This window comes from Nicotiana tabacum, chromosome 21 (genome assembly GCF_000715075.1).
Source record: "Nicotiana tabacum cultivar K326 chromosome 21, ASM71507v2, whole genome shotgun sequence".
Taxonomy (NCBI): Eukaryota; Viridiplantae; Streptophyta; class Magnoliopsida; order Solanales; family Solanaceae; genus Nicotiana; species Nicotiana tabacum.
Genome location: NC_134100.1, coordinates 86,117,733 through 86,189,221, shown reverse-complemented (window position 1 = coordinate 86,189,221; position 71,489 = coordinate 86,117,733). Strand labels below are relative to the sequence as shown.

The window sequence follows — 71,489 nt, the reverse complement described above, 5'->3', positions numbered from 1 at the left end:
AAAAAAAATTGCAAAATATATATTTTTAAGTCTTTTCAGTTTTTTTAAAGTATTTGTTTTGTAAAAACTGGAAAAAAAAATATTTTTTTTAAAAATGCTTTAAAAACTGAAAAAAATATATTCTGTAAAAACTGAAAAAAAAAAAAGGAATTTGCAAACTATATATTTTTAAGTCTTTTCAGTTTTTTAAAGTATTTTTTTTGTAAAAACTAAAAAAAAATATTTTTTTTTGACACTTGACAATTGACATGTTACAGCTTTGCCATTTTATATGTTTTTTTCTTTTTACAAAAAACTTTGCCATTTTCGTTTGTTAAATATTTATACGCACACAATACTTACAAAACAAATACTTTAAAAAACTGAAAAGACTTAAAAATATATATTTTACAAATTCTTTTTTTTTTCAGTTTTTACAGAATATATATTTTTTCAGTTTTTAAAGTATTTTTTAAAAAAATATTTTTTTTCCAGTTTTTACAAAAAAGAATACTTTAAAAAAACTGAAAAGACTTAAAAATATATATTTTGTAAATTTCTTTTTTTTTTTTTTTTTACAGTTTTTACAAAATATATGCTTTGAAAAAACTGAATTTTAAAATGGGTCGGTGGTGGATTTTTTAAAACGAATCGGGTAAAAAAAAAATGGGTCGTTTTCATCTGGTGCTGACATATGACACTTCATCCAAAATAAGGGTATATTTGTTCCAAAGTATGACGTGAAGGGTATATAAATAGTCCAATAGTATAACGAATGGTATTCTTAGACCATTTTAGAAAATACAGAGGTACATTTGGCCCTTTGCCGTTTTTATTATATATAAGAGAGAAGAGGAGGTCGAGCAAGGGTATTATGGTCATTTTAAAAATATAGCTGCATTGTTTGTTGTATAGTAGGCTCAAAAGCTTGGTTGTAGCCTATAGGTTCCTAGTGACCGGAAAAAACAAAAGCAATGTGGCAAGCTATTGAATTCTTCTTCAACCTTAACTTGGTTCTTTAAATGCACTACTGGACTACTATTATTACATTTTCGTTTGTTTGAAAGTAGATTACTTCTCTGTTCTCACTTTCCCTGTTTAAAAAATATATTTTTTAATAAGTATTTTTAACTAGAAAATTATCTATTAGGTAATTTTATAATTTAAACGTTCATTTGATTAAAAACATACTATGGTAACATACATTTATATATAATAGTTTTATTATCTCTTTAAGAAAAATTATTTCATTTGTTTTATTTACTGAATATTTTTTGTAAAGAATATTTTTAAAAAAAGTGGGAATAATTTATGTAGATTTTTATTAAAATGTTCTTATATTAATATCGATTGATATCATTTTATATAAATTCTCATTAAATTGCAATTTCAATTGGAACACTTTATAAAATCAGGAAAAATATATATTTAAGAATAAAATATAGTTTCAAGTAAAAATAATTCCCTTTATAAAACATGATTTGAAAATAATCTAAACAAAAAATTAAGACAACTAATTTGGGAATTTATTTTCTTTATTATATATTAGGCAGCATGAGAAGTATCGTTATGTATGATTATACTTCTCCTTCTATGAACAAAGTTAGTTGGGTACTTCCTCTATTTTTAATAAAGAATTCAACATTATATAAATTTCAAAATACATAAATATAAAATTAACTATTTTTTAAAATAATGCTCATTAAATAATTATAGTAAAGAAAGTGGTACTACACCCTAGAGTATCTCAATCATATCAAATGAAATTAGAAAATATGTGTGATCGAAAAATTTATTAATTTTAATGAATTATCCAACTATGTCTTTAAACTAGAATAAAATACACATTTACTTATTATTATTTTTTCAATAATTCAAAATCACGATTATTATTTCAAAGAACAAAAAAAACATTTTTGCATCATCTATTTGGAAATAAAATGAATATATTTTATTATTCAAATTTTGATTAATAAAAAAGAAAAGCAATATATTAACACAATTGAAAATACTAAAAGAGTACAACTATATATTATTCAATTTAAACAATGAGAAAGTACATCACGACTTATTTTTCAACTGACTTTTTAATCATTTTTTTATAATCAATTTTAAGTTTGGTTGTGCATAACTATTTTTTTAAATAAAAAAGTGTAGAACCTATGTAGAAATACTGTAACTTGTACTTGAAGTATTGTATAATCTTTGTTACAATAAAGTGTCGGATTTCGACAAGTATTACAAAGTGATTGTAGTAATACGATTTCAAAAAAATTAAAAATGCACAAAACGCAACATAAAAAAAACAATATATGTAAACATGATTATATACGTTATCACACAAAAGCCTATTTTCTTTCTTCGTTCCTTAAAGACGAATAAAGTGTGTAATTAGCAATAGAGCAAGAAATATTAAAAGGAAGAAAACAAGAAAAATGAGGGGCTTTTTTTAATTTTAGTCCGCGCCAGAATTACATTCGATGGGCAATTTGTGTATTTTTTTTGTATATATATATATATATATATATATATATATATATATACAAAGATGTACGTAAAGCTCTAGACCCGGCAACTCCGAACAATGTCATTTTTCAAAATAAGAGCAACAATTGGGCCCGTGCATCATCTAGTATATAGATATGAAGAAAAGTAAAGCACTCTGAATATGTAGTAATTTGTTATAGGGTATCCCTCTACATATTTCATATTAAGAACCTGTTTGGACATAAGAAATTTTTTCCTTTTTTTCAAAAAAATTTTACTTTTTTTTCAAAATCAGCGTTTGTTCATAAAATTTCTAATTTTCACTTGAAGATGCATTTTGAAAATTTTTTAAATTTTGAAAAACTCCAAAAAGTTGTTTTTTAAAATTTTCACTCAAATCACTCACAAAACTTCAAAAACAACCCAAAATTATATTCATGTCCAAACACAACTCTAAATTTCAAATACCATTTTCACTTGAAAAAACTTTTCCCCCTATTTTGGAATTTTACAATTCTTTATGTCCAAACGCCCACTAAATCAACCTCGCATACAATCAAATGAAAAGGATAATCCTATTTAAGGGAACTACAAATTATAAAGCCAACGATTGCAGCCAAGAATCTGCAACTTTGCAGCTACGTTACAGCAAAAACATGGAATATAAATTTTGTGCAAAAAATTGTATATTTCCTTTGTATGTATCGCTGCAGCTGCAATCCGATTTTACATCTCACTCGAGGGAAAAAAGGGAATTACTAAAACATAACTCAAAACAAAATCCATGTAATTGTGGAATATGCAAATTTCAGGATTCGATTTGCACAAAAAGAAAAAAAAAAATTCACCTCCGATAACACCCTTGGTTTCCGATATTTTCTCCTAGTCACCAATTCCTGCACCAATAGAGCAGGAGCAGATTAAGAGTAGAATAATCCGGTACCATATCACGAGGAATTGCATATATACATACATGTATAGAAAAGGAAGAGAGAAGTGGAAGAAACTAAAAAAATATCAACAACAAACCCAGTGGGGAGGGTAAGATGTACGCAGCCTTACCCCTACCTAGAAGGAGAGAGGTTGTTTCCCATAGACCCTCGGCTATAGAAAGGATGAACAAAAGTAATGGCAACAAGTAGGAACAACAACAAGACAAAAATAAGACCGAAGCCAAGAAAGCAGTTAAACTCTAGGTAGTAATAACAATCTATGAATAAAAGGATATCATACTAACACTAATGCTAGCGAACTCCTACCCTCCCCAGACCCCACTTGTGGGATTACACTGGATTGTTGTTGTACTAATGCTAGCGAAAGAGAAACGCTCGACTACCTACTAGCCTTCTACCCTAATCTTCGACCTCCCCACCCTCCTATCAAGTAACTGAAACAAACTAAGAATATAAGACTATGGTTGAAATATACTTTTCAGATGAAATTGCCCAAAGCACTGAGGTTGCCAGCAGATAAGGACTACATCAAAATTAAGTCAAGAAGCTCAAGAGGAGTAGATTTTTTAAACATTATGTGATCGCTATCATGCTCAATTTTGTCCTTTGAAAAGCATGTCAGATTTTCTTAGCCTAATGACAAAAGGACAATATCATTTTAGAGCAGAAGTGCAGTACAGTAAGAAAGAAATTTGCCTCTGATACTCTTTACCAAAAAACAAAGCTCTCATTTCTAGCAAAAGAAGTCTTTTGTTCTCTCATCACAAGTAATTGCTCAGTGCTCGAGACGAGTACAAGAAGAGACAACAACAAACGTGAAAATCTGTCTGACCATTTTTGAGGTAAGCAAGGTTGGTGGGGTTAAAGTGGACCACATTTCGGACTCGGAAGCCACCTCACATGTTTGCAACTGCATAGCATAGAGCGAGGTGAAAACCAAGGTGAAAATCAGAACAGAAATGGGACCTAAAGACACACATGTGCCAATGTACAACCATTTGGCAAGTACGAACAAGTCTAAACCTATTAGGGTCCAAAGGATGATTTGTGCATTTTACTAATTTCTTTTCATAGGGTTTTGAAATGGAGAAAATGGTCCTCTTGACTAGAATTGAGCTTAGTTGAGCAAATACAAAGGTTCTGAACAGAATGGGAGGCGCAGGTCGGAGTTTAGGAAACTAATACTCGGTAAATTATGAAGGGATAAGTAGGGGAAGTTGACCGAATCAGAGAAAGAGATATGTCAAACCCGACTTGCAACAACCTTCCAATATGCAAAGCATTGTTATGAAATAGAAGGAGCCTAAACAGCCTGTGTCAGAGGTAGTGGTAAAAGCAGCAATGGAAGGCAGATATCATCTGTAATTTGTCTTGAAGAAACCAAAATGGCAATTTCCATGCATAATTTGCGGAGATATCCGCTTGTAAGATTCGTCACTGATCGTTTCTCTGATTTTATTTCCAACAGCAGGATCAATTTTCAAGAAATTTGCTTGAGAGGTTATATAAGAAGGACGTGCAACAAGATGTGAGAAGTTGTATCAGACATTTCACTCTGAATCATGTGTCAGCATAAGAAGAGTGAAACTGAAGTGAGATTAGCCGAAATTGCGGTACTTAACTGCAGACAATTCAAATATCTAGACTCGGTTGAATGAGAATAGTATCGGAAAAAAATGGCAACCCGGTGCACTAAGCTCCCGCCCACTATGCGCGGGGTCCGAGGAAGGGCCGGACCACAAGGGTCTATTGTACGCAGCCTTACCCTGCATTTCTACAAGAGATTGTTTCCACGGTTCGAACCCGTGACCTTCTGTTCACATGGCAACAACTTTACTAACCACGCCAAGGCTCCCTTTCGAAATGAGAATAGTATCATAAAAATAAAATTAAAATAGGATGGTTGAAATGGAGAAGTAAGATAAAACTAAAACTAAGATAGGATAGTTGAAATGGGGAAGTGCTATCAGAGTGTTACAATAGGAAGATACCTATCAAAGTAAAAGGCAATTTCTAGAGAACAGCTGTAAGGCCGATAATGCTACATGGGAGTGAATATTGGGCCTTTAAGGTCCAACATATCTATAATATGTTAGAAGGAGGTAGATCTAAAATCACATGGAAGGAAGTTGTCCGAAACTTAGCAAAAACAGAGTACAGTGGAAAAGAATCCATATAGGATGCCAACTTGTTTAGATTAAGACTCACACCACCACCCTCTAAATTATTTCACTTGATATAGTAAGTATTATAGATTTAATTACATTATCCATACTTAATAAACATACTGAACTTGAAAGAGCTGGTTTGATCAAACCAAACAAGAAAGTTTTAAAAAATTCCCTATATTGTTTTTGGTTAATCATAATATGAGCACTTTCATGTTCAGTTCTTTCAGGAAAAAATTCCTCTATTTTCCCACGCAGATAATTGTTAGTGATCTCGTCGATATTTCATAGTATTTCTTGTAGATAGCCCAAATTGGTTTCAGGTTTCTTGACTCTATTTTACCATGCTTAACAAAATTGTTGATCTTTTAGGTCTTTGATCCCACATACTGATCGATATCATTGGTGTAAAGGACATTCTAATAATTTGGCTATTTATAGGAATACAATTTGCTGGATAAAGTACGCTACCTAAATATATGTTTTAGACCATAACCATCGTTCTCGAACATCAATTAATAGACACAAGGCTGAGACATTACAGTATTCACTAAGATTTTCTGATCCAAAATGTCCCTATCTTTTGAAGGACATTGGAGATTATACTCTCTAACTATTACAATTAGGACAAGTAAAGAAACTCAGAGAAATTCTTAGCTCTTTATGAAAAGAAAAAGATAAAAAAAGTAATCCTTAGTTGTTAGATCTAGATTGAGGGGGCAGACAAATAACAAGAATTCTAGAAACATAAGTCAACAACCAACAATGAACCTAACAACAACAACAAACTCAGTGGATTCCCATGAGTGGGGTCTGGGGAGGGTAAGATGTATGCAGCCTTATTCCTACCTGGGAGGGCAGAGAGGTTGTTTCCGATAGACCATATGCTAAAGAAAGAATGAACAATGAACCTAATTTACTAAAAATAAATGGAAATGACCATTAAGAGGGCGAGGTAACAGAAGTAATGCTATTTCAAGATTTCTTTATGGCTTTCCCCGATCAACTTGGCCAACTAATTTTGGCCCCATTTTGAAGTCTCAAAAGACCATAATTTGACAGCAATTTACACGCTTTTCTTTAGGTTATTGTCAATATTCTTGATCCATGCTAAGGAAAGTAAAGAGCCTGAAGGGGAAGTTTAAGCACAATCACGCTCTAACACTGATGCAGATAGCTAGACACTTTTATCATATAATCATATGAGATATATATTTATCCAAATAATAATATTAACAACAATAAAAACAATAACAACATATCTTATAATCACATGTGGGCATCAGAATTAATGAGAAGCTTACCTCTGTTTGGTTGTCTTTTGCTAACTCCATAAGTACCTAAATAATCTGCAGAACTTTGAGTTGACATGTCAGAGCGTCCGTTGCCTAGTCCATAGCCAAGAGAACCAGTTGCATCCTGCTTAGAACGCCAAGTGCGATCATCATATCCCAAACCACTACCATAGAAATCAGCTAAATCCCCCACACCATAACTACCACTAGATGCAGCATATGATGTTAAAGGGGCCCCAATTTTTCTGACATTTCCGCCATAGCCTCCTGGCAACCCATACATGTTATCACCATTCCCATAACCAAGATTTCCGCTTTTGATAATAACATTTCCTCCACCTTGAGAGGAAATTGAAGATGAACCCCAAACTCCACTTTTGTTAAAGTTTCCTCCTACAATGTTCCCGCTTCCAGATACTATAAAATTTCTAGAGCTCGGGGAGTTTGTTGCATTACGCAGTCCTCCATCGCCCCATAAATTGCGAGTTGCTGAGTTTAAGGACAAAGTGTTTCCTCCATTAACTCCATCAAACACAGCACCACCACCAAATCTGTTTGAGCTATAATATGGATTCAGTCCCCGTCCATAGCTTAAACTACTGTTAATGTTTGCACTTTCCCCGTATCCCGGGTTCAGGCTTGGTTCAAAGTTAAGACCGATACCATAACCAGAAGCAAATGGCGCAAAGGCGCTCCTACTTCCAGCAATCGGACTAAATCTACTATCAAGGAAGTTATTCATCCGATTTAATCCATAACCGTACCGATCAAGCGGGCTTTGGCTAGGACCTGGGGATAACTCTTTAGGGACAGCACGCTTGACCTCAACCATTTTATCATTCAGCTCGTGGAAAGTCTTGAGCAAGAGTCTATCTACTGCATCCTCTGAATCATAAGTAATGAATCCAAAGCCTCTAGGTCTTTGAGTGTTATGATCATACATAACTACTGCATCTGTGATTGTTCCAAATTGCTCAAAATACTTCTTAAAGTCGATCTCAGTAACAGTGGATGCTAAACCTCCAACAAAAATCTTTCTTGAACGTCCCGGACCAGGACTAGGAGAACCATGAATACTATTACTGCTTTTACTTGTTGTGCTCTGGTCATCCCTTGGAACCGCCTTCTTTGCTTCAACCTATTAAATTATGACATTGTAAGAAAAATGGATTATTTATCAGAGAAATCAGATAGAAATTAAAACAGCTTACCATCCTGCCGTCAATGTTGTGTTTCTCCTTAACTACCCTCTCAGCAACAGCAGGATCAGCAAAGACCACAAAACCAAAACCACGAGCACGGCCAGTAGTCCTATCCTTCATAATTACAGCTTCTATAACCTCCCCATAAGTAATAAAATACTCCTTTAAACGCTCTTCGTCTGTGTCCCATGAAATTCCACCAACAAATAACTTGCCTAACTCAGATTGCATTTTCCTACAATACCAAAATCAACAATCCTCAATAACCCATGTCCACATTTTCCCTTCAACATTATGCAACTTCAGAAATTCCACCAACAAATAACTTGCCAAACTCAGATTGCATTTTCCTATGATACCAAAATCAAGAAACCTGAATAACTAACTTCCACATTTTCCATTCAAAATTATGCTTAGAGGCGAAGCTACATTGTGCTAAGGGTGGTATTCGTCGAAAAATTACACTGTGTATATAGGTAAAATAATAGATTTTTGAGGTATATAACATATATTTAACACTCTTTGTTGGGAAATCTTTTTCACTTCTTTCAAGTTTGAACACCCTTAGCGCAATTTCTAACTTCACCACTGATTATGCTACTTTAAGCCCCCCCAAAAAAAAGGAAAACAATACTACAATTTTCTTCATAGTACCATACTCATTTTGCAGAAAAAGAGAAAGCTTAAGGTAAATCCAAAATACAGCATTAATGAAATGAAATGCAGATTATTAATAAAGAGCAGCAAAGCAGTAAAGGTCGTACCTTTACTATGAAGTAGTATTAAGAGAGCCTCACAAACAGACAAGAATCTGAAACTGATCAAAATATTATCAGATTCAATCAAAAGGAATCCGATCCTTAAAGAAACAAACAAACAAGAATCCAAAGGTAAAAGCTCAAGCATACAGCAACCCAACAATGAAAATATTTCATCAAACTTAAAAGACTTTTGAGGAAAATAAGAAATACCCAAATCAAGATTCTGCCTTTTGAAAATACCCAAATGAAAAAATCAACAAGATCTACAGAGGAGGCAGTACAACATGCCCCCTCTATATTGCCCTTTACTTTTTTGTTCCCACTGTTTTTTTTTTTTTTTTTGACCAAATTGAGAACAATAATACTATGTGTTTATAAGAGGAGATTGATTCAATTCTCAAGCCTTTAAAGTTTTGATTTTGATAAAGTTTTAATTTTTTTTTTTTTATTTTAGATTTTTTAAATGTTTTTTTTGTTAAGAATGAGAATATGGGGTAACGAGGAAGAAAGAAGAGAGAGGAATTTGGTGTGATTTGATCTGAAGGATTGGCTTTTGAATTGCTTGTCCTCCAATTAATTCCTTCCTTATATATACTTACTGCAAAATATTGGTGTAATGGGGAAGGAAAAGAAAAGGAGATGGTTTGACCGTTTGAGTTTGAAGTTTTTCTTGGTCTGATTTTGATGATTAGATAGATGGAAGGGGCTTTGAATAAATAAGGAAACTTCTCATTTTCGACCAAAAAATGTACAAAGATCAAATTTGCCCATATACCATTTAAAATTGCTTAATTTTTTCATATGTTACACTTTCGGTTTATTTATACCCAGTCAATACTGAATTATTTCGTTTTTTTTTTGTTATTAATGGAGCTCCAACGTAAATTGAATGAACTTTCTGAGTCCAAATTTTTTCGAGAAAAAAAATTTTAAATTCACCTCTCAATTATTGACTATGATTTAAAATTACCTCAAACTGAAGCTCTGTTGAGGATCAAGGACAAAAAACAAGATTTTTTTCCTAATAAAAAGGGCAATATTACAAAAAATTAATGAATAATAAAATTGCTCAACTTGGGATAGTATAAGAGCAAATTTGACATTTTTTTCCAATGAAAAAAGAAGCATCGTGTTTTAGTAATGCCACCGAGTAAGCTTGACATAACTTCAATTTGCAAGTAATGAGATTGTAAATTAATCTGTAATTTATAATCATGTGTATTATTTCAACTTCGACCTAAAAATATAAATTTTGAAGTTGAAAAAGCAAATTTCAATAATATTTTAATTAAATACTCGGACAAATTCAACCTTTTCTTATCAAGTGAAATTTAAGTTCAATCACAATTTTAACTTACAAATATTCTTTTTTAAACTTTAAATACTCATTTTTTAAAACTTAAGCAAAAAAATTCCAAATATATGTCATTAGTACAGTAAAAGTTAAGTCAAATAAATTTATTTATCTTTCAAATAAATAGGCATCACAATTTTTTCAAATTTTTATTGTTTTGGGTCTGCCAAACCTAAATCTAGTTTTCATAAATCACATTAAATTTGACATTCAACTATGAAAAAAGTCTACTTAGATTAGTCAATTTGGCCGAATAACAACCGTAGAAACTTTTATTAGTATTCTAAAGTATCTGCTAATTCATATTTTAGCAAAGTAGGAAAAAAACTTTATTTGGTAATTTACGTAATTTAGACAGAGTCTTTAGTGATTTATTTGTAAAACACTAAAATATTAACAATTCCGCCAAGTGACCAAAAATATTTTTTTTAAAAAGGAAAAATGGAGTGAATGGTTTTCTAAAATCAACGAAAATTTGTTGGACTAACATATTGTTTTTTCCCCAACATTTTAAAGAATGAATTAGAATTTTTTTCTTCTAAAATTACAATTTGATCTGAATAAATGTCTATTTAATACAATAATAACAATAACAAACACAATGTAATTTCATAGGCGAGTAGGATAATGCGTACCTTAAATATATTTTGAGAAAATAGAGAAACTGTTTTTGATAGATCGTCGGCTAAAGATGAAAAAAAAAAAAGCAATAACAACAATAATAAGAAAATAGAAGCGGAACTAACAAAAATATTTATTTATCACTTACTGTTTAATTTCAAAAGAGGAAAAAAAAAAAAAGTGTATCGAGATTTTTTTTGTTTGCTCGAGAAGTTGAGTAATTTTACTGTTTCCCTCCAAATCTAAAAACAAAAAATTCATATCCCTTTGACCCTTTCCTCCAAAATTCAAAATCAACACCTTTTTTATAAAGCTTTGAAATATTTTCTTCATCTTTTCCTCTCACATAATTACAAACATAGCTCCGAAAAAGAAAAAAAATTACAATCTTCAGTTCTTCACCATGTCTTATTCAACTTCATCGTTTAAAAATCCAGTTTCTGTACCCACTGGAACAGATCAAAGAGGCCATAATCATGTTAATTCAGGCGAAATCCATGTAATTTTTGGCCCAATGTTTGCTGGTAAAACCACTGCCCTTCTTCGCCGAATCAATTCTGAAGCCAAAATGGGCAGGTACAAAAATATTTTATTTTTCAAGAATTTATAGGCTTGATTGGCATAACGGGTTGTGGATTAGTTACAATCTAGATCTATGTAATTTACCCTCTGTTTTAAGTTGTTTGCCTTTGTTTAACTGGATATACAGTTGAAAAAAAGAGTTTAAGTTCCATATATTGTCCGTCAATGGCGTAGCTTTGTTGTCCTAGGTGTGCTCAAGTGAACACCCTAAGTTGAATTCCACTTTAGATCATCATATATTATATTTCGAATACCCTTAAATAGAGTAAAAAGAGGAAGCCCTATGGTTAAGGGTGTTCGTTTTAATTATAAAATTGTAGTTCTGTTACAAGTGTTTTTATGATTTAGCTAAATATTATGTAGTTTGATTAAAAACATTTGGTGCACTTATTCATTGAAAATAAATTTATTGACTTCTTTAAAGTTTGAACACTCTTGATAAAATTCTTGGCTATGTCACTGTTGATGGTGTGAAGAATATTACACCATTAGTCACTTATAAGTTAATAATAGGTAAATCTCTAAAATAAGTATTAATTGTAACTTGTTAAAAATGATAACTAACCTACTATATAGGTTGAATTGTCAGTATAAAAAAAACTTTACACGTTGTGCGCATATAACTTAAAATATAGGAATTTTTTTGCTCACTATGTTCCATTTTATGCAGCACTCTTACTATTTGGGAAGTTAAGGTGAGTTTTCTTTGACCATGTTCTTTGAAGTGGTTTAATATATATTTTTCAATTATTAACTATTGTCACATATATCAGCTTATAAGTAGTTCTCAAATATGAAGTCTTATTCCAAAAATCTGAAGAATCTATGTTTGAATTCACATTGAAATTTAAGAGTTTAACACTCGAACTTTGAACCCCGCCACACATAATTGAACTGAGGGGGTAACATTTTAAGCTAGATATGCATAACATATAAGACATAACCTTAGTACTAAATTATTTGTTTCTGTATCTTGTGGAGTTTACAACAAGTTGAGGTATCTGAATGTATCAATCTTTTCGGATAGATGGAACTTTTTGATTGATTATAATATTGTTGTATATGCTCCAACTTATGAACTTTGACATGTTATATTGAAGTAGTTGCTATGTTGCCAATTTGGTTGATTAATTTCTACTATCCTTTTTGTAACTTGTGTTCTTCAACTGTGTTGCAGAAATGTGGTAATGATCAAGTCAAACAAAGATACAAGGTATGCAGTAGATGCAGTGGTGACTCACGACGGGACAAAACTCCCATGTTGGTCATTGCCTGATCTCTCATCTTTCAAACAAAGATTTGGATCAGATGCCTATGAAAAGGTGCAGTCCTTTTCTTGCTTTCCTCTCGTGCTATTCTTGGACTAATCTTATGTGAATTGAGACTTAGTGCCTATTCTTGAAATTCTAGGTTTGTGATCCTAGAAAACTACCTCGTGCCGAGGGTCTACTGGAAACAAACTCTCTACATTCACTGTAGGGGTAAGATATGGGTATTCACTACCCTCCCCAGACCCCACTTGTGGGATTATACTGGGTTTGTTGTTGTTGTTGTTGATCCTAGAAAATTAGTTTGTTATGTTTGACATATGTAGACCAATCATTTTGCTTGGGTATGAGTTATCAGATTCTTGTCTATGAGTGATTAGATTCTTCTTTGGTTGCAACCTTTCTTGATATTGGAAAGCTTTGATGTTAAAAAGAAAGAGTCAACTTTCTTGCATCAATTCCTTTTATTTTCATTGGAAGGGAAGGAACTAAAGGTTTCTCTTTAATTATGGCAAAAACTTTTACTGGAATCTTGTTTATCTTTTAGCCTAGTGGTGAGGACTCTCCATCTCCAGCTGTAAAGTTGGGGATTTGAGTCACTAAGGGAATAAAACAGAAAAGATCGCTGTTTCGTCTTGCATCCAAGGTTGTGGCCTAATGGTCAATAAAGCTAATAAACATCATCGGGGACTAGGTTTTATATCCAACCAAGGCAAAAACACTTGGCGGTTTATTTTTATCTGCCTAAACCTCAATGGATAGAGTTACTCGGTATTTATCCTGTTGGAAAGTAGCATGTATATGGTGGAAGTGTATGTATCTGATTGAACAGTCAAGGTTGTTTTGAAAGAAAGAACCTATTTTGTGCTCCTGGTTAGTAGTGGGTTTAGCGGGTTGGAATTTACCAAGACAAAGAAAAAAGGTCCAGTGTGAAGGGGAAGAGCTGAGCATATAGAAGTAATGGAGAAGGTGAAAGTTGCTTGTCTTAGAGCTATTGACCTTTTGAAAGAACAATTTTGTCTAGCAAACAAGAAGATGCTAACTGTTGTGGAACTCTAACATAATAATCTCGATATGATTCTTGCTCTTCATTGTGTTGTAGTTTATTTTTCTAGTTAGCTATAATTGTATACCTTAAGAAATCTAGTCGTTAGCAGGTGGATGTGATTGGCATTGATGAAGCTCAGTTTTTTGATGACCTTTATGATTTCTGCTACAAAGCTACTGATATCGATGGGAAGACTGTAGTTGTTGCTGGCCTAGATGGTGACTACTTAAGGTAATCCTTGACTACTTAAGAATTTGGAGTGTCAAATTATTCAGCACAAACTGTATTCTGATGATAATTCATGCTTGCTTACAGGAGGAAGTTTGGCTCAGTACTTGATATTATTCCACTAGCAGATACCGTTACAAAGTTGACAGCAAGATGCGAAATATGTGGCAAACGAGCAATTTTTACCTTAAGAAAAACTGAAGAGATGCAGAAGGAGCTTATAGGTGGTGCTGCTATGTACATGCCTGTCTGTCGACAACACTATGTCAATGGCAAATCCGTCGTGGAATCTGCGAAAAAGGTCATTGAATCTCATCAAGTGCAGGAACTGATTCCAGAGAAACCTTTAGTTACTTAGTAACAGTTCTGGCTTGTATGTATATATTTTCTTGTGTTCAGCCTGTTTAATCATCTTTTGTTGGACTATCGGTTTCTACCTTTCTGGATCATGTAGCTAAGTGACAGTATCCTGCAATATATCATCAATGTCAACAAGTGCTTACCTTAGTGACTATGTTGAGCTTGTAGTTGTGGAGCTGTTTTCTCCATCTGTATCACATGTTACACATGTGGTAAGCACCCTCTACTTCCAACCAAGAGGTTGTGAGTTCGAGTCACCCCAAGAGCAAGGTGGAGAATTCTTGGAGGGAGGGAGCCGAGGGTCTATCGGAAACAGCCTCTCTACCCTAGGGTAGGGGTAAGGTCTGCGTACACACTACCCTCCCCAGACCCTACTAGTGGGATTATACTGGGTTGTTGTTGTTATCACATGCTATACATGAGCTTGCAGTTGACAAGCTCCACCTTACATGAAAATAGCATCGGCTAGCCAGTTTTTGGACTGGTAATCAAAAAATAGTCGGCGTTTGCAAAGTTATTGAAAAATAGCCACTATTTTATGCGCAGATAAAATCTGGACAAAAATACCTTAGCTGAAATATAGAAAGTTCTAGCATAATATGTTGGATTATGTAGCTCCTGCATATAAACTTTCAGTATATTATGTTGGAACTCTAACACATTATGTTGGAATCTCATATGTAAAAAATTCGAACTCCAGCATATTATGTTTGAATTTTTTCAAATTTTTAAGGGTGTTTTTGTTAAGATTTTATCTTTACGTGAAAAAATAACCAAATTTCAATTACTTTTGAAGTTGTGATTATTTTTCAATTAACCGTTGTAAATCAGGCTATTTTTGAATTTTTTTCCCCACCTTAAAGAAAAGTTTCCAATATTAATCCAATTATTGAGTTTTCCTCATACTTTTCTCCTTTCTTTCATCAACTCTATTGGGTCACTGCAAACATTTGGTTAAAGCAGCGTTCAATAACAATGTATTAAGTTTAATAAGTGGTCTGAATTAGTTTGTCATAGGGAAAAAATGATGACCAACAAACAACAACAATATTCATTGATATGCTAAAACTGCGTTATATCCCTTTTAATTGGTCTATGACAGTGTCATTGTAGAGAATCTCTGCGCTGTTTTCCTCTACATCGTTATTTTATCAATCCAAAAATCGACAGAAATATTAGGAAGAATATGGAACATGAGGCCTGAAATTTGTTTCAATAAGATATAAGAAAGCCTTGGAAATACTTGGTGATGAATGTATACACCTTAATAACTACTAGCTCATAGAAATTAAACTAAAGAATGTGAAGACTTGGCAATTGTCTACATGTTTATTATAAAGTATGACATATTTAATTTGCACAGGATGAGATGCAAAATGGAAGTTTTTCCTTTTCCCATTTGTTGAGATCATACAAGAATGTATTTTGAGAATTCAATGCCAAAAAGATAAACAAAAAATAGAGATATGCATTAAAGCATGCTTTTTACGAATTTTATTAAGGGAGGAATATTATCTTATTTGTAAAGCAGTTGCCTAGTTCTGCGTCCAAGGTATGACCTATTGGTTAGTGAAGTGATTCCGTGCCTTAAAAATCAAGGTTCAAATTCTGACAACACATATAATACTAGGTGGTTTTTAATATTTTTTGTTACTACCAATTAATACTAAATGAATTAAAGTTGACTACAACCAACTAGTATAATACATAAATTAAAATGATACTCCCTCCATTTCAATTTATATAAAACTATTTCTTTTTTATTCAGTTTCGAACATAATGAACCATTTCTTAACAAGGAAACTCTTAATTTTAGGACTTCAATATTACTCTTTATGAGAAGTTTTCACAGCCAATAAATGATATGCCATATTTTTACACCATAAGTTTCAAAAGATTTTTAGCCACTTAAATATTATAATATATTTATAATCATATTAAAAACTTTCTCTTAAACTTCATGCCCAATTAAATAAATTCACATAAATTGAAATGGAAGGAGTGTCATAACTTTTTTGTTCAATTAAACACCATTTTTTTGATTTTCCATCCATTGTTTGGTACTCGTATTGGGGCACGACTAAATTTGGATTCGCGCCAAAAATTCCATATTAGAAGATAAAGCGCTTGATGTTCGGCTATAATTCCATATTTTAGTACATTATTTACCTTATATTTTAGGTGCTTTAATGCCAAACTATACTTTATTTGCGCGTAATAGAGTTTATTTTATGTGTAGGTACATTGGAGATGATATGAGAGTAAAAGAAAGATTTAAAGTATAAAGCGTGCTCGAAAATAGTTGGAAAGAAGAAAGAAAGAAGTGAGCAGTGGAAAAATGAAGAAGCTAGCGAAGCGAGCTATGGAGCTCGCGTTAGAGCTATCGAGGCGAGCCTCTAAGCTCGCGTGGGAGCAGGCGACGCGAAGGGTAAGACGAGGATGAGCGCGCTGAATGCCTGGCGCCGCACGGTCTGGGGCGAGATGCATCTCGCGTTTTACCTCGCGAGGCACGGTCTGAGGCGAGCCTGATCCAGATTTTGAAGGCTTATTTTGTCTCCTTGTTTGACTAGGACTTGGGCTATATCATTTAGGTCTTTTCCTACACATATAAATAGACATTAAACACCACTTTTGAAGGAGTTTTGCGACCGGAGGCAAGAATAGCTCGTGGAACACCCGTTGGGGGATAGAATCATCGATTTCTACATTTCTTCATCTTTACTTTATAATTTATTTATGCAAAATACTTGGGATATTGTTACTATGAGTATGAGTAGCTAAACTTCTAATTTAGGGTTTTGATGGAACCTATTGGAGGATGATTTTCCTGTTACGTTAATATAGATTTGCCGTAACTTTTTCTCTATTTGTTCAACTAAATTTATATTGTGGTTGGTTGAAGAACTCTCAATCGAGTATACCTATTTAGTGTGTATTACTCAAAAGAGAGTGCATATTTAGGTAGATATTGAACAACAACACTCCTAACGTATATGAGGGATCAATACAGAGGGTTTAAAGGTGCGATTGGGAATAACAAAACCTTGGTGCGATCCGATTGAGCCATAACTTAGTGACAACTAGTGTAGTTTGGAAGAATATGTCTAGTAAATTGTGGTAGTTACTCAGGAGAGAATTACGACACTCAGAGCACTCATGATCGGTAGAGAAAATTTAGGCAAATTTATAGGAAACGTAGCGGGAAGGAGTCCGACAATAGGGGAAAGCAGAACCTTAGATCATTCCAAATCTTGTCTATAACCTGTTCGTAGTTAGTTATTAATTACTGCATTTTTATTACTTGATATTTAGTTAGTAAACATCCCATTCGTTATTTAATATTTCTGAAGATTGATTACATGAATTTGTGCGAATCTAGTAGCTGTGCTTAGTAGGTTAATTCCCTGTGGGATTCGACTCCGGACTTGTTAACCGGAATATATTTACAACGACTGCTTAGTCCTTTTTATAAGGCATAGTTAGGCGTGATCAAATTTTGGTGTCGTTGCCGGGGATTTAACGGTGTTGTTAATTACAGCTAAAAGAAGTGCTAGAATTCTTAGTGTAGTATTTTCTTTATTAAACTAAATACATTGAAATTCTAACGTTTGTAGTCTTGGGTGTTACATATGCATGCCTAGAAACTCCTCAAGAACTAGTGAATTATTCAAAGTATTATCAGATCCTGAGAATGTTTTCAAGGCACTGAATCATGCAAACAAGAAGGGCAAACAACAACAGAACTCAATAGAACAAATCAAACCAGACATGGATGACGTAATAGAAAATCCAAACAACAGAAATAATGCGAATGACCCGAACAATCAGGGTGTGGCGCCTCTTGTGCCAGAAGCAATATTGTATGATTGGGCACAACCCACTGCCAAAAATCTGGCAACCGCAATTGCAGTCCCTCAAATACAAGCGGAATCATTTCAAATCACAAACAACATGTTACATTGTTGCAGAACAAGGGACTATTCTCAAGGTCTTACATTGAAGATCCTCAGCAGCATCTGGAAAATTTTCTGTCGATATGTGTCACGCAAAGGCAACCTAATGTGACACCGGAAGCAATAAAGTTGTTATTGTTTCCATTCTCAGTGATAGAAGAGGCTCAGACTTGGCTTAATTCACTCCCCATAAACTCCATCACTACTTGGGAGGAATTCGTCAAGCAATTTTTGAACAAGTTCTACCCATCCAATAAGACTGCCAAACAAATTGATGAGATATTGAGCTTCAGGCAGAGACCAACAAAAATACTACAAGAAACGTGGGAGAGGTTCAAGGGTATGCTGGTTAAGTGTCCACATCATAGCATTCCATATCAGATGTTGGGGCAGAGGTTCTACATGGGATTGGCAGACAGCTTAAAGGCCAATGTTGATGCTTCAGCAGGTGGAGCATTTTTGAGCAAATCATTCAGAGAATGCAAGATCCTACTTGATAAAATGGCTCAAAACTCAGTATGGATGACAAGAGACTCTACGATCACTCCTGTCGTTCACTCAGTGGCTTTGGACCCAAACAACTCCATAGCCGAAAATATGGCCACTCTGATGATGCAAATGAGTATCCTCACCAAAAATATCGATGAATCAGGCCAGAAGCAGCAGGTACGCATAGTTGATGCGACTAATGGGGGCTTATGTACACCATGCATTAACCAACCATATAAATACTCTTGGAGTGCGGAAAGTGACAACCAACACTATCAGGAAGATATGAACTATGTGGCCAACTATGGAGGACAGAGGCAAGGTGGTCAGAATTGGGGGCCACATAATCAACAATATAGACCAGCATATCAACAGTACAATAATAGCAGCAATACTGGAGCTATGCGACCACAGGGTCAAGTTGTGCCTTACAAAAGGCAACAGCCTCAACAACAACAGATAATGAGACAAGATGATGGGTTGTCTGAAATTAGAGGAATGCTGCAACAACTGATTGGGTTCAATGGAAAAATGCAAGAGAGAGTGGACACACATGACTCAGCGATAAAAGGCATTGAGATTCAATTAAGGCAGATATCAATGGCTCTGAATAATCGCCCCCAAGGGACTTTACCTGCAGACACACATGTCAATCTAAAAGAGCAGGGCCCGAAGCAGCTTATGGCAGTGAGTCTAAGAAATGGTAGAGATCTAGAGCAAGAAATTACTCGCGAAAGTCGACCAACTGAAACTCTTGTGCCAGTACCCATTGAGGTAGATGATCCAACAGGGTTGACTGAGGTAACGATACAACATGCATAAGAGGACGCAAGCAAAGAAAAAGAGGTTGCGAAGGAGACTGAGGTAGTGCAAGAAAAGGCAGTAGAAGCAGTGCCCGAGCAGGATCAAACTCAATTCACAGGAAGGTAGCGACCTCTAACACCATTCCCACAGAGATTGGCCAAATATCAGAAAGATGAGCAGTATAAGAAATTCATGGAGATGTTGAAACAAATTCAGGTGAACATTCCACTGATTGACGCCTTGAGGGAGATGCCTGAGTATGCCAAAATGATGAAGGATTTGATGTCTCGCAAGTTTGACTTTCAAGACTTGGCCACTGTTGCACTAACCCATACCTATAGTGTTGTCATGATGAGACCCATAGCTAAGAAGTTGTCAGACCCAAGGAGTTTCACAATCCCATGCATAATAGGCAGCTATGCTTTTGCTAAAGCATTGTGTGATTTGGGGGCAAGCATAAACTTGATGCCCTTGGCTATCTACAAAAGGTTAGGCATTGGAAGAGCAAGACCCACATCCATGTTACTACAACTAGCTAACCGGACAGTGAAAAGGCCATCAGGTATCCTTGATGATGTACTAGTGCAGGTTGGAAAGTTTGTGTTTCCAGCAAATTTTGCCATTCTGGACTGCCGGGTTGACAAGGAGATTCCCATAATTTTGGGAAGACCATTCTTGGCCACCGGGAGAGCTTTAATTAATTGTGAAACTTAAGAGCTAAAAATGAGAATGAACAATGAAAAGATAAAATTCAATGTACAGAAGTCTATGCAACGACCAAGTGAATTTGCTAACTGCTCTCTAATAGAAGCCTCGGATGTAATTTTGGAGGAGGAAGATAAGGCTCTGAACGCTAAAGACCCCCTAGCAGCCTGTCTCGTGAACTTAGAGGAAGTAAATGGAGAGGACTAAGAAGAGTGGGTGCTGGCTCTTGAAGGCCAAGGGTTATGGAAAAGAGAGCTCGAATTTGAGTCTTTGCACTTAGAAGAAAGAAAGACTCCTCCAGCTAAGCCATCAATCGAAGAGCTACCATATTTGGAACTGAAATCGCTACCACCTCACCTCAGGTATGAATTCTTAGGACCTAACTCAACTTTACCTGTTATTATCTCATCGGGTTTGCTAGATGTGCAGGCAGAACAGCTTTTGCAGGTACTAATAGAGTGCAAAACTGTAATTGGTTGGACCATTGCATACATTAAGGGTATCAGCCTGGCCTTCTGTATGCATAAGATTTTACTGGAAGATGGCCACAAGCCTTCCAGAGAACATCAAAGAAGGCTGAACCTCAACATGAAAGAAGTTGTGAAAAAGGAGGTGATAAAGTGGTTAGATGCGGGAATTATTTTCCCCATCTCTGACAGCAACTGGATTAGTCCAGTTCAATGTGTGCCAAAGAAAGGTGGAATGACTGTTGTGCAAAACGAGAACAACGAGATGATCTCAACAAGAACAATCACGGGATGGCGAAGTTGTATGGACTACAGAAGATTGAACAAGGCCACCCAAAAAAACTATTTTCCCCTGCCGTTCATTAATCAGATGTTAGATAGATTGGTTGGGAGGTCGCACTTCTACTTTATGGATGGATACTCGGGGTATAACTAGATCTCTATTGCCCCGAAAGATAGAGAGAAAACATCATTCACCAATCCATATGGCGTCTACGCTTTCCGGAGAATGTTATTTGGCCTATGCAATGCACCCGCCACATTTCAAAGGTGCATGATGGCCATCTTCACAGATATGGTAGAAGACATAATGGAAGTCTTCATGGATGATTTCTCAGTGGTAGGAGACTCGTTCGATGACTGCCTTAAGAATCTGAAAAGAGTGCTGAAAAGATGTGTGGAGACTAATCTAGTGCTCAACTGGGAAAAGTGCCATTTCATGGTACATGAAGGTATAATCTTGGGGCACCTAGTGTCAAGTAAGGGCATTGAGGTGGATCGTGCAAAGGTTGATGTGATAGAAAAGTTACCACCACCCACTTCCGTCAAAGCAATAAGAAGTTTCCTTGGCCACGCCGGTTTCTACAGACGATTTATAAAAGATTTCTCCAAAATTGCTAACCCCTTGTGTAAACTGCTTGAAAAAGATCACTTTTTGTGTTTTCTGATGACTGCAGTGTAGCGTTTGAGGAGTTGAAGAAGAAACTGGTGACTACACCAATCATAGTAGCCCCCGACTGGAGGCACCCTTTCAAACTGATCTGCGATGCAAGCGACTATGCTGTGGGAGCAGTTCTTGGGCAACAAAAAGATAAAGATATACATCCGATATACTACGCAAGTAGAACCTTGAGCGGCGCCCAACTGAATTACACAGTGACAGAGAAGGAGATGCTAGCTGTGGTGTTCGCATTTGATAAATTCAGGTCATACCTGATAGGCTCAAAGGTAATTGGTTACACTGACCATGCCGCCCTCAGGTACCTAATTGAGAAAAAGGAGTCAAATCCGCGCCTAATTCAATAGGTACTACTGCTACAAGAGTTCGACATGGAAATCCGGGACCGAAAGGGAACAGAAAACCAAGTTGCTGATCATTTGTCCAGGCTTGAAGGAGCGAAAAAGAAGGTTGAGGTGGAGGAGATCATGGAGACTTTCCCAGATGAACAACATTTAGCAACGAGCCTCGAGGCTACACCATGGTATGCAGATATTGCAAATTACCTAGCAAACGGTATTGTTCCCTATGACTTGTCTTATGTGCAAAAGAAAATATTTTTTCGTGATTGTCGTATGTATTTATGGGATGAACCATATTTGTTTAGGATTTGTCTTGATAACATGATCCGGAGATGCATTCCCGAGATAGATCAATCTTCTGTTTTGCAGGCATGTCATGCTTCACCGTATGGAGGATATTTTGGAGGTGTAAGGACAATTGCTAAAGTGTTGGAGTCAGGTTTTTATTAGCCGACATTGTTTAAAGATGCATACTTCTGGGTAAAAAGTTGTGATGAGTGCCAACGGACGGGAAATATTTCTCATCGACATGAGATGCCTATGAACCCAATTCAAGAGGTGGAAGTATTTGATGTATGGGGAATCGACTTAATGAGACCATTTGTCAGGTCATATAATAACAAGTACATACTTGTAACGGTGGATTATGTCTCGAAATGGGTAGAAGTCATTGCACTTCCAACAAATGATGCAAAGGCAGTTTTTGGTTTCCTAAGAAAAAACGGCTTCACCCGATTTGGCACTCCAAGAGCTATCATCAGTGATGGGGGCACCCACTTCTGTAACCGATCCTTTGCAAAGTTATTGGAGAAATATGGCGTTCGCCAAAACGTTGCTACTCTGTATCACCCACAAACAAGTGGGCAAGTCGAGGTGTCAAACAGAGAAATCAAGAGTGTTTTGACCAAAACTGTAAATGCTACTGGGACTGATTGGGCGAGAAAATTGGATGATGCGCTATGGGCTTAACGCACTGCATTCAAAACTCTGATTAGTATGTCACCGTATAAATTGGTGTTTGAAAATGCATGTCACTTGCCGATGGAGTTAGAGCATAAGGCCTTCTGGGCGTTACGACAATTAAATCTGGACTTAGAGGCCGCTGGAACTAGTAGAGTCACAGAGCTGCATGAACTTGACGAGTTCCGTTACCATGCTTTTGAGAGTACAAGGTTATATAAGGAAAGAATGAAACTGGTGCATGACAAAAACATTCTTGAGCGAAATTTTAAGCCGGGAGATGTGGTATTATTATTCAATTCGAGATTGAGGTTGTTTCCGGGCAAATTGAAGTCAAGATGGTCAGCACCCCGAAAAATTTTGAAGTACTTAAGCGCTATTAAGAAAGTTGATATGCGCTAATTATATTATTTTATATGTATACAAGGACTATTATATGAATGATATCAATTGATCATGATAATATATGTATGATGTGCATTAAGAATGGTTTATGGTCTAAAAAAATCCCCAAGGCTAAGTCAAGTTGAAAATTTTATGATGGGATAAAGTTTCAAGTGAGTTCGCACAATATCCTACTTCAAATTCATGCTTCTACTAAACTATAACTAGTTAGTAGATGATCTATATATCAAATTAAAGACCTTTGAGTCTAGTTTCCAACGCTTCAAACCGTTTGTCATTTAGACACTCCTACAAGAAGTTATGACCAAATTACCAAAGGCTAGAAAAATGCGATTCTGCGACAATTCTGCGATCGCGAAAGTGCTTCTGGGACCGAAAACTGGTCGCAGAATGGACCAGAACAGCCCAGTTCTGGGCACCAATTTTTGCGACCATTTTTCGACCCGCATACCCATTCTGCGGTCCATTATGCGACCGTAGACCTGCTTTCGGAGGGTTAATTTTTCTATTTTCATAACTCGATCCCATTTTGATAAATAGGCTTTGGGGTTTATTTTGGGGCAATTATCTGAGGTTTTCTTAGAGAGAATTGAGAGTGTTCTAGAGAGAGGAAGTAGATGAAGTATTTTTTTCATTAAGATCTTGTCCAAACTTCGAAATCCAACAAGGAAATCTCACAAGTTCTTCATCTAAGATGTAAGGTTCCATACCCTAGTTTTCAATTTCGAATTTGGGTAGAAGATGGTTGATTAGGAGTATGATTCTTGGGTATGAGAGTATTATTTATACATATATGTACCAATAAGATTTGTGGAAAGATTGTTGGGCTAAAATAAGTAAATATTGAGGAGTGAAGGAAATCTTATAGAAGAACCTTGTAGCCAAATTTGCACACCTAATATTTTGATAAAATGTTCAAATGAGCTGAGACCATGAATATCTTTCTAATTATGGTTCAATTTTGTTATGTATCAAAATAGATTGGGATTGCTAGAATTTTCGGAACGTTGTAGTAATTTAAGAAAAGCTCAAAGCGAGGTATGTTGGCTAAACTTCCTTCTTAGAATTGAATTCAATGATGTTCCCGTAAGTTTTAAGTATGGATGTCTCAAGTTCCTTATTCTATGTTTCGGGTTGTTCCCAATAAATTTGAATGTCCCAAATAAGCAAAGTGTCGAGAATTATGTATTCAAAACGTATTCTGAATGTTCCTATCACATTATGTTATCTTTTGGAAATGTGTTCAAGAATGATATTTGTATTAAAATGCTATGTCTTTGAGTGGTGTTTCAAAGGAAGGTTATGATGTCAAATTGTGTGAGAAAACTCAATATGCTTTAGACTCTTAATTGCTTATATGTGTACCTAAAGTATTGATTGGAAATGTCTTATTGTAGATAACCTATAAAAATGGTTGGAGGTGAAATAAGTGAATTGAGGATATAAAGTGTGGCCAACGTGCCAAGAGTGAAAGTTATACTTGTGGCCAATGATGCCCATGAAATGAGATGATGTGAGAAAGATTATGAAATAATCTTTGATTCAATTATTCAAAAATTAACTTTGAAAATAGAATTGCCTAAAAGCTTATGAACTCAAGTGATGTCCATATGTGGTTGTTTTAGCTAATGCTATATTTAGTGAGTATTTTCAATGTGTTTTGCATTTTTACATATTCGTGAGTGGAAATTGTGTATTGTCCTTTTTGGGAAAAAGTAATTCAAGAAGAAATCCATTGTATTTAAAGTCTTCATTACTAATGAACCTAAAGTTGTGATTTCCGGGATATTGTATATGTTGATATTTAGGATGATGATTCATGAAAGGAAAGCTATGAAAGTGTGGAATAGGAAATACGGCCATTGTGCCATAAAAGAAGAACCATATGTATGGTCAAGATAGAAAATGAAATAATAATTTTGTAAGTGGTTGAAAGTACAGATTACGTGATATAGGGTGTGAAAGGTTATGAGATGTACGTTTTTGTACTTTTATTTCCAATGTGTTATAAGCCCCTACGTTCTTGCGAGTAAAGGCTATGATGTTCCTAAATGTTCTAAATGCTCTTAATGTTATATGATCACCCATGGCAAGTACAAGTAAGTGATAGTATGAACATGAAATGTGATCGTTGCCTAAATGAGAATTTTGAAGTGTTGTATGTCCCAATGGTTTCAACTATAGTTTTATGCTTCTGAAATAATATATGTAAATGACTTTGATTGTTAAGTCACCAAGAGTCATGAACCTAGATAATAACCTCAAGAGGTCAAGGGAGTGAATAATTAGATGAAAGGGAGATGTCCTTTGTTAAATGACGATGAACCTTAAGAAAAGGAATTGGGCCCATGTACCATTGAAATCGACTTATTGATTTACCATGCATGCGCTAATGTAATGAGTTTTGTTTCTCCATGATGAGCATGAACATGAAGTATTCCAATGATATGAGTAATTACGACGTTAAATGTAATGACAAACTATGTTGCTTTGAGTTTATATCTGGTATTGTGATTGGGATTACACCTCCACCCGCATATATTGGGGTGAGGCGGTAGGACCTCTTTGTGTAGGGATTGTGGTATTGTGGAATACACCTCCACCCGCATATATTGGGGTGAGGCGGTAGGGCCGCTTTGTGTTGGGATTGTGGTATTGTGATACACGTCCATCCGCATATATTGGGGTGAGGCAGCATGATCGCTTTGTGTTGGGATTGTGGTATGGTGATACACCTCCACCCGCATATATTGGGGTGAGGCGGCAGGGTCGCTTTGTGTAGAGGTTGTGGTATCGTGATATACCTCCACCCGCATATGTTGGGGTGAGGCGGCATGGCCTCTTTGTGTGAGGGTGGTTATAAAGGATCCCTGACTTAATATCGATAAATTTGAATAGAAGCTCTTAATAAATTTGCTTGATGTTAACGACTATCTAAGCCTATTTATTGTTACCATGATTCATCATATTCATGTTGTATTTCCAAGCCCTTGAATAGGTGTATTTGAATTGTGTAAGTGAACGTTGTGAACAGTCTATGAGACGCATAGGTGTATAATATAATATGTGAACACTAAGGACGGTCTACAAAATGTATATGTGTAAATTAAGGGAGGAAGGTGCCATTTTCGTTGGCATTGTTTGTACATGTTGTTATAATTACATTATATTATGTATTCCACGTATAGTTCATATGGTGCAGTTGATCCTAAAAGAAGGTTAGAATGATGCAAGTATAATAAGACTTGAAATGTGATTTTATTGGATGTTTCGTAGTTTCCTGATTTACTTTATTTGCCTCTTATTTGAGTTGTCATATTTTCATATGTTGTTTTGACAGCCTTACATACAAGTACTATTCCACGTGTACTCACGTCCCTTTTGCCGGGGGCGCTGCATCTTTTAATGGATGCATGTATACTTCTACAGGATGATATGGATCTTTGATAAGGATCTTCTTCACTACCCAGCTTATGGTGAGCCCGCTACAGTTCTAGTGGGTGTTTGGGTCTAGTAGAAGCTCCATGTACACTGTGGGTCATATAATTAAAGATTTGAGTTTTGTCATGTATTTATGTTCGCAGTATTTACAGCTATTTATAGATTTGTGTAACCACCACGAGAAAGAAAATATGGGCCATTGAGCCAAGTGTATTTAATATGAAAGTCAAGATCTTATTATGATATGGTAAATCATGCATGAGTAATGATGAGAGGTTAATGTAAATTAGGCTTGCTCGACTAGGTTTACTCGGTTGAGCGCCGGTCGCACTCCACGATTTTGGGGCGTGACAGATGGTCAGGACCATTTTGTGTGCTAGAGATTCATCCCACCAGAGCAGTAAAGATTGCTTCAGAAGATGGCTCTCGCAAGTTCTGAGTCAATGGTCACAAGTTGAAATATTGTTTGGGCATGGATGAGATGAAAGTAGTATCGGTGACTCATTTGCTAGAGCCAACAAGGTTGAGCGAGCTTTAAGTCGATTGTCTGTGTCGTGCCACGATGTTAAATCAGGCGCTTCATGGGAGGCAACCCATTGTAATATTGTGTTCGTCATGCAATGACGTTAACTAAGGCGCTAGTTGGGAGGCAACCCAATTAGTAGTTAATTTTTAGCGTAGTTAGAATTTTTTTTTCTTTTTCTTTTCGTTTGTAGGAACTAAAATGTTAGCAAAAAAAATTCGGCAGCATCGAACACTAACCTCGCGCCGCCTGATCCCCAGCGAGCTGGTCCAGGCGAAAAGCCTCGCGTTGCCTGGTGTATTTCACGCGTGGGAGCTCGCCTCGCAATGGTTACAGCGAGATGCATTTCGCGTGGAGCCTCGCGCCGCATGCCCCAGAGCTCGCGTTGGAGCTCGCCTCACGAGGGGGAAAGCAAGGCAGAATCCTCGTGTCGCCAGATACAAACATGCCTCCAAGGAAGGACACCGGTAAAGGCAAGGCCACATCCACTGCTCCGTCTAAGGCTAAGGTTCCCTCCGCACCTACACCGAAGAAGAGAAAAGGGTGGGTGGGTGAGGGGGGGGAACTACTTCCAGTCAGGGTGAAGGACTGCAAGCCGTGGCAGCTATAGCAGCCACTCGCCCACAACCTCAAGGAAAATGGGAGTTTGGACTCAAAAGCATACCTCAACATGTTAAGGACTGGTACAAACGTTGTAGGCCGAGACATATACATCCGAAATCTGCTATTCATGAGCGTCGCCTACAAGCCAAGTACCAAGCAATCTGGAGAGGTATTAATGATTTGGGGCTAAGTTATGTGTTTAAAAATACCGGGGATATAAATGTCAATCTGGTTCGAGAATTTTATGCCTGTTTTGATCCAAAGGATCCCGAGCAACTGGTGCCCATTCGGGGAAGGTTGATAGATTTTTCAGCCTCAGCAATATGCAATTTCTTAGGTGCCCAGATGTTCCTCAGGAACCCTTGGACATTTCATCGCCCGTCTTATATATCGAGAACTGAGACACACTCTTTGTGGTGTCAATTCTGTGGCGGCTTGGGTTCGGGACAAGAAAACCAATTGTCATAGAAAATTCCCTAAGAAGAAAATGAGGGCAGAGGCTCAAGTATGGCTGAAATTGATTAATGCACGACTCTTACCTTGCAATCATGACACTCTTATTAGCCGTGAGAGGACGTGTGTGCTATATTTCCTCATGATTGGCCAACGGGTGAATGTGGGCCACCTGATCCGATACCATATGTCCCTAGTGAGAACTAGTAAGAGAATTAATCGAATGCCCTTTGCAAACATGTTGACTCAGTACTTGAGAGAAAAATAGGTGGAGGAGGAGAAAGCTTTCGATCACATCATTAATCATCCCCTACGACTAATGGACATTACAAGCGTCCGAGTTAAGGAGGAGACTGCTACGCCATCAATGACAGGTGCCGAGCGCAATGCTCGCGATGACAGCTTTATGGCATATTTATATGGGATGATGGACTTGCAACTTCAGATTGGGGGACGTTCGGCCAATACAGAGGAGAGAGTCATATTGGAGGAGCGTTTCCCGCTCAATGCTCATGCTCAACAGCTGGTTGGTGTTGGTGATGGCTACAGACTCCCAAAGGATGAGGATGTCAACACACCTGAGCAGTCCGAGGCCGAGCCGGAGCAGCAGAGCAGGCGGATGATGATAATGATGATAATGCTGATGAGGAGGAAGCAGAAGATGAGGAATTGGCAACCTTCGAGGAGGAAGGCGATGACGAGGCTTGATCAGGCAGTTTTCATACACCCTACTTGTTATTTTTCTTGTTTTATGTATTTGAGTATACACTGAGGACATTGCATGAAATAAGGGTGGGGTGGTAACTTGTAAATATTATTCTTGTTTGAATTTGTAGTTTTTGTAGTTAGTGTCATCTTAGTTTAAAAAAAGAAGAAGATAAAAATGTGTAGTGTCGTCTTGCTAAGTAGAAAACATTGGACTCTTCCCGACGATGGATCTCCTAGACAGTTTTCTTGAGGGAATTAAGTCTAAAGAAAAAAACCAAAAAGATTTTCTTGTAGGTAGTGTAGTAATGCCCCCTTGGTTTTTCTTTGTGCCGCGGTTCTTTTCCAAGGGTTTTAGTTGAATCGGGTGTAGTTAGTTTTAATTTTTAAGAGTAGAAACCATTATGCTATGAATTGAATTGCAGCGATATCTCTTGACTTTATTATGCATTGAGAATAGTGAGTACTCTGGTTGTGACGCTTACGCTCAGTGTTTGACTCTAGTATAAGTACCTTAAATTGTAGATTCTTAAAATTGCTTAACTGCTTTGACTAGAGTGTCGTGATAAAACCAATCCTGAGTGAGTTATGTTCCATGTGTGTGTAAGGTTTGTATGTATTCTGTGCATTGCAGTTGATGTTTAGAACTTGCCCCGTGTGTGTGCAAAGAGAAACAATAGTCTTGTTCAGTCTGGGAAGTGATATAAGCGTTTCTTTATTGAGCCAGATATATATAGTTTACCCGCCTAAATATCATATAACGTAGTTAACCCCTTTGAGCCTATAATCCTGTTTCTTTGGTAATCACATTACAAGCCTTACCCTTTATTTGAATTGACCATATATTTGAACCTTGTCACCTCTCATGAGCACTTGAATTGTGATGAATTATGTAAAAGTTAAAGTGTGGGGGTGGTGGTTGGCTTTTGAGTGGAACAAATGAAATAAGGAGAAAGGTGTACCGTTTTGAAAAGAAAGAAGAAAAAAAATATATCAATAAAAGCCACTTGAAAAAAATACATATAGTTGTATTGTATAAAAAAAAAAAATTCTTGATGGTGGTGGCTAGTGATGTAATTGTGCTTAAAGAAGTATGGGGTAATATATATTGATATGAATGTGGAGTTTTGGTTTGACATAAGTATGAGTTTAAGTGTTGAAGTATATGTATTAAAGTGATTAAGGGAGGTGTAGTCACTCATCTAAATGTATCCTACCCGACCCGCAGCCTACATTACAACCAGTTAAAGTCCTACTTGATCCTAGACTGAATGAGCTCGATTAGTAGAGTATTACACTACGGGCAAGCCTATGGTGCATCATTTGTGGCATATGAATGTTATTTCTGAGAGCGAGTGAATTCTTCCTATCTTGAGTTCCTACGGTCTTAAAATTTATTGTGTGTGGAACTAATATCTTTTGTTGTGTGAGGGCACGTGATTCATGACGGAAAGGTAATGTCGTTAACCTCCATGTTAGAGTAAGTAAGTGAATTATGAATAATGCATGGTATTTGTGAGTCAAATCTTGAGGTGAGGATGTTACATCTTTGTGCTTAGTATATTTTAAAGATTCTTGGTGTGACGAGTTAAGGTAATTGCTTAAAAAGGTCGTGTCTATAAGTGTAGTTTGATTGCTCGAGGACGAGCAACGTTTAAGTGTGGGGTATTGATGTTCGGCTATAATTTCATATTTTAGTACATTATTTACCTTACATTTTAGGTGCTTTAATGCCAAACTATACTTTATTTGCACGTAATATAGTCTATTTTATGTGTAGGTACATTGGAGATGAAATAAGAGCAAAGGGAAGATTTAAAGTATAAAGCGTGCTCGAAAACAGTTGGAAAGAAGAAAGAAAGAAGTGAGCAGCGGAAAAATGAAGAAGCTGGCGAGGCGAGCCTCTGAGCTCGCGTGGGAGCAGGCGACGCAAGGGGTAAGGCGAGGATGAGCGCGCTGAATGCCTGGCGCCGCACGGTCTGGGGCGAGATGCATCTCGCATTTTACCTCGCGAGGCACGGTCTGAGGCGAGCCTGATCCGGATTTTGAAGGCTTATTTCGTCTCCTTGTTTGACTAGGACTTGGGCTATGTCGTTTAGGTCTTTTCCTACACATATAAATAGACATTAAACACCACTTTTGAAGGAGTTTTGCGACCGGAGGCAAGAATAGCTCGTGGAACACCCGTTGGGGGATAGAATCATCGATTTCTACATTCCTTCATCTTTACTTTGTAATTTATTTATGCAAAATACTTGGGATATTGTTACTATGAGTATGAGTAGTTAAATTTTTAATCTAGGGTTTTGATGTAACCTATTGGAGGATGATTTTCCTGTTACGTTAATATAGATTTGCCATAACTTTTTCTCTATTTGTTCAACTACGTTTATATTGTGGTTGGTTGAAGAGCTCTCAATCGAGTGTGTCTATTTAGTGTGTATTACTCGGAAGAGAGTGCATATTTAGGTAGTTGTTGAACAACAACACTCCTAACGTATATGAGGGATCGATACAGAGGGTTTAAATGTGGAATTAGGAATAACGAAACCTTGGTTCGACTCCGGACTTGTTAACCAGAATATATTTGCAACGACCGTTTAGTCCTTTTTATAAAGCATAGTTGGGCATGATCAGCGCTCCTTGACAAAAGAGACTCCATACTCAGAGCTCAAACCCAAGAGGTCTAATTAAGAATGAAAGAGTATTTATCGCTCTACCACAACTGTGGTAGGTTATTAAACACCATTAAGTAGTATTGTAAAAACGGAAAAGGACCAAATATATCCCTTTACTATCAATAATTGTTTAAACTTAGCCTCCATTATACTATCAAGGCGTTTGAGCCCCTACCATTATACTTTAGTTTAAATTTACCCTTAATTTTAACGAAAGGACACGTGGCGGCTCAGGAACAAAAAGTCCAAACCCCAATTTTAAAGTACCCAATTCAATTACAACCCATCCTAATTTCACCCGTTACTCGACCCACTCCTTCAGCCTAATTTTTACCCATTACCCAATTAAGGATTTGTACCAGATGCTGCCACAACTCCTCTTCCGCCATCACAACCTCCTTTTCTCCTTAAATTATTGTAAAGTTCTGGTCCATCTTCTTCGTCTTTCAAAGCTCCCCTTCCTAATCTTCTTCACTTCCTCATTCCTTATATTCCCCAATTGCCCAGTACCACCCTTCTGTAGCAACTGTGGATTCAAAATACATAATAATGAAATCGGCATTTGTGTCGGACTAGCACAAACCCGAGGACTAATTCCGGTAAGTTTTGTCAAATTAACATTACTATGATGGTTACAATGAGAAGAATTGGTGTGTGAACGCATACAAGCTTGCCGGAGAAATCCTGAAGCAGAAGCTAACAACATCGCTACCAAATTCAACAGCATCGTTTCTCCATGATTCCGGCGAACTTGCTTCTACTATCGAATGGTTCAATACATTTGCATCCTCAGATGTTATAGTGTCAGATGAATTGTGCTCAACCCTGCCTTCATACGCCAACAACAACGAAATTCCAATTGAGAGATTGCTGAAAATATCAACTTTTATTGTTCAAAGAAAGAAACCCAATCAAAAGATTCTTAAAAAATATTAACTGTCTCTAAAACAAAGAAATCCCAATTGAAAGAGTGTCAAAAATATCGAATCTTTTTTAAAAGCTTTCAACGAAAAACTCGTATTGTGAAGCTATCGGTTTTTCTTTTATAGTAAGTGGGGGAATTGGGTCGGGTATAAAAATAGGCATGGGTTATAATTTAATCGGGTAATTTAAAATTGGGGTTTGGATTTTTTGTTCCTGAGCCGCCACGTTACCTCCCGTTAAAATTAAGTGTAAATTTAAATTAAAGTATAACGGTAAAGGCTTAAACTAACGGAGTTTAAGTTTAAACAATTTTTGATTGTAAAAGGTTATATTTAATCGTTGTAAAAATAAGAAGTCGTCAAAACAGAGGAAATAGTAAAAAGGAAGAAGTCAAAAACAAAAACCTCTGACTGTAATGTGGTCCAATCAATATGACCCACGTGTCATTATTTGGGGGGACATCACTGACACCCATTAAGGTAAAAATAGTAGGAGGATTCTCTTCTTAAATCACAAAGCCAATTTCTCCATCTCCTGATTAAGAATTACCCCCCCCCCCCTCCCCCTTCTCTTTCTCATTCAAAAGTTTGTTAAACAAATCCAACGGCTGACTTCACTCTCCCACTCCAATCCAAAGGTTGAACAATTACTCTTCCTTCAAAATCACAGTTAATGACCTTTTCTCAATTTGTTCAGCTTCTTTATTACTCAATACTTTTTGTATACTGGTAATACCTTATTTCTATGAGCTATATAGTACTTGGTCCAAGTCAATGACCAGCTTCTTGTTATAGACCCCACCTTCCCAGGAGAAAACAGGGGCAAAATAAAACAGAAAGAAGGTACAAATTAGCTTTGTGAATTTGGGTTCTTGAATTTGTAAGGGTTTGTTCAATTTGACTTTCAATTCTTTAGTTTTTTTTTTTCGTGTGTGTGTGTGCGCGCGCGCGCTCTACTGTTTCTGGGTTCTTATCTCTTTCTTGAGTGTTGTAGAATTTAGTTACATTTTAGGGCTTTTGCTGATTAAAGACTTGTTCTTTATTAAGTTCATGTAGCTGTCTGCCCTTAGATTTTGCTATGCTTTGGTGCTAAATTTTCTCCTTTCTGTTTGATTTTTGTACCCTGTTAATGGCTGATAAGACTTAGGCTGGAAGGAGTTGAGCATAGGGTTTTTGTTGGAAAAAACCCAATTTTTTTTTTTCCTTTTTTCATAAACTTATGTAGTCATTGCTAAATAGGATTGTTGTTGGATGACGGTGGTGTATGGGCCATCGTGCACTTTGATTAGTCCACGGGTGCCTGCTAGCTCCCACCGGCACAGGTACCGTAACTCTACCCATGCTTAAATAGGAATTCTGGCAATTGTCCCGAGATTTGCTTCGGAACTCATGTTGCTTCACTTGATCATGAAAATTGATTGGTTTGCTGAGTTTATGGTTCAATATGAGAGACTTCCTAGATTTCTAAGTCCTTTTTTTAGTAATTTCCAAAAGAAACAGCCCGGAGTTTAGTTAACTCTTCAATGACACCAATTCCATTTCTGACATGTCATAGCAATAGCATAGCAGAGTTTTACATGGTTATAGCTTCTGAAATTAGCGTTCCCTATCTATTATCATCTAGAGGTTTCTTGTACCAGCATCTTCTCTCATCTCTATGCAGTCTATTATAGCATCATTATTGCACGATACATGCGCTTTTTTAATTGCGTCCTCATAGAATTGTATACCTCCTGCTTCCCTCCCTCGATATCTTTTTGTGAAATGGTGTTACCCAAATGGCTGTTTCTTGTTAGGAATGGTGAGGGCATAGTTCAGCTCTTGATATCCTTTTTTGGATGTACTCTGTCCAGCTTTTGCTGTCTTACATCAATAAATCTTACAATATAAAAAAAAAAGAATTAAGATGGACCATTGTTTTGGTTTGTGTACAGCGACCGGGGAAATATTCAAGTACTTACTTGGATTGTACGTCCAGCACTATTACCTGAAAGAAGTTGTAAATTTTTAAAAGCTGTTCCGTTCCACCCATAAAATCTAGCTAAGATCCAATACAAAGATTGATTCAGACTTAGGAAAATAGAGTGAGAAAGAAACTATATATTATGCATGACATGTTAACTAATTTTTGTACTTAGTTTCGATAATCTATTTGCATTCCTCCCTTTTTGGTGAAGAAGCGTGTAGAGAAAGGAACATTTAAGTCCTAATCTGAAATGAAAGGAAAATTTAGGATATGGTTTGCAGTATTCTTGGTTGTCTTGGTTAAAGAAATACAACTATGTATTATGAATACAACAGTTGGTTGTGACAACTGTTGATATATATGCTACTTTTTGTGTCTAGTATTGGGTTATGGTTTGGAGCATGGATGATTTTCCAAAGACTGGGTAGAGTAAAATGCTACTTTTGGTGTTTTGAATGTTGTGAAGTATAAAAGTAGACTCAATTGAACTCTTGATTGTATCTAGTAGCTAATAAAATATTCTACACTATGGACCTTTTTTTATCTGAATTCAAGAAAGAAACCACACAACATTCAATTTCAAACGCTAGAAAGATCACGATATGTATATCCTTCTTGTTTAGAGATGTTCATCCTTGTCGCCTCGTAGCTTTGGGTCCAGCGGTAAGAGTATAACTCATGATGTGTGGATTAGCCACACGTTAGTGGTTCGAACTCTACTGCAAACAAAATCCGTTTATATAAGTGGAGAAGGGTAGAGGGGCGGGCCCTTAATACATTGAGTTTCTAGCCGTGTACAACTGGTCCTCGGAGATTTTTGGTTAAAAAAATAGATGGGCATCGTTTTTAGTTTTCTGAGAAAAAAAATAATTATGGCAAAATGCTAATACCCTTATGAATTCCAAATTGTTTTGATCTTTTTAAAGCATGTAACTGGTGATTCAAAAGTCTAACTTTATTTGTTCATTTTTGCTGGTTATTGAAATTCCCTATTTGGTGAATCAAATAATAATTATTCTTTTAAAGTTTAGAACATTTGTCATCTAAATAAGGCTTGTAGCGAAATGGTGATTTCAATAATATAAACGCCTTTTGTTCCACTTTATGTGACATAATTACTATTTGGAGAGTTAGATGAGTTTTTCTTTGACCGCGTTTAAAATCTCTTAAAATATTTTGAATTGTTGATTATTGTGATTTATGATCTATGTTGCACGGATTCTCCAAAATATGCAAATAATTTATTTAAAAAATTTAAAGATTTTATGTCCAAATTCACACTGAAAATTAATTAGTTTGACCCTCGTACTTTGATCTGTGTCACATAAAGTGGAACAGAGGGAGTATTATTTTCATGATTTGATTTGAAAATGTATATAATTTTCAAATGGCTTCCGCGATTAACTGATTTTCATGCATATGGTCGGAGTATATCATATGGTTTGGTTCGATCGGGTCGAGTAGTGTGACGGGCGCCCGTCACGTGGATTTGGATCGTGACTATTACTCTCTCCCTTATAAAAAAGTATTACTATCTCATCATCTTTTTCAAAAATATTGCTATCTCACCATGTTAAACCCTTCAAATTGTTCCCTATCTATACTTTTTCCCCTCTATCCCATTTTAATTATTCAGCTAAAGTTTACTTTTCCAGTTCCACCGGCATTGATCATGTGATTTTTTTCCTGTAAAAGTTTGGTGAATAGGGACTCTCACGTGGAAGTTCATTGTCATTGCGCATAAGTAAGGTCATTGACTTTGTGTCAAACATGTTTGCGACCAGTTTTCTGTCACATATGGCACCATAGGCAGATGTGACTACCCAGATATCTTGTGTAAACAATTTTTGGTTTTTATTTGTCTGAAACAACTTAAACTTGAGTATCTAGAATTTCACTCTTAAATTTCAGTCAGTGGTATTTTCAATAGAATGCTCCCTTTCCCATGAACTGCTATTTTGTTTTGTTCTCAGATAATTGGAATTATTTCTTCATGTTCAAATAGATCCAAATTTGTGAGGATTAATATTGCCGACCCTAACTTGTTTGGGACTGAGGCGTAGTAGTTGTTGTTCAAATAGATCCAAATTCAACAATTGATAAGTATTGAACTGTTAACTCACAGCATCTATTATTACTGCTAATTCATTTTTGAAAATGCACAGCATGATAACTGCCCTGGAATGAGGTTTCGTTTGCCCGTATACTTGTACTTTGTTCCCCTGCCGAACTGTGTTTAATTTGGTTCTCATGATTCAAAGATGGTTTTGCACAGGATAATGGGTACCCCTAGAGAAGAGGCAACAAATGAAGTTTCCTCCGAGAATTTACAGCGGAAGCCAGACCCTGACCCTGCAACCAACAACCCAGAGTTAAAAGAGAAAGGGAGATGTGAACCAATTTCAGCTGATGTTGTTTCTGGTGAGATGCAGAAGAGACCGAGTCCTGCTGCTGACGCACAAGCATCAAAAAGTAATCAAGAGGAAACTACACATCCTTCAACATGCCAAGACGTGTCAAGTAATGTGTCACAATCTAATCAAGAAGATATTTCTCTTTCTAAAGTACAACAGTACCAGTCAGAAAATGTGCGGCGGAAACAGGGTCTTAAGAGTGAGGGTGATGCATCTGTATGTAGTCAACTTTCTATTTTACCAAAGGTCTCAGATGCAAAATCATATGGATCAGAATCTGGTGCAATAGAGAAAGTGGTTTCCCCATTATCTGGTAAGGCTTCAGATTCTACAGATCAAATACAAAGTCAGAGCATGGAGGTAGTTGTATCACAATCTGATCACCAACGAGTGACTTATCCCATAAGGCCCGAGAAAACTTTGGATAAGTTGCAACCTAGGCGAAACCCTGATACTAGTGGCCATGGGTTGCCATCTGATCGCGGTATGACTCTCTTCAGGTTACCTGAAAAACCATTGGAAGATGGATATAACTGGCGAAAGTATGGTCAGAAGCTTGTCAGAGGAAATGAGTTTACTCGGAGTTATTATAAGTGCACATACCCTAATTGCCTTGCAAAAAAGCAAGTGGAGAGATCACATGACGGGCATATTACAGATGTCCACTATATTGGGAAGCATGAACATCCGAAAACTCCGAGTGGACCGCAGACCTCTCCTGGATTGGTGGTCCCTTTGCAAATGAGACAACCAGACATTCCAGTGCTCACTACATCAGAAGAAGGTACTCAAAATTTCTGAGTGAATTATGAGTTTCTTTGATCTAGAATATTTACTAATTTTATTTTGTGACATTTATTAGCTGAAGGCGAGAAATCTACCATGCGAGAAACATGTGAATCTAGTAAGCCATCAGAGGCCCCGCTTGCATTGGACATTGTATCAGCTGGCGCTGGTATGCAGGTTACGCCTTTGAAGCCACATAAATTAGAAAATGAGGTTGATAAGAATAGTGGTCCAGACTCAAAAAGACAGTATGTTAAATCCCATGCCATGTTTGTCTTTGGTGTTTTAAGGTCTACATACTCTCTTAAAGTTAAAAGTTAATGCAATTGTTTTGCAACAGAAAAAAAGATATTGCTAAGGATGATACTCCACCTATTAAGTCCCATAGTGAACCACGACACATTGTTCAGACCATGAGCGAAGTAGATATAGTCAACGATGGTCACCGCTGGCGCAAATATGGGCAAAAATATGTAAAAGGCAATCCAAATCCGAGGTACATATAGTTATTACTTTGAAACATATATTTGCAAATTTTGTATGCCAGTGCCTGAGGATTCTTTCTATCATCACTTTTCAATATCAGGTGTTATCTTTCCTCACTATCTTTTTTCATCCTCAGAATATTCTCCCGCAGAGCTGTTACACAGTAATCTCATGCTACATGTAATGTTGAAACTATTAGTAATTTTGGAAACTAGACTATTGGTGGAAAAAAGGATCTTTCTTTTTGGCTCACTTCCACTTTTTCTCCTGCACTTACTGATAATCTGGAAAGATAGATTTGCAATGAAGTTTTGTGCATTTGTACGTCTAAATGTAGTCCCACCCCTATGACCAAGCAGTTAATGATTTCTGCATTCAGTTATTTGTAACATGATGTTAAAACATTCCTACATAGGTCATAGTGGAGTGAATAGGAGCGCAGAGTAGGTTATAGATGCGTCATATTCAGTAGATCGATGCGCAGAGTTAGCTCCTTTGTTAGGGTTAATAAGGTGCAATGGCTTGAGCACGAAGCTGCAGAATTTTTCCCAAGGGGATGTGTATCGTGAATATGTCTAATCCTCTTTTTCTTTGTTTTGGTGTAAAACTTTTGGTTCTTTTCTTTTGGGGATAACGGACTAGTGGTGGGATAGGAAATAGGGATGCCTCCAGATGTGTCTTGGCTTTGGTCAAACTTAAATGAATGCATCTGATTGATCTTTATGCATGCACACACAAACTAGATACATGATTGTACGTGTCATAATGTTTGTCATCAGCGTCAACAAGGTACACTATATGTCACTCTTCTAACATGGACAACCTTTTAAAAGAAGTTGTTTCAGTGGAGCTCCTTTTCTGTTCTCTTCTTTAAAACATATGTGTAATAAACAATTTTAGGACGCGTCCATTATCCATTGAGTTTCGAATCGTGCATCGTTTCCCTCTGAGATTTCTCGGCTATCAAGGAAAAATACAATTTTTTCCTAACTCGGTTATGGTTAAGTCATTGTCACCCTAATTTACAGTCTAGTAATATATTTGAATGAATGTTGTTAAGATACGTAACGTCACATTGGTTGTGCAAGTGTTGCAAAAGAGGTCTATAATGATCCCGGGTTACTCCAACCCTGGCCTTTAGGTTTTGGGTTATATGCGCAGATTCTTTTATATAGTATCAATGTCAAACTCTAGTAAGTACATTCTTTCGCCCATAGTTCCATTCTTAGACCCGTTTTCCCTCTAATTAAACCCCTTATTATTCATTGTTTCTACCTACTCTATATATTTTTTACGACCCAAACCCATGGCACGTATTGCCCGCTTTGGGCCTAAGCCTGCACGAATTTGTCTTTCGGGCTACGCTATCTCAAGCCCCAAAAGTGCGCGTACTATGTGAACTTGTGTCATGCTTATAAAGCCATTCACTTTCCTTTCTCATTCCGATGTGGGATTCGCCTAAGGTGATATGTGCATCCCTTCTTTAGAAACTTGCCGGCCTAAAAGCCTTGACCCGCCCTCTATCATGGGCATCACATTCACCCCCCACCCCTTCCCCCAGCGAGGACGCTGAGGTTTGCCCCGCCATCGTACTGAGGGAGATTCGGCTCTGAAATCATATTTGTCACAACCCAAGCCCGTGGCATGTATTGTCCGTTTTAAACCTAGGCCCACATATACTTGTCTTTCGGGATACGCCACATCGAGCCCCAAAAGCGCGCGTACTATGTGAACTTGTGTTATGCCTTATAAAGCCCTTCACTTTCCTCTCCCATTTCGATGTGGTATTCGCCTAAGGTGACATGTGCACCCCTTTTTTAGAAGCTTGCCAACCTAGAAGCTTGCCAGTCCTGCTTGACCCGCCCTCCGTCATAGGCATAACATTATCGCTTTGGGATTTCCTATCAAGCTACACTAGACATCTCTCTCAATTCAGCTCATTGAACCCTTTACTGTTTGAACTCTTCGTGTGTAATGAAAATGGTGGAGTGCTGCCGAAGTGCTATATGATAGGAGGATACCTACCAAAGTGTACGGCTAGTTCAATAAGACACCTGTAAGACCGACAATATTAAATAAGAGCGAATATTTGGTCTTTGAGACCCACACTTCCATTTCAATTTCCCATAAGTTTTAGCTTGTTTTGATGGCTTCTATTCCGTCTCGAGTGCACCAAAATTAACAAGGTGATCTGAATACATTATTGTTAATTAGTTAAATGAAAAATGACTATTACATAATTAAAAATTGATAAAAGAGTAGTATCCTTTTTATCTTAGGATTCAGGGATATGGTAGAGGAGTATGGACACAGGTATTAAGTTACAACAACAACAACATACCCAGTTTAATCCCACAAGTGGGGTCTGGGAAGGGTGGGGTGTACGCAGACATTACCCGTACCTTGCGGGAGGTAAAGAGGTTGTTTTCGTTAGGCCTCGGTTCAGGAAAAGCGTTTTCAAAATTGGTTTGGGAAAAAACACGAGTAAAAAGTTATGGTGAAAATACTGTAAAAAGGAAAGGAAAAGTACTGCCAGCAGTAGTAGTAAAGAGATATCCAAATAAAAGAAACAACAGTAAAAGTAGTAAAGATACCCTACATGATCAAAAAAATACTAGTTTAATCAACTTAAATAATCCTCCTACTTTATCCAAGCATTGTGATTCATACTCTTTCCATTTCAATTAATAGCGGCGAAGTTTGACTAGACACAAAGTTTTAAGAAAGAACAAAACTACGAAAGACTTGTGAAACTTGTGACATTAAATATGTCATAATTTTGTGTGCCTATAAAACTTATAACAAATAAATGCATATTATGACATATGTAAGTTTATATTTCGACATTTAATTGAATATATTAAATTAAAGCTAGAATAATTAAATTCTTTGTAAACTCTTAATATTTTATTCGTAAAATTATCTCTTTATTAGCTAGTGTTGTAGTACTTTATGTGAATATGTGTATGATATAAACCCAAAATCAAACCAAATACCCAATCACCATATACTTCTTGGCCGTAGGTGTAGTCAAAGTACCCAAGTTAGGTTCACCAAATCTGGCCCACACCCACATCCATGTTGGATTGACATGGGTGCGGCAAAGAATTTGAAGGGTCCAAGCAACGTAGGGTTTACTCTAAATTGTGTTCCTTTTGTGTTATGTTGGTGTGTTGGAACTTTCCAATTGCCTGTAAAAGACCTAGATGTATGACATCAACTGCTAAAAACTATCTAAATGTTGCTTCCCGCTATCAAGAGTATTTGACTTTGAAGTTTAAAATTGACTTTTACATTTTTAGTTATAAACTAATAAGGAATTCTTCTTGTCTATTCTGAATTCTTTTGAATCTTAGGTTTGAGATCCACCTATACGTTACTATTATGTTCTAATTTTAGTTGTATTATTTTTAATTAAATTTCCACACAGTTTTCTCGAATTGGATAAGCCATCCTTTCTAATCATATTACAAGATCGGATAGTTCCTTGTCAAAAAATGGAAGCATTATCTGTACCGACTCTATAATCTTGGCGAAAGATACTGAAGTCTAACCATGCTTCTATAGCATTGCAACTTCTTGACTGAAAGCAATTGTGCATCCGATCAAAATAATGCTGTTATCTCTCTCCCATATTGGTGAGTTATTTTTACTATTTTTAGTACAATTTTTCTGTTATCTTGTCCTAATATAAACCGGAAGTTTTTCTATGGTCCCTATACAATCCTCCATTACCCTGGTAATACGTGTTCTCAACTGGATTCTTCCGAGTTCTCAAGTCCAACATGGACTTCAGAAATCAGATGTAACATTACACCAGAAATTTTCCATCTTCAATTTTTAAAAAAAGAGAGGAAGATAGAATACGACCAAACATGTCCAGTATTAAATTGGAATACCAAAATGAATATACTTTAAATTTAAAACCTCTTAATCAATGTTCTACAGTGCCAAAAAGAAACCCTTTTTCTTTTGGGTTAGTATGGCAATTAGTACTCGGCAGTTATCAGACACGAGTCTAATAATTTCTGTTTTTGTCAAATAGAACTATGCTTGTTTTCTATAAGTGTGGTTATAGTACATGTATGGTCGCTTGAATGATCATCTCGTGCAAACAATTGCCATAGTTGCTGAAATTGGACACTCGGCCTATAAAAGTGTTTAACTTGCATAATGTATTAATACAATCGTCTTTGTTTTCTAATTTCCTTAATTAGTTATCTTTATATTCTGTAGTCCCCATGTTCTTGGTTTCTACTTTGTGTGTTGCTTTGATACCTTGTTTCTTATTTCCACTTTGTCAGCTTTTCTCATTCCACTCCCCCCCAAAGTTCTATCTGAAATGCTTTTTCTCTCGCTAATGCCAACTTCTCCTTTATCTATAGGAGTTACTACAGATGCTCAATTGCTGGTTGCCCTGTGAAGAAGCATGTAGAGAGGGCATCCCATGATCCAAAAATGGTCGTTACAACATATGAAGGGCAGCATGACCATAACATGTCATGGTTTAGGACTTTAAGCCAAATTACAACGGCACCTGATCTCAGTTTAACAGGCATAAGTGGAGAATCCAGATTGGAATCTGGTGAAACCAAACATATTGGAGAGTCCATATCTGAATCGGGTGAAAACAAACATGTCGGAGAGTCCAGAATTGAATCTGGTGAAAACAAACATGTTGGAGAGTCCAGAAAACGTGTCGGACAGTCCATATCTGAATCGGGTGAAACCAAACATGTTAGAGCGTCCATATCTGAATCGGGTGAAACCAAACATGTTGGAGAGTCCAGAATTGAATCAGGTGAAAACAAACATGTTGGACAGTCCAGATCCGAATCGGGTGAAAACAAGCATGTTAACCTTGACATGGTTGTTCATATTGGTGCAAATTGAGTATGAACTTTCTGATGCAAAAAGATCAACTTATCCTGATGTAAAGTTCCTTAGCTCAGCACCGTTCGTCTAATCTTACAAAATTGTTCAATTATTCTCTTCATTGTTATATTTAACTCGTTATGGGCGATGGAGATGTGATATTTGTATATTCACCGTATAATTTATGTTTCTCATCTAACGAGAAAAGAATTTTATCATAAATAACCAATTATTAACAGTTCATCAGGCTGCTTTAGTTTCTGGCATTTATCAAACTTTCCGGTAGAAAAAAGTGACATTGCAGCTCACATGGACTTTTTATATTTTTGGACCAAATAAAATAGTTAATACTCAAACAAAACATGGAAAATTCACCCATACCAATCCGACCAGCTAAAAATAAAATGTTACCACTAAATAAAACCAAACCAAACGCTAAAACGCATCCATGTTGCAAATGCATCTCTCTTCTTCTTATAAAAAGTAGATTTCTTTTTTATTCATGATTTTACTCTTGTTCTATAAAGCAATAATAGATACGAGGTTAAGGACTAAGGACTAGAGTGACCTGTATTCTTCTTTTCTCAATGATTTGTATTCGTCTTTTTACGGTTTATCTTCCACTTTTTATACAATAATAATGGGTACGAGATTAAGGAATAGAGTGAAACCATGAAAAAAAAAGAAGAAAGTTGCATTTTATAAGAAGAGAGATGCGTTTGCAACAAAGATGTGTTTTAGCGTTTGGTTTTATTAAGCGGGTGAATTTTTTTTAGCGGGTCGGATGGGGTGTATGGGTGAATTTATTATGTTTTATTTGGGTGTGTATTTTATTTGGTCCAAAAATATAAAAATTCCATATGGACTGCCACATCATATTTTTTCACCGGAAAGTTTGATAATTCCAGTTGAGTGACTATTTGTGTGCAATAGGAATAGTTGAGTGACTTTCGTGTTACAAACGAAAGAAAAATGACTTTGGTCCATAATTTTGGATAGTTAAATGATCATATGAGTAATGGACTCCCAAATGATTATGTCAAATAGATGCGAATAACATGATTATCGAAAAGTTACATGACGACCATGTGATGACACATCAAATAGATACGAATAACATGATTATATTATGAAAGAGCTATGGCGACCATGTGATGATACATCTAATAATATGATTAACGAAGAGTTACATGATGATCATGTACATAATAGATGCAAGGTGTATGAGTATGACTTTGAATACGAATTAAGTTGGTGTGATATTTTGGGAAGAAAGATATTAATCCCCAACTATCTTTTTAATTCATAAAATATCACACCAGAGTATATTTATGTACATAATTTGTAAATAAAAACTTGTGGATATGATGCGGTTTTCTTCTATTATTGAAATGAAACTGTGCCCTTAATATATTTCGAGAATAATTCAGATCAGTTGAATGAGATGATTTGATGCTCTTGTCTTTTCTTTTTTGACCTTTCTCATAATTAGTTATAGAAAATTATTTTGTTGTGATACTGCATAATTGTCTAAGTTCACAGTACGTATCTTTGTGATCTTTCAGTATGGGATACTGATACTTGTCTAATTATTTTAATACTTGTTGGATATTGATAACTTTGCAATTATCCTAGCAAAATTTCTAGACATAATTGCCAAGAATGATTTGTGTTCAGTTCGTTGCATTTTCAGCAACTCTTAGATTAAGTATGTTAAATGTGCGAACAAAGTGTAGCTGAAAAAATTGAGAGTCTATATATGAAATATATGAATCTCTTAATGATGTAAGATTGACAAAAATTGTGCGGGCTTTGCCCTAATCGGACAATATCACACTATGTTAAGAGTATCTTGGGGCTTTTGTATCTATACCCGGTTTAGGGGTCACAATTGAACCTATACCCATTTTGTAAAAAAATTGCAAGCCTACCAACTTTACGATCAACTTCAGACTTATTGGACCTGAAGTTAAAAAAAAATAGTCTGGAGTGAAAAAATTACACTTCAAATGCACTTAAGACCAAATAGGTCTAAAGTTAAAAATAAATAGTCTGAAGTGAAAAAATTGCACTTCAAATGCACTTAAGACCAAATAGGTCTGAAGAGCAACTAATGGTTTCATGCACTTAAGGCCAATAGGTCTGAAGTGAAAAATTGCACTTCAAATGCACTTAAGGCCAAATAGGTCGGAAGTGTAACCAATTGTTTCATGCAATTAAAGCCAATAAGTCTGAAGTGAAAAATTACACTTCAGATGCAATTAAGGCCAAAAGGTCCGAAGTACAACAAACGTTTTCCTGCACTTAAGACCAATAAGTCTGAAGACAAAAATTGCACTTCAGATGCACTTAAGGCCAAAAGGTTTGAAGTGCAACCAACGTTTCATGCACTTAAGGCCAAATAGGCCTGAAGTGCAAATTGTCCAGAAACAGAAATTTGTTCTTCGAATTATAACAATCCAATATACGATTTAATACCTAAATCTACTCCAAATGAGCTCAAATTTGAAACATAACCTCCAAATATCATCAAGAACAAACCCCAATCATCAATTTGTCAAAATAACAATAAATCTAACGAACCCATTTTGCAATTAAGAAAAAAAAAAACCCTAAGCAATAGTAAAAAATAAAGCGCAATAACAGCTCACCACTGTAAAACATCATAAACTACCTTAAAATATGTTCACAAACACCATATAAAATTACTGTCACCCGAAGAAGAAGAAGAAGAAGAAAAGGAAGAAGAAGAAGAAAGAGGAGAAAAAAAGCCTAAAGTTATTTAAAAAGTGGGTACAAGTTAAACAAATTTTAAAATGTGGGTATAGGTTAAATGGGGGCGACAAAATAGGGTGCCCGCGCACTTTTTACGAGTATCTTTGGGTTATTTTAGCCCAACAATTGGTATCAGAATCCAAGTTTGGCTGGACGAGGGACGTGTATGACGATGGTTGAGTGATGGTGCTTGCTTACCCTTACGAGCTTCGAGACGCACACACAAGAAGAAGCTAGTTGCAGACACACACAATGAATTTCAGAAAAATCGTACGGGCTTGGTCCAAAGCGGATAATATCACATCATATTAAGAGTATTTTTGGACCGTTATAACCCACTAAAGTTAAATATCAATATTAAGAGATTGATGTAGTTGATGGCACTAATATTGAAAAGTTTAAGATTGTTCTAAGAAAGTTGGAAAAAAAGAATTATTCTTAGAAATCAAAATATTCAAGTGATATGCATTTCATGTGTGAGTTACACGAAAAATAGCTCACTTTCCTTGCTCCTTGACACAATACCTTATCCTTAAGTATTGTTTAGCTCATACTCCGAGTTATGATTCTAATGTTATTTTCTATAGTTTTTTTTTTTCAATCATGAGTCTTTGCCACTCTTGAAGTGTTATATGAAACTTCATAAGTTTTTATTTAACTTAACCATACATTTCTTCAATTATATAAACACTAAATGCAGATAATTTTTAAAGAAATATTTCAGTCGCTGTCAATGCTAAATTTTTATCTTGCTCAACAATTGCTTTGGGTTGACACCATTAGGCATCAAATAGATCCATATTATAGTGCTCTTCAGTAAATATTTTCTACTTCAATTTTGATGTGATGTTTGCTCTAATTTTAACTATTCTAATATTATTTTTTCATCCTTATAATAAAATTCTCTTATTATATAAGTGAGAGTTTAGCAGCTCTCCCTCAACGTGCTTGCTTCATTACAAGGGTATTTTTGGAGTTTCATACTTTATCTGGTTTAAAGGTATTGTACATGCTAGCTTTATCACCTGTACATGCTGATATGTTTGCTGAAATTGCAAGGCCCACCTGGATTTTTTCATGCCACATGTCCATTTCCTGACCACGTGGGTCCCCCAATAAGTACATAACAACCTTTTTTGGCTCTCTTTTTACAGCCATGTTATGTGTATATGCCTGACTCTTGGTCCCCACGTCCCTCACCCCTCGAGCTCTCTCCTTGGATTCTCCGGCAACTCATAAAAATACAATTCTGATATGAAAATAATTATATTGTGGATATTCATTTATTACTCCGCTATGAATAATTTTTCTGAAGAAGATTATCCATTTAGTAATCTGTTGAAGTTTATCTACAAGCAGCTGATGCATGCAGGTAGCAAGCAACTCAATGAAATGATTTGCAGCAGTTTCTTATTAAATAGGCAGGTTGCAAGCAGCTCATGCAGACAACTTACAAGCAGCTAAAGAAAAGCCTTGCAGCTGCTTCCTAAAAAGCCTCCCAGCTGCTTCCTTTCTTCTATAAATAGAGGAGTTTTCAGTTCATTATGTACAGAAGTTTGAAGTTTGAATAATATATCAGTTTCTCTCTATACTTGTCTTTACTTTACAGTTTTTATTTTATAACACGTTATCAGCACAGGACTCTGACATCTCGAGCAAATACTTTGAAAGTATCAGAGGTACGAACTTTCTTTTTCTAAATAATGTCAAATCTTTCTAAACTTGAGTTTGTAGCCCTGGATATATCGGGCAAAAGTTACATGTCTTGGGTGCTTGATGCCGAAATTCATCTTGATGCGATGGGTCTGACAGATACCATCATGGACAAAAATCAAGCATCAAACCAAGACCGTGTCAAAGCAATGATATTCCTACGCCATCACCTTGATGAAGGCTTGAAAATGGAATATCTCACTATTAAAGATCTAGTCATACTGTAGAATAATTTGAAAGATAGATATGACCACCTGAAGATGGTCGTTCTTCTACAGGCACGTTATGATTGGACTCATCTAAGGCTATAAGATTTTAAATCTATCAGTAAGTATAATTCTGCTATGTTCAGAATTATTTCCCAATTGAAACTATGTGGTAATAATATTACTGATCATGATATGTTGGAGAAAACTTTCACCACTTTTCATGCCTCAAATATGCTCCTGCAGCAGCAATATAGAGAAATGAGATTCAAAAAGTATTCTGAACTTATCTCACACCTTTTTGTAGCCGATCAACATAATGGGCTATTAATGAAAAACCATGAAAGCCGACCTACTGGTTCTTGTCCATTCCCTGAAGTGAATGAGACGAACTTCTACCAAGCTAAGCGTGGAAGATGACGTGGCCCCAGTCGTGGTCATGGCCATGGTCGGGGAAAAAACTCTAATCATGGTAATAATGCACCAAAGAAGCCTCCTCACCACCAGCAGTAGAAAAGGAAGGAGCAAAAGCATGAAGCAGTACAAACAGCAAAGCCAGAAAATGCATGCTATAGATGTGGAGGAAAAAGGGCACTGGTCACGTACATGACGTACGCCAAAGTACCTGGTTGAGCTCTATCAAGCCTCCCTGAAGAAGACAGAGAAAAATGCTGAAGTAAATTTTATTTCTGAAGATAATTTAGACTTCATGCATTTGGATGTAGCTGATTACTTTGCACTCCCGGAAGGAGAAACAAGTCATGTGATCGGTGATGAATCTGTAGAGATGTAAATATTTTAATTTTTGTTATTTGTAGTAGATAGTATGGTTATGTAATTATTGTACATAAATAAAAGTTATGCTTTGATAATAATGTTTACTATCATATTTATTTTGTTTATGTCATTTTGAAGAATATGGATAATCCTCAAATTATGTTTGGATCAAAGACCAATCATGAAGATATTTGTGTAATTGATAGTGGAACAACTCATGCCATATTCAAAGAGCAGAAATACTTCTCTTATTTGCATAGGGAAAAAGCAAATATTTCTATAATTTTTGGTAATATAAGTTTGATTAAAGGCTCCAAAAGAGCTACTATATTTCTGTCTAAGGGAACAAAACTTATAATAGACAATGCATTATTCTCCTCCAAATCTCGAAGAATCTTGTTGAGTTTTATAGATATCCGCCGAAATAGGTATCATGTTGAGACAATAAATAAAATGAATATGGAATATCTTTATATTATAAAAGATGTTTCTGGCCAGAAGTGCATTATAGAAAAGTTACTAACTTTATCTTTTGGCTTATACTATTCAAAAATTAGTACAGTTGAAGCACGCTCTATCGTAAACCAGAAGTTTACTGATTCAAATATTTTTGTGCTTTGGCATGGCCGTTTGGGCCATCCTGGATCAATAATGATAAGACGAATTACTGAAAATTCGAGTGAGCATTCATTAAAGAACCTGAAGATTCTTACAAATAATGAATTTTCTTGTGATGCTTGTTATCAAGGTAAAATGATCACTAGACCATCACCAATGAAGGTTTGCATCGAATCCCCTGCCTTTTTAGAACGTATACATGGGGATATATGTGGACCTATTCACCCACCAAGTGAGTTGTTTAGATATTTTATGGTCCTAATAGATGCATCTTCAAGATGGTCTCATGTGTTCCTACATTCATATCGCAACCTGGCGTTTGCAAATCTATTAGCCCAAATAATTCGATTAAAGGAACAATTTCTAGATTATCCTATAAAGGCTATTCGCCTTGATAATGCTGGAGAATTCTCATCTCAAGTTTTTGATGATTATTGTCTATCAGTTGGGATAAAAGTTGAACATCCTATAGCTTATGTTCATACTCAAAATGGCCTTGCAGAGTCATTTATTAAATGCCTGCAATTGATAGCAAGGCCACTGCTTATGAAAATAAAATTGCCCACTACTGTTTGGGGCAATGCTATCTTGCATGCAGTATCACTTATCTGTCTCAGACCGATACATTATAATAAATATTCTCCGTCACAATTAGTTTTTGGTCATGAACCAAATATTGCCCATCTACGAATTTTTGGATGTGCTGTATATGTGCCAGTAGCACCACCACATCACAGTAAGATGGGCCCGCAGAGAAGGTTAGGAATATATGTTGGGTTTGAATCACCCTTTATTATTCGCTATCTTGAACCATTGATGAGAGATTTATTTACTGCTCGATTTGCAGATTGTCGGTTTGATGAAATAAATTTTCCACAATTAGGGAGAGAGAAAAAGGGAATCAAAAGAGAAATTGTGTGAAAAGTTTCATCATTATCTCATTTTAATCCACGTACCCCTATATGTAATCAGGAGGTCCAGAAGATTATCCATTTATAAAATATAGCAAATCAAATGCCAGACGCGTTTACTGATTTGAAAAGGATAGCTAAGTCACATATCCCTGCAGAGAATGTACCTATACGAATTGATGTCCCATCAGGACTATCTACTAGCATAAGAACTAGTGAACCTAAAGCACGCCTGAAGCGTGGTAGGCCTTTGGGTTCTAAGGATCGAAATCCTCGAAAAAGAAAATCGACAAATGATCAAAACGATACTATAAAGGGATCTCCTGAAGAGACCGAAGATCTGATTAGTTATGAGATTCCTGAAGAAATTATTGAACCTGAGACTCAAGTGAGCGAGGAATTTTTAATAAGTTCTACTTGTGATGAATTAATTTAAATCGATCTGAAATAGTTGTGGATAATATTTTTGCTTATAATGTTGCACTTAACATTATGCAAGATAGTGAGGATTTTGAACCCCGATCTATCGAAGAATATCAACAAAGATCTGATCGGCCAAAATGGCAAGGAGCAATTCAATCAGAATTGAATGCACTTGCTAAAAGAGAGGTCTTTAAACCAGTAGTCCAAACACATGATGGTATAAAACCAGTTGGTCATAAATGGATTTTTGTGCGAAAAAGGAATGACCAAAATGAGCTTTGTCGCACAAGGATTCTCACAACGACCTGGAGTCGATTATAAAGAAACATATTCACCCGTTATGGATGTCATAATATTTTGATATCTCATCAGTTTAGCCTTACGTGAAAGGCTTGAAATACATATGATGGATGTGGTTACAACTTATCTGTACGGGTCACTTGATAATAAAATTTACATGAAAATCCCTAAAGGATCTAAAATTCCTGAAGCATATTCGAAATCTTGGGAAATGTATTCAATCAGATTACAAAGATCTTTGTATGGTTTAAAGTAATCTGGGCGCATGTGGTATAATCGCCTTAGTGAATATTTACTGAAAGAGGGTTACATAAATGATGTTATTTGTCCATGTATTTTTATAAAGAAAATGGTATCAAAACTTGTTATACTTGCTGTTTATGTTGATGACATAAATCTTGTTGGAATTCCAGAAGGGCTCCAAAAGGCAATTGAATATCTTAAAAAAGAATTTGAAATGAAAGATCTTGGAAAGACAAAACTTTGTCTTAGACTGCAAATTGAACATTTAGCAAACGAGATCTTTATACATCAATCTGCCTATACAGAAAGGGTCTTAAAACTCTTTTACATGGACAAAGCGTACCCATTGAGTACACTAATGGTTGTTCGATCACTTGAAGTGAATAAGGACCCGTTCCGACCTCCAGAAGAGGATGAGGAATTCCTTGGTCCTGAAATACCCCATCTCAGTGCAATTGGTGCACTTATGTATCTTGCTAATGCTACAAGGCCTGACATAGCATTTTCTGTTAATTTACTAGCAAGATATAGCTCTTCTCCTACTCGGAGATATTGGAATGAGATTAAGCATATTTTGCGATATTTAAAGGGAACTCTTGATGTGGGTTTGTTTTATGCTAACAAAGGTAGTGCAGATCTTATTGGTTATGTAGATACAGGTTATTTATCTGATCCCCATAAAGCTCGATCTCAAATCGGGTACGTGTTTACATGTGGAGGTACTGTCATATCATGGCGCTCCACAAAGCAGTCAATTGTTGTTGCTTCTTCAAATTATGCTGAGATAATAGCTATTCATGAAACAAGTAGGGAATGCGTATGGTTGAGATCAGTGATTCATTTTATTCAAGAAAAATGTGGTTTGGAGTGTGATAAAAGATCCACAATTCTATACGAAGACAATGTTGCATGCACAACCCAATTAAAGGGGGATTTATAAAAAGATATAGAACGAATTATATTTCACCAAAATTATTCTACACACATGATCTTCAGAAAAATAGTGACATCTATGTGCAACAAATCCGTTCAAGTGACAATCCAGCAGATTTGTTCACTAAATCTTTACCAACTTCAACTTTTGAGAAGATGGTATACAAGATTGGAATGCAAAGACTCAAATATTTAAAATAAGATTTTTATCAGGGGGAGTGAAATACACGTTGTATTCTTTTTTCCTTACTAAGCTTTTTCCCATAGGGTTTTCCTTGTAAGGTTTTTAATGAGGCAGCTAGAAATGCATATTACTAAATATGTGTACTCTTTTTCCTTCACTAGGATTTTTTCACTGGGTTTTTCTTAGTAAGGTTTTAACGAGACACAATACCTTTTAATGAACATTCAAGGGGGAGTGTTATGAAAATAATTATATTGTGGATGTCGATTTATTACTCCGCTATACATAATCTTCCTGAAGAAGATTATCTATTTAGTACTCTGTTGAAGTTTATCTACAAGCAGCTGATGCAGGCAGGTAGCAAGCAGTTCAATGAAATAATTGCAGCAGCTTCTTATTAAACAGGCAGGTTGCAAGCGGCTCATGCAGACAACTTACAAGCAGCTAAAGAAAAGTCTTGCAGTTACTTCCTGAAAAGCCTCGCAACTGCTTCCTTTCTTCTATAAATAGAGGAATTTTTAGTTCATTATGTACAGAAGTTTGAAGTTTGAATAATATATCAGTTTCTCTCTATACTTGTCTTTACTTTATAGTTTTTATTTTATAACAAATTCCAGTCTATTTCGGCTTTGCACCCACAATAATTTCTATTTTCTTTACAAACGTTGTCGTTATCATCTTTTGTGAATTTTTTTATATTATTTGTAGTTATTTTGCACAATTTATTTTGGCTACCCAAAAGTATTATTCACGTAAAAAGAATCAAAGATTTTGTTATTCATTCCAGTTTAAGGTTAACTTTGTTGGAGTCAAGAAAATTATTTTTTACAACGGACTATAGAAAAGTAAGGTACAAACCTTATACAGTAAAATAATACAACATAAAAACATATATTGTAGAAGTAACTATTTTTTATTCAACAATTTGTAATTAAAGTAAAATGAATTTGGATACAATAGTCATTTGAAAAAATTCTGAAATAAGCAATAAGCATATAAAGTTCAGTGGTTTAAATAAAAGCATTATCATGCTACATGATTAGACTTGGTACAACTTAGTGTAATAATTGTCGGAGGCATTAGCTATTTTACAATAATATTAAAGATAGATTCCCTAATAAAATAAAGGAAGGTCATATACATTATGCTAACTGATTTACAAAAATGGAGTAAGAACTTAAAACATTTTCACAGAAGAATAAAGAGGGAAAAAAAAATTGGCGTCCAGAGCAAAGGTAGATAAGATGATGAAATACTACTTAGAATTATAAGAATAGAATTGAATTATCATATTAACAAAAGAAAATTATTATCATAACGAAAACATAAAATAAATATTAGATGGTTTGATGCTTATACCGTGCCATTGCCATTCTTTTAAAAAAAAGAATAATACTACTATAGCTTAATGTTGGATCTTAGTCACATTTCATTATATATCTCTTTATCCTCAAAATAAAGGTTTAATTAAAAAAATTGGTAGGATTTAAATTCAAAATTTTGTAAACATTCAAACTGATTGAGGTTAAAAAAATATATGAAATTGAAATTGAAAAGTGTGCATTATGTGTGGACATGAACGGTGAACTTGTCTTCAAAGAATTTGCTGAAAATTTATGAGTGAAAATCTCATTTATTTCGTCTGAAGTACTCCTTAAACAAAATTTTCAATAGAATATACAGTTAAATAATTAATTAACTTGAATTAGGTTAGTTTGTCCCTTTAAACTTGGGCCCGTGCACAACACAGGCTATCGGACTATCTCTTACTAGTTAATATCATAAGCTACATGTTAATTAAACTTGTGTCACATGAAATAACACTCAAAGATGTAACCTAGTAGTTAATGAACTGAGTTAAGAAACATAAGACAAATATATTAGATAATTTCTTTTTGTTTATCTAAAATTTAGTAAACAATCGAGCTCAAGTTAATCTTGAGGCCACGATTGTTTTACATGAAATATAAAGTAATTTGCTATTTAAAAAAATACAAAAAGATAGTTTGATATACAAAGTATCCTTTCCTTCATGAGATAGGAAAATCAATTATGGTAAGAAAATATGGACAAATACCTAACATGTATCAGATTGATTCCACGACTCGAACTCTTAACATATAAATTATATAAAGATAATTTTATTATTATTCTAAGGTTCCCGCTATTTAAAAATACACACGTGCTAAATTCTCACGGATAAGTCGCGTGGAAGCAGAAGCGAACGACACAAACATATAATTCAGCAACTGACTCATACCAAGAAGTGGGCCCATGTCGGCCCCACATAGTTACGAAAAAAGAAAGCTTGTTGCGGTAGACTAAAGTACTAAACTAAAGTAAAACGTACGAAAAGAAAAGCTAACTGAAAATTCTCTCCTTTCTCCTCAGTACAAACTCACCCTAAATGTAGCAAATCAAAACCCTAATCAACACAGTGATTACAGGTAGCTAATTGTTTTATTGCTATTATTGGGGTTTGAATTATAATATATTTTATGATCTACTATATATTTTCTGTTTAGGAAAATTCAATTAAATTGTACTGATATTGAGAGATGATAAGCAAAGAAAAGGCACCTGAACCACTTGATTTCTTCATTTGGACAGTTGAGGTACTTGTTTTTTTTTACTTTCCAGTTGACTTTTGTATTATCTTTAAATTGATCGTAATTCCACTAGTACTAGTAGATCTTGTGAGTTTACTGTTAATTTGATTACAGTATATGATAGTGCTTTTATATTGGTTATTTTGTAATTTGGGGTTTTCTCATTTCTGATGTAGATTTTTTTTTCTTCTTGATATTCGATTGCGTTTTTGGGTATTGCAAGGAGTTGGGTACTATGATAATTTCCTTTATGCGCATCTCGGCTATCTCGACTATTCCAGGTACCTAATACCTCCCACCCGCACAAGCAGGGGCGGAGCTAGCATGTGGGATACGTAGAGGCGGAACCAAGATATGAGTACGATGGGGGCACCACTGTATGCTAATCACTAGCTATAAAATTCGGCGTGTAACTATTTAAAAACTTAATGATTATGATGACTTATCATCCAAATATAAACAAAAAGAAGTTCTAAAGAAAAAGAAAGTACCTAGCAGAGAGAGAGATTTCTTCGCAAAATTGGTGCTATGGAAAGGGAAGGTATTTGATTAAGCATGTTTCACACTTTAAAATTTCTAGTTTTTTAATTAAAAAGGGGTCAGTGATCAAAAGGGCGTTCAAACTTTAAATTATCAAAAGCTTACTAAAGAAATCAAGATTAAGGGTATGTTAATAGTCAAAGAACCGAAGAAGAGTCTCAAACTATTAGTTACCATTATCGAGTCGGAGTTAAAGTAATTGTTGAAGAAGGTTGTGGCAGAAGGATTTTCTATTTTTCTATTTGTGGAGTGACAAGTTGCAATTTGAGGCTTTTAATTTTAAGGGATGAATTTGAAAAAGAAAAGTTAATTAAGTAGACTATTATGTGTTAGTGCTAAACTATAACTGAATTAAAAAAAGAAGAAGATAAAAGTAAAAAATAAAGCAATTTGCTAAGTGTAAATTATCGTTGTAGTTAAAGAACTAAAATAGAAAAGAGGAGAAAAAGCAAGAACTAAAATAGAAAGGAGGAGAAAAAGCTGAAGATGGTTTCGAACCCACGTCCATCCACCAAAGCAGGGAACTTAAGCACGCAACACCATTTCTCCCGTCCAGTTTTCTGTGTATGGGGGACACAAGCAAAATATTTAAGGGGTCCCAAGTATATATGTACAAATATACACAAGATATATATACATGATTTTTGCCGAGGCTAACGGGGTCCCGTGACCCCTCAACCCACAATGTGGGTCCGCCTCTGGGGATACAAGTTCGGTTGAACAATAGCTTTGGTCCAATTCTATATTTGTCTTAATAAATCTATTGAATATATACAAATTATTAATTTTGAATCCAGTAACTTAAATGCACTAGCATCCCGAACCCATAAGCTTCAAATCTTGGCTCCGCGTATGAGTATAGGTACATGTAACGGGCAACTCTGTTTTCCAAGGCTTAGGAAAATAAAAAGAAACCGCCTAGTATTTTTTTGCCTATGTTGGGATTTGAACCGAAGACCTCATATTTCTTCCATTTCATTGACTGCTAGGTCACACCCTTGGATGCAATGGGTAGTATGATAATTTTCTTGATTATATGAATTTTGTGAGTGTGGGTGGTTAAAAGATGTGCTTTTTAATCACCTCTGGCTCTTGTGTTGGCTCTGGCTCTGCTGTATACTGCAGGTAAAAGTTGCCTAGAGCAAACCCCATGGCTTTGGTCTAGTGGTAAAAGAGCAACGTGTAATGTGTAGATGAGGTGCACATTAGGGGTTCGAACCCTGCCGAAGACAAGAGTATGGTATTTAAGTAGAGAAGGGTAGATGAGCAGACCCATTATCCATCGAGTTTCGAACGTGCGCCGCTGGCCTGTATTTCTCGGTTATACCCAAAAAAATTAAAAAGTTGCCAGGAACAGCGGATGGGATTTATAAGGATTATACTGTAGGTCACTAGGTGAGGGATTGGATCTAAAATGAGGAGCTCAAGAGTGTGATTATTTGAAAAGTATTTAGTCAGTCTTACATTAACTTAATATATTATAAAAATCTTATTATAGCAGTGATAGTAATACATGAAATTAGTTGAATTATAAGTATGTCTTATTTTTTATGATCAGTAGGAACTAGGAAGATATGAGAAGATTAACAAAAGGGTAGAATGAGAACAGAACAAAGAAATAAGTGAAAAGGAAAAGCAAGGAGAGAGAAAACTAGTGGCACAGCAGAACATTGTTGATGTTTCGGACATATTATTGTAGATTTGGTTAGGGGCGAAAATCGTCATACGTTCCTCTGTTTCTGAACTAGTGAAGTACATTGGTGCACTTACGTTGTTAAGCAGCACAAATACGAATTCCGTTAGTAAAGTTCATAGGTTTTAGACCTAGGCCCACAAGATCATTTACCGACAGAGGCAGATGCAATGTATCGGCACCGGGTTCAACTGAACCCAGTACTTTTGGCGTGGAACATAAATTTATGTGTAAAAATTCATTAATATTGCAATATATAGCAATATGAACCCATAACTTTAAAAAATATAATGGGTCTAAAAACCTTAAAGGTTGAACCCATAAAACTTAAATCGTAGACCCGCCTATGTTTACCGACTGTGGGCAATTGGCAAGTTCCATCTGTTGGAATTCATTTTCTTAGAAAAAAGAAAAAATAATCACAAACTCTGTGCGATTTCACTGTGAATTCTTGGAATATCTGAGGTGTGAGAAGTTTGAGTTAATTTCACTCTAGGCATCTTTGCACGGCCTTATACCTGAGTCCTGACTGTGGATAACTGGCCTGTTCCCTCTTTATTTTGTAAATTCTTTTAGTTAGGTTATCTGAGGCGAGGTGGTGAATTTTGTACCCTACATGCTACATACTTCTGACCAGTTTTTTTTGTTTTGCAACCTGTGGCCATACATAACATGGTTTTTCGTGGTGGAGTTTGAGGACTTTTGTTAAGGGTCCCTAACATCAGTTACCAACTCCAATGTTTGTGTCACAACTTCTATTAACAAGTCCATCTGACAGTTGCACCGTTATAAGATTAAGAAACTTAGTATTGATCAACTAGTTTTGATAGAGGGAAGAAAAAAATATTCGTTGTTATGATGGAGAGAATGAAAAAGCACACTTGCCTGGGTTTTACTGAAGAGAGGGCCAAATTGGAGAGACTAACTAATGAGTTAAATAAGGTATTCTTTCAAGAGACTAACTAATTCAGAAAATGAGTATTTTTTTTTCCGAGTTTGTGGAAGAGGAGGAGAAAGCGGGAGACTTAGGCAAGTGTACATGCACAATGGACAGGCTTCTTGTCTTTGCAAATGGTGTCATAAAGTGTGCTTATTTCGTTGACTCCACCTATAAGAGTGTTTTAACTCCTTTTAGATGACTTTGCGTCTCTTCTGAACAACTGTATAATGCTTGGTCAGTTGCTATCTTTGGTAGTGCTTGGTCATCCATGAGCTATGGTGAGAGATGTAAGTCATAAGGTGGAAAACATGCAATTACTATTTATACCTAATCTTAAATTCTTGAAAAATGCCATCTTTTCAGGATTGAGAAGTTATCTCATCAGCAAGTATATCACATGTGCAGTAGAGCCAGGACAGAGCCTATGCCACTCTTGTCCTACTACTGCTTCGCATAAAATTTTATCTATATGGTGTGTATAGACTGATTAAGTTGGAGTGATATGAATGCCATTTTAGCTCGATATTTCACCGATGCTTTACAATTTCTAGTCCTCTCTCTCAGTTTTTAGTGCTAAGAGTAGATGAATTGGAAGGAAAACAATTTTCTACTTCTTGTGTAAAATTGAAAAATCACATTTCTCCCCTTGAATGAGGTGGAGACAATTATGTGACAGGTTAGATTTTCAACTTTTACACGTAAAGCCAAAATAATCAAGCAACTGTTGTCCTGTATTGGCCACTGGTTAAGCCAATTGGCGAAGCTACACCTATTGCAAAATGCTTATATGTCCATCCCTTGCTACATGGCAGTTTACTTTCCGAATTTCATCACTATGGAATGCGCAAAGCATACACTGATATGTAGCAATTCTTGCTGCGTGACCTTAGAGATAGAAAATGAACACCCAAAAATGGTATAGTCGTATTAAGATACGTTTTGCAGGCTACTGCCAAATCCATAGACTGACGGGGCAATGCCCGATTTGAGGAGCGGAGTGACTGATCTATGAGATCATCTGTTTTCTACGTTCTTCAAAACCCTACTGAAATAGTGAATGGATAATACTTTGAATGCTTTGACCTCGTGTAATTATTATGTGGAAAAAGTTGCTTTAGTAGTGTTAGACAATCTGTGTAAGAAGAGTTCCCTTCTTCTGTAAGTTCCGTTCTACGATAAGTTGGCATACTTGTTCACTTTATCAAAATGGGGCCCTGAGATATATTACGACATATAAGGTATTACTTTGATTAGCTAAAGTTATTGAACTAAAACTAATAAAACTTTAATCTTCATAAACACCTAGTATTTTATTCATAAGATATCTCGCGTAATAGAAAAGCATTCTCATAATTTATAGAACTATGTATATGACATAAACCCAAAAATCAAACCAAATACCCAATCAATCTAAACTTCTCGGTCATAGAATGTAGTCAAAGTACCCAAGTTGACCAAATCCGGCATGAATCCCACACCCATGTCGTGTCGACATGGCTGCAGCATGGATTTTGAAGAGTCCGCCGCAATATAGGCGCTCTGAACTCTGTCCTTTTGTTTTAGGTGTTGCTTAATCGAAGAAGATGCATTTTATTCAATCACTGACATTCTGTTGCTTCTCTTGTTTTCCCAGGATGTTGGTTTATGGTTAGAAGAAATAAATCTTGGCAGCTATCGTCAAATTTTTAAAGAAAATGGTGTTAATGGAGAGTATTTGGAGGGGATGTCCATGTTCACGACTGAACAGATTCTCCGGTTTATAAGAAGGTGCCACATGAAATGGGGAGACTTCATAACGTTGTGTAAGGAGCTGAGGCGGATAAAAGGTTCCTATACTCTCTCTCTCTCTCTCTCTCTCTCTCTCGGCTCACAACCGAAACCATATCTCTTAACTTCTCCTTTCTCTTGATGTGAAGTTTGAGAGATTTCTTTGTCTGTCTATCAAGCAATTTCTTTGAGTTTAGTAAGATTCTGTTTTTTTGTTATATAGTACTAATCTTTTCATTATTTGCCACTGTATTATATATGGCCCCTTTTATATTTATTGATTAAAATCATGTCTTCAGTGGCTTGCTTAAAGGGGGAGCAAAGAGTCCGGCAACCGTGGTGGGCCCCATCTTGTTTCTCTGTAGTCTTTACGAAGACGGCCAAGCGTAACAGGCAGTGTAGAGTGGTTTCACTGAAGCTGGAGCCTTAACACTGATGTGCCTTCTGTGTGTATGATAAGTTAATGAATATTCCCAAGAGGAGAGTAGTGGAAAATGGTTGTTCCTCTGTTTATTTCCCTAATATTTTTTTTGCTATTTTATTGATTTGAAGAACTACCTCTTCTGCCCAAGCATTTTGTATACGTAACTTTGTAGTTTACTTTTGCCCTTTGTTTGTAGTTGTGATGTTTATAGTTTCAACTGAAGAAAAGAGATGATGCTTATGTAAATTAATTTCAGTGTGTTTAATAGTTCCAACTTCCATTCTAAGTTTAACGCTAGACAATGACCTGCGTACAGATTGAATGTATTTGAACTCCTGATATTACATATTTGCTTCTCTCGAACGATCCAACGACGAAAGTTCGAGCTACTGATACTGTATGTACATGCAGAAACAGCAGAATAAGAAATAGAAAATCTAGAAAACAATAGATTTCTTAGACTATCATTCATGTCTATTCTCACATGAGGAACTTACATAGAGTTTTAAGTTCTTAACTTTTATACACTGATGCTAGGGGTGTTCATAAAAACCCGAAAAATCGAACCAAACCGAAAACCGAACTAAATCGACCAAAAAAACCAATACTTTTTAGGTTTGGTTTTGGTTTTGAATTTTAAAAATCGATCAGATTTGGTTTGGTTTGGTTTTGGTTTTAATAAGAAAATAACCGAAAAAATCGAACCAAACCGACTATAGAAGTAGCTATTTAAATTTATTATTACACCTATTGATCACGCCCAACTATGCCTTGTAAAAAGGACTAAGCAGTCGCTGCAAATATAATCCAGTTCAAGTCCGGAGTCGAATCCCACAGGGAACTAACCTATTTACTACAACTTTAAATAATGCTAATGATAAGCTCAGACAGCTTTCAGATGCAAGAGTTTTATGAATAATCAGTGGAATTTATTTAGCTAAGGAAAAATGACAATAAAATTAGCAATAATCAAGACTAAAATTGAATTCAAGGGTAAAAGGATCTAGGGCTATTGATTTCCCCAATTGCCGGATTAATTCTTAACTCTTTAGCAATAATCTCGCCGTAATACTCTATGAGGATTATGAGTTTCGGGCTACCATAATTATCTCTCAATCAATTACGATAATTTACTAGAAGCATTCTCTCGAACTACTCTAGTTAACAATTTATGCAACTCAGAATTATCCCACCAAAGCTTCGTTATTTCTAACCCACTTTTAAATTCAAGTAATTAATCTCTTAACTTACCCAAAAGTGGTGTTGTTCAACAACAATCTAACCAAGTGTTCTTTCTCAAGCAACACAAGGTAACTAGACACGATTAATCAAGGACCCTTTCAATTAACCACAATACAATACGTAATTGAACAATCATAGAACAAACACGACTCAATTATGACAAAATAGAGTCAAGACTTCATCCAACAATTGATTCCATCAACCCTAGATAATAGATTTAGCTACTCATATTAATGAAAAATAAATCACTAAAATAATTCATAATCAACAAATAGAAGTACGAAGAAGAAGATGAAAACTCTTAGGAAATTATCCGTCTTCTCTCCCTTGTTCTTGCCTCTCAAATCTTCTAAAATCAGCTATATCTGACTTCTGGGTGAGTTTAGGCTTCATATAGGTTTAGGTTAGTCGCCTAGAAAATTTACATAATTAACCCTGCGTGTTTGGCTTTCGTCCGCCCGTCCGCGGCCGCGGATTTCCACTGCCTCACTGCCTTGAGTTCGCGAGCCAATTCGCGGCCGCGCACCCGGAGGGGTCGTCTCGCTTGCTTTTCTCGCTCCTTTTCGACCGGTCTAACCTTCGATTGGCCTTCCACACTCCATGTTGACTCCAAAACACTCGTTAGCTCCCTCCTAGCTCGGAGTAGCTCCTGCAAAGCATCAAATTCTTAATTAGAGCATTTTGTTATCTTTTAGCATTCAAATATCAATAAAGTACGGCTAAATTAGAGTGTAAATAGTGTCTAAATTGCATAAATATAGCCTACTATACACCTATGTACATATGTATATTTTAATATAAAGTTTCTAAAATATTATGGTACATATTAGTCGTTTGTATTTTAAGTCTAGTTTTTTGCTATTACAACAATCTAATTCTTTTCCTTTACATTCTAGTTTGATTGGTAGTTTGCTTTTGCTAAGTACAAGAATTATTTCATGTTAAAAATAATCGATTTTTAATTGAGTACTTAAATTATTCATCACTATTTGATTCAATTATCATTAATATATCATGGTAAATGATAGATTTCTCAAAGAGCAATTGGGTTGATAGTGTTACGTTGAAAATGTAGTCGACGGAATATGTGTTTGGTAGTGTATGTCTCATATTTAATAAAAAACCCGATAAATAATCGAAAAAACCGATAAAAACCGACAAAAACAAAATCGCTAAAAAATCGACTTATTGGTTTGGTTTGGTTCCAACATTTTAAGAACCGACTTACTTAATTTGGTTTCTTTTTGGGAAAAAATCGATCCAAACCGAACCATGAACACCCCTAACTGATCCTATAAATGTCAGATAATCTAAAATGCAGTTTTTGGAAACTGTTCATAATAAGTGGAACCAGTAACATGAAAATTAAGGCAACGTAATTTTCTATAGCATGTTAAGTCATACTGACAGTATAAAAAGGGCAGCTTAGTGTACAAAGCATCCCGCGTTCACGCAGGGTCGGGGAACACTGCATCCTAAGGGGGATGTAGATAGTTTACTCTACCCCAATGCAAGTATTAGTGGTGCCTTCCACGGTTCGAACTGTAACCTACAAGTCACATGAATACAACTTTACCGTTGTTCCAAAACTCTTCTTCCACACTGACAATATAAAATTGTCATTAAACTGTTAATGGATAGAAGTTAAATCAGTTAAATATAAAACACCCATTCGTTAAATGTTCATCAACATTCCTTGCCACCAACAGCTTTTGGATTATCTAATCCCTTGATTCACCCATTTGCTAGGTAAACGTTCAGAATCTACATATAGTGATAAAAGTTACAGTAATGATTAAATTTTGTTAATTAAATTGATTATTCAAATGTCGAGTAATGTCATTGTATTTTAAGATTTCCAAGTTCATAATGAAAGAACATACTTAATGAGGTAAATAACGTATTCTACTTTCAATTAATAACACGAAACGCAAGATATAATTTCCTTTAGTAAACTCTTCTTTTCTTTATTGATGTTCAACTATACATTCAGTTCATTTCTTCTTGATTTTCCGTTTTGCAATCGTTCATTAATTGTACTTCCATTAATTGTCATTACCTATAGTATTTAACCCCTTCCTATGCTTATTTTTTCATAGTGCCCCCAAATTAATCTTACAATTTAATACTTTAGTTCTTTCATGGCTACTCCAGTATTCAGCCTCACAAAACAAAGACCAAGAAAGCAAAGTAAGATATTCCTCTTCCTTGTATTGATGTGCTATACATAGAGTCAGTGGATTCAAAATGAGTCTTTACGTACATATATATTTATAAATATACATGCACAAGCATAGAGTTTTTTTTTTTTTTTTTTTTTTTTGCATATGTACATATAAATCAAGTCGAAAGCAGTTCAAGGGAGAACTAAGCCTTTTTCCTATGGGTTCAATTGAACGTTGAGGATAAATATTTATGTAAAAAACTATTAAAATTTCAACAAGTATTAAATTTGCACTCATAATTTTAGAAGTACAGAACCTTAAAAGGTTGAACTAATCATGCTTAAATTCTAGTTAGTTGAACTCATGAAACTCGCTCTAGCTTCGCCTCTACTTGATATTGTTTATTGTGGTTTAATACCTCATTTTTTAAAACTAAAGGATATGCTATTTTCTCTGCAGTGCTAACAAATATGACATGCAAGTTAATGCTTCTTGTTGTTTTGGGCGTTCACGTTCAAACTTCCTCTGCAAGGAAGCTTCTCGGGGATTCATTTTTACCTAATTTTGACTTTAACGGAGGGTTTGACCAAATTCTAGGAGGTCTTGGTGGTGGTGGTGGCGGTGGCGGCGGAGGTGGAGGTGGTGGAGGAGGTAGTAATGGTGGATTTGGGGCTGGCTTTGGATATGGCGAGGGTCATGGATCAGGTGCAAATGGTCGTGGCGGCGGCGGCGGCGGAGGTGGTGGAGGTGGCGGCAGCGGTGGTCAAAATGGTGGTAGCGGTTTTGGTTTTGGTTTCGGACATGGTGGTGGTGGAGGATTTTGATCCCACCATTTCTTCAAATATTTTTTTATGTAATAAGTGAAAAGCAAATTAAAAGCAAAGAATTTGCTATAGCTATGGTCAATGGTTCTTGAATAAACATTTTGCTAATACAAATGTTTAATTTTTTTTTAATTAGATAAAGGTTCACTTGTTTCATCTTCATTTGATTGTTCCAATTTAAGGCATTGATGTTGGTAAGATGAAAATACAGATTTGTCGTTTTTAACAATAGTTAACATAACATGCAAAGATTTTACAAAAGGAAAAAACGAAAAAAGAAAAAGACAGTTGTAAAGAATGTCCAATATGGACAAACAAAGGAGAATATATTGAAATAACGTCAATTATTGAAAACCAAATGAATAACAATAACGTTTTAATTCACGAGTCATGAAATACAAATTTGAATTTTCAGCTACTACATTATCTTTTGGGACAAAGGAATGAATCTACTTTTTTTTCAAATTTATCCGCTCATTTATCGGTAATAATTTATTCGTACCCGATATTTATATTAAATAAATAAATAAAAGTGAATAATGATGTATAAGAGGTGTTTATACACACTTTATACTGTTATACAAAATTATAAAAGATACAATTACTCCTTAATATAATTGCATGTTCCTATAAATTAAGATCTGCCATACATATTCAGGAGCTGAGGAATCGACTTGCAAGAAAAATCTTGATTGAAAGTGTATATCTTCATATTTCTCCTATATCTTCGGCTAGAAAATGCTCTACCTATAAAGTACACCCATTATTTGGAAAGGATGACTAAATTATCAAATTGACCTTATTCGTACACTCTTGTATCCGTTTGGTATAATTATTCATATCAGGATCGAAATAATCAAGTGTCATGTGAAAGCTAACAAAGCATACCTTCATCAACAATGATAAATCAGACATCAAAAGAGAAATATACTAAAAGAGACCCGAACATTTAATGTGATTCGATCAATTGACCTATGTCTGCAGACGTAGATGAGCAATCCACTATATAAAAAGAGAAAATAAAATATCATAAAAAGAGAAAATAAAATATCGAGAGAACAATCTCATAAAGAGGCACACACAAGTGGCTAACATTTGTCCCAAAAAATCCCCCATAAACAAGACTCTCAAACCTCTTATGGTTACATTGTGGATGCTACTAAATGAGAAGAAAGAATTCTCAATTTATAAAAGTCCAAAATCTTTTCCTCCAAGAAAAAAGACTAGCCAAATATGGAAGAATTATATTTTTCTTTTGGTAAATGTAACGACCTGGCCGACCGTTTTGCGTATTACAGCCCCGTTTTCACATTTACTGCTTATCCTGTATTCAATAATAATTATGTGACTCGTCGAAGAGGGTTCAGAATGAATTGGAACACTTAGTTTCAAGATTTAAAGCTTAGGTTGAAATAGTTGACCGGATGTTGAATATGTGTAAACGATTCCGGAATAGAGTATTGATGATTCCAATAGCTCCGTATGGTGATTTTGGACTTTGGAGCGTGTCCGAAAAATTATTTGAAAGTCCGTAGTTAAATTAGGCTTGAATTGGCTAAAATGACAATTTAAGTTTGGAAGTTTGACCGGGGAGTTGACTTTTTGATATCGGGGTCGAAATCCGATTCTGAAAAATTGAATACGTCAGTTATGTCATTTATGACTTCTGTGCAAAATTTGAGGTCAATCGAACTTGATTTGATAGGTTCTAGCATCAAATGTAGAAGCTAAAATTTTTTAGTTTCATTAAGCTTGAATTGGGGTATGATTCATGGTTTTAACGTTGTTTGATGTGATTTGAGGTTTCGACTAAGTTCGTTTGACGTTTTAGAACTTGTTGGCATATTTGGTTGAGGCCCCCGGGGCCTAGGGTGAGTTTCAGATGGCTAACGGATCGAAATTTGGACTTAAACAGCTGCTGGAAATTTTGGCCTTCTGATGCAATCACACCTGCGGACATTTTCTTGCAGGGCGAGCTTGGAAAGCGCAGATGCGGGCATGGGGCTGTGAGGCAGTGGTCGCAGGTGCGAGAGAATTTCCGCACCTGCGTGATCGCAGATGCGGACGGATGGGCGCAGAAGCGCAAGCTCCGCAGAAGCGGACTAAGCCTCGCAAATGCGAGCCCGCAGAAGTGGCTTTTGGGGCATAGAAGCGGAGCCAATGAAGATTGGCAAACCACAGAAGCGGTTGGTTTTTCGCACCTGCGAGACCGCAGAAGCGGCTAAGTGAGTCGCAGGTGCGGAACCCCTGGACAATATACATTTCAAAGGTGTTTTCAGAGAGAATTCACGAAAAAACTTGAGGGAGAATTCTCAATGATAATCCAAATTTGGTCAATAATATTGGATTATCATTGAGTATTTTGACTAGATTACGTGTTTTTGAGGTGAAATTAGAGGATTTGGGCCTATGGATTTAAAAATGAGATATGGGGATTTGAAGGTCGAGTTGTTGTCGGAATTTGGTAAATTTGGCATGGTTGGACTCGTGGTTGAATGGACGTTCATATTTTATAACTTTTGTTGGGTTCCGAGATGTGGGCTCCACAGGCGATTTTTGAGTGCAGTTTCAGATTTTGTGGAAAAATTAGTATTTCATATGAAATTAATTCCTATAATTTTTGTTGACTAAATCAAATTAATTGTGACTAGATTCATGCCATTCGGAAGCTGATACACGCAGAATAAAATTTTGGGAGCATTGTTTAGCTTGCTCGATATTGGACTCGGCTTGTTCGAAGTAAGTAACTATTCTAATCTTAGAGTTGAGGGTATGCACCCTGATTATACGTATTATGTGTTTGGTGTTGAGGTGACGCACATGCTTAGGTGATAGGCGTGTGGGAGTGCACCGTGTGAACTGTGACTCCGTTATTTATGTGGTACTGTGTAGTTACCTGAACTTATCTATAATTATGAAATCTCTACGTACTAGAGTTATCGAGCTGTGATTCATATTAGAAACCATGTCTAGACTATATATACTTATCCTGTTGGGACCCACTGTGGTCATTACTGCTGTTGAGTTATTTTCTTACATTGCAATTTCATACTCAATCATGTTCATTCATCGCATATTATATCTCAGTCTCTGTTGTTATTTATTGATACATATTGAGATATTGATACTATAACACGTGAGTTGTCCGTGTAACACGTGAGTTATTCGTGCGGATCCAGATATTTATACTATAGCACGTAAGTTGTCCGTGCAGCACGTAAGTTGTACGTGAGGATCCAGATAATACTATAGCACGTGAGTTGTCCGTACGGATTATAACGCTTGGGCTGAAGGAGCCCCTCTAGAGTCTGTATACACCTCGAGTGAGCGCATGTACCTACTGAGTGCGAGTGCCGAACGATTGGGAGGATTGAGTGACTGTGAGGACTGAGTGACTGGGAGGACTGAGTGGAATGATACTCTGAGAGTATGCATATGGTTTTATTATTGAGTTGTATCGCATTGACATGCACACTTTACATACATGCACAAAGATGTATTTTTCCTCATGTTGTACGATATTGCGTCATTCATGACTTCTCCTACATATTGACATATAGACATAGAGATGTATTTTGCTCATATTATTTAAAATTGAAACAATTATCTGTTGAAAGTTTTGGAAAAAATCACAGTTTTCAAACTTACTCATAAATTGGTGATTTCGGTAAAGGATTTGGGTTTTCACTGATATATTTGAAAAGCATGACTATTTTTCTGGAACTGTGAACGAGCTGAGCATTTTATCTCTGAGCTACTTCTTTTATTACTTCTATTATGTTGTTATGAACTGTTGTTGGCTATTGGTGTTGGACCCTGACCTTTGTTCAAGCTCGTCACTACTTTCAACCTAAGGTTAGGTTTGTTACTTATTGAGTACATGAGGTCGGTTGTACTCATACTACACTTTTTTATCTTGCGTGCATATATTGGATGTTGATATTGCTGTGATCGACGGGAGCGGGATTTGAAGATGTAACGACGTTCCGTTAGTAGCTGCCTTTTGTTCATGATAGCCTTAAATTTATAAAAATCTGTTTATGTATATTTCGAACAGATGATGTATTTATTTCATATCAACTTTGTAAATTCTAATCTTAGAAACTCATGATTTGTACTACCAGTCCTTGGGGAGTATATTAGAGTTAGATAAATATTAATTGAATCGGATTGTTGTTATTTGGCTTACCTAGCGGGTGATGTTAGGTTCCATCATAACTGGTTGGATTTTGGGTCGTGACAGTAAATGATTGTAACGACCCCACATGTCGTTCTGAGAATTTATGTCTCATTCAATGACTTAATCTCGAGCAGCTTCGTAATATGTGTTATGACTTGTGTAGAGGGTCGAGTTTGGTTTTCAGAAGATTCAGAATTAAATTGAAAGAACAATTTTTAATTTTGAAGCTTAAATGAAAATATTGACCGGAGTTTGACTTTTGAGCAAACGACTTCGGAATGAAATTGTGATGATGTCAATAGCTTCGTATGGTGATTTCAGACTTAGGCGTATGTCCGTGTTTGGATTTGGAAGTTCGTAGAATAATTCGGTACATTTCGGCGAAAAATTGAAAAATGAAGTTCTTGAAATATTCATAAATTTGACTGTAAGTTGATTTGTTGATAACGAGGTCGGATTTCGATTTCGGAAATTTGAAACAGCTCCATTATGAAATGAAGTTCTTGAAATATTCATAATTTAAACCGTAAGTCGATTGGTTGATAACGATGTCAAATTTCGATTCCAAAAATTTGAAACAGCTCCATTATGACATTTATGACTTGTGTGCAATTTTGAAGTCATTCCGGATTGATTTGATAGGTTTCAACATCGAATGTAGAATTTGAAATTCGGAAGTTCATAAGTTTCTTAGGCTTGAATTGATGCGTGATTTGTGATTTGAGGTTTGTTACCTCGAGGAAATTCTTGAATAAATCTTGTTTGAAAGTGGTGGTTGCCGAAATAACCATGACCCGGGCGAAATAGAAACGATTTCCCGTCACCAGGGCACAGGGTAGCATGGGGCGCTAGCCCTGGCACTGGGACTTTTGAGGTTCTGAAAACAGGGCCACAGGTGGCGCCCCACGTCACCTGTGGCGCTCGAAATATTATATACTCTCTTCGGGGTTCATTTTTTCCCATTCCTCTTGGCCGAATTTGGGGATTTTCTCCACTCTCTCAAGACCTCCAACTCTCCCCATCTCTAAGGTGAGTAATCCCTACTAATTTGGTATTTCATTCTATCATTTCCACTATAGAACTAACTCAATCCACCATCAAATCTTTAGATCTTCAAGAAATTTCTACAAAAACTCAAAAGAGGCTTTTGGCAAGATTTCTTCCAAAAGGTAATCCTACACCCTTAGACATATATGCATGGATTTATTATGAGTATGTGAGCAAGAATAAGTATTAGCACTTATTTGATGGTGCTTGGAAGTCATAAATACTTAAACTAGATTATTGGGTGTTGTAGAGATTTTGTAATGAATTAATTAGTAATAATTGGGTGGATGTAAGTTCATTGATGATTTTAATGGTGATAAAGAAGGTTGTTTGTAAAAAAATGATGGTTTAGTATCTCTTGTTGGTGGGAAGGAGGAATTGTTGGATGAAGAAACACCATTACTAGAGGTAGTAAAATGCTATGTACTCTAGGTGTTTGATACAATGCCTAATTGATCAAAAATCTGGAAATTAATTTACTAATATTGGCCCAATTAAATTATGTTGATGTAGATTGAAGTTGTAAGAGTAGTGAGAGGTTTTAATACCACTAATGAGCTGAATTAAGAAAGCTCGATTTGTGGCGATCTTATTTTCGAGGGATTTTGAAGAAAATCATCGGGATTTGAGCCGTCTGGAGGTGGCTTCACTCGCGAAGATCATTTGAAGACTCGGTTTAGTTTCGTTGAGGTAAGTATCTTGTCTAACCTTGAGTGGGGGGAATTACCCCTTAGGAATTGAGTCTTATGTGAAAATTGTGTGATTGAAAGCCGTGTACGCAAGGTGACGGGTACGTACTTGGTTTATATGTACAAATTATATCGGTTAAAATTCGTAGACACCCTTAAGTATTAAATTGGAAATTGTTAGTACTTATTAAATCCTTTATTGTCATGCCTCATTCCTTGTTTGCCGAGTTTTCTCTTATATGATAATTTGGTGTGATTGCCACTTGACTTTTATGTGGATTCTGTATTCTGTTGAGCTGCCATTTAGTGATATTAATTTCATTAAGGATTTTTCATCTGTAAATAATTAATTAAATAAGTTTAAAATGAGGCATTAATATATATTTATAAAAAAATTGGATTAAAGAGGTGTTGTCCTATGTTGAGTTACTTTTCCATCTTTGTTGTTGTTTTTGATGTTTTATATACGTTGTGTGGAGCCTTGAGCTATTTGATGTGAAATTTATTGATTTTGTTGTATATTTGGAATTGGTTGTGGCCATTGGGCAATTTGTAATATAAAGTGATTGTCTTGTGTTGTTGTGATAATATTCTGTGTAAATTGTTGGGTGATTTGAGTTATTATTATGAGGACATAAGGGTGGCATTTCACTGTTGATAATATGCGAACATAAGGATGGCATATCACTGTTGTTATGTGTATTAGGGTATTGTCTGGGAGGAGAGATAAGGGAGGCTATTATAAGGCGAGATAAGAGTGGCTATAGGAGAGATAAGGGAGGCTATATGAGCGATAAGAGTGGCTATAGGAGAGATAAGGGAGGCTATATGAGCGATAAGGGTGGCTATTGATATTGTCAGGGTGGAGGGATAAATGTGGCTATTATTATGGAGTCATACGGGTGGTTATAGGAGAGATAATGGTGTCTATTGTCAGGGATGATACGTGATGATGTAAGATTATTGTGTTGGTAATTTTTATGTAATGTTGTGATTTTTCTTGTGTTTATTTTTATCTCTTATGCAACTTGTCTTGTTGTTTTGG

General features: G+C 35.9%; 6 protein-coding genes and 1 non-coding gene across 15 annotated transcripts; 5 read left to right on the top strand and 2 right to left on the bottom strand.

Annotated features, from left to right (window-relative positions):
• Positions 1–3,123: 3,123 nt before the first annotated feature.
• On the bottom strand, positions 3,124–9,419 carry LOC107804838 (heterogeneous nuclear ribonucleoprotein 1). Of its 5 annotated transcripts, none has more exons than XM_075242128.1 (5): positions 9,056–9,419; positions 8,849–8,901; positions 8,094–8,434; positions 6,892–8,020; positions 3,124–3,362 (listed from the first exon to the last, which is right to left on the bottom strand). In XM_075242128.1, exons 3-5 carry the CDS (start codon positions 8,313–8,315, stop codon positions 3,349–3,351), a joined length of 1,365 nt encoding a protein of 454 aa, XP_075098229.1. In that variant the 5' UTR covers positions 8,316–8,434; positions 8,849–8,901; positions 9,056–9,419; the 3' UTR covers positions 3,124–3,348. The 5 variants fall into 5 exon arrangements, with proteins under 5 accessions (XP_075098229.1, XP_075098231.1, XP_016484263.1 ...); XM_075242130.1 differs by having other exon boundaries at positions 8,849–8,895; XM_016628777.2 differs by having other exon boundaries at positions 8,094–8,319; positions 9,056–9,418.
• Positions 9,420–11,108: 1,689 nt separating this feature from the next.
• On the top strand, positions 11,109–14,453 carry LOC107804836 (thymidine kinase). Its single transcript, XM_016628771.2, has 4 exons — positions 11,109–11,396; positions 12,580–12,724; positions 13,828–13,949; positions 14,034–14,453. Exons 1-4 carry the CDS (start codon positions 11,224–11,226, stop codon positions 14,302–14,304), a joined length of 711 nt encoding a protein of 236 aa, XP_016484257.1. The 5' UTR covers positions 11,109–11,223; the 3' UTR covers positions 14,305–14,453.
• Positions 14,454–18,523: 4,070 nt separating this feature from the next.
• Positions 18,524–18,630, bottom strand: LOC142175653 (small nucleolar RNA R71). Its single transcript, XR_012704746.1, has one exon. It is a non-coding gene; the product is annotated as a small nucleolar RNA R71 (small nucleolar RNA).
• A 3,927-nt stretch (positions 18,631–22,557) lies between these two features.
• On the top strand, positions 22,558–22,992 carry LOC142175342 (uncharacterized). Its single transcript, XM_075241924.1, has one exon. The coding sequence runs from the start codon at positions 22,558–22,560 to the stop codon at positions 22,990–22,992; it is 435 nt and encodes a 144-aa protein (XP_075098025.1).
• Positions 22,993–33,221: 10,229 nt separating this feature from the next.
• Positions 33,222–43,481, top strand: LOC107804837 (uncharacterized). Of its 5 annotated transcripts, XM_016628772.2 has the most exons (6): positions 33,285–33,557; positions 33,954–34,036; positions 36,956–37,878; positions 37,957–38,128; positions 38,221–38,376; positions 42,752–43,481. In XM_016628772.2, the coding sequence occupies exons 2-6, from the start codon at positions 33,966–33,968 to the stop codon at positions 43,257–43,259; spliced, it is 1,830 nt and encodes a 609-aa protein (XP_016484258.2). In that variant the 5' UTR covers positions 33,285–33,557; positions 33,954–33,965; the 3' UTR covers positions 43,260–43,481. The 5 variants fall into 5 exon arrangements, with proteins under 5 accessions (XP_016484261.2, XP_016484258.2, XP_016484260.2 ...); XM_016628775.2 differs by lacking the exon at positions 33,954–34,036 and having other exon boundaries at positions 33,222–33,557; XM_016628774.2 differs by lacking the exon at positions 33,954–34,036 and having other exon boundaries at positions 36,942–37,878.
• Positions 43,482–54,634: 11,153 nt separating this feature from the next.
• On the top strand, positions 54,635–60,599 carry LOC107804839 (uncharacterized). Its single transcript, XM_016628780.2, has 4 exons — positions 54,635–54,771; positions 54,850–54,939; positions 59,740–59,932; positions 60,173–60,599. The coding sequence occupies exons 2-4, from the start codon at positions 54,883–54,885 to the stop codon at positions 60,301–60,303; spliced, it is 381 nt and encodes a 126-aa protein (XP_016484266.1). The 5' UTR covers positions 54,635–54,771; positions 54,850–54,882; the 3' UTR covers positions 60,304–60,599.
• A 3,044-nt stretch (positions 60,600–63,643) lies between these two features.
• Positions 63,644–64,690, top strand: LOC142175088 (uncharacterized). Its single transcript, XM_075241543.1, has 2 exons — positions 63,644–63,729; positions 64,164–64,690. Exons 1-2 carry the CDS (start codon positions 63,681–63,683, stop codon positions 64,526–64,528), a joined length of 414 nt encoding a protein of 137 aa, XP_075097644.1. The 5' UTR covers positions 63,644–63,680; the 3' UTR covers positions 64,529–64,690.
• The last annotated feature ends 6,799 nt before the right edge of the window (positions 64,691–71,489 follow it).

Coding starts and splice junctions, on each gene's coding strand:
- LOC107804838 (XM_075242128.1), bottom strand. CDS start 8,315: ATGCAATCTGAGTTAGGCAAGTTATTTGTTGGTGGAATTTCATGGGAC. Junction 8,021..8,093: donor ACAACATTGACGGCAGGATG/GTAAGCTGTTTT, acceptor ATAATTTAATAG/GTTGAAGCAAAGAAGGCGGT.
- LOC107804836 (XM_016628771.2), top strand. CDS start 11,224: ATGTCTTATTCAACTTCATCGTTTAAAAATCCAGTTTCTGTACCCACT. Junction 12,725..13,827: donor GATCAGATGCCTATGAAAAG/GTGCAGTCCTTT, acceptor AGTCGTTAGCAG/GTGGATGTGATTGGCATTGA. Junction 13,950..14,033: donor CTAGATGGTGACTACTTAAG/GTAATCCTTGAC, acceptor GCTTGCTTACAG/GAGGAAGTTTGGCTCAGTAC.
- LOC142175342 (XM_075241924.1), top strand. CDS start 22,558: ATGCCTATGAACCCAATTCAAGAGGTGGAAGTATTTGATGTATGGGGA.
- LOC107804837 (XM_016628772.2), top strand. CDS start 33,966: ATGACGGTGGTGTATGGGCCATCGTGCACTTTGATTAGTCCACGGGTG. Junction 37,879..37,956: donor GCTCACTACATCAGAAGAAG/GTACTCAAAATT, acceptor GACATTTATTAG/CTGAAGGCGAGAAATCTACC. Junction 38,129..38,220: donor GGTCCAGACTCAAAAAGACA/GTATGTTAAATC, acceptor GTTTTGCAACAG/AAAAAAAGATATTGCTAAGG.
- LOC107804839 (XM_016628780.2), top strand. CDS start 54,883: ATGATAAGCAAAGAAAAGGCACCTGAACCACTTGATTTCTTCATTTGG. Junction 54,940..59,739: donor TCTTCATTTGGACAGTTGAG/GTACTTGTTTTT, acceptor TTGTTTTCCCAG/GATGTTGGTTTATGGTTAGA. Junction 59,933..60,172: donor GGAGCTGAGGCGGATAAAAG/GTTCCTATACTC, acceptor TCATGTCTTCAG/TGGCTTGCTTAAAGGGGGAG.
- LOC142175088 (XM_075241543.1), top strand. CDS start 63,681: ATGGCTACTCCAGTATTCAGCCTCACAAAACAAAGACCAAGAAAGCAA. Junction 63,730..64,163: donor ACAAAGACCAAGAAAGCAAA/GTAAGATATTCC, acceptor TTTTCTCTGCAG/TGCTAACAAATATGACATGC.